The sequence below is a fragment of the Nyctereutes procyonoides genome, unplaced genomic scaffold, assembly GCF_905146905.1.
Source record: "Nyctereutes procyonoides isolate TBG_1078 unplaced genomic scaffold, NYPRO_anot_genome, whole genome shotgun sequence".
NCBI lineage: Eukaryota > Metazoa > Chordata > Mammalia > Carnivora > Canidae > Nyctereutes > Nyctereutes procyonoides.
Window position 1 is genome coordinate 5828543 of NW_026575119.1, and position 72089 is coordinate 5900631.

A 72089-nucleotide genomic window follows, 5' to 3' on the forward strand; every position below is an offset into this window, starting at 1 on the left:
GATATATGTGCTTTTGAGGAGATTGTTTTGAGTAGAAATAATTCTTGTGTTAGGAGAACTAAAATATTTTAGTGAAGTCTTGCTTTTTCAAGTATTCAGAACCATGATTTAGAAAGACATATTATGTGATATTATAAAAACGAGAAGAGAATGTTTGGAGGTTCAAATTGCTTCTCTAAGAAACAAAAATTTGTTTTCTCTTCCATAAGTTTCATTCCATTTTTTTTCAGTTCTCCAACAGAACAATTATTTATGCCCAAATGTTGTTCACCGGGGCCTGGGCATCTCACTCAGTTAAGGCTCTGACTTTTGGTTTTGGCTCAAGTCATGATCTCAGGGTCATGGTGTCAAACCCCATGTCAGATTCACACTTAGCAGGGAGTCTACTTGAGATTCTCTCTCTCCCTCCCTTCTGCTCCTCCCCCCTGTGCTCTCTTTCTCTCTTCCTATCTCTCTAAAATAAATAAATGAATAAATTAAATCTTTAAAAAAGTCATTCACACCCAGATTAGAATTCAGATTTTGTTCATCCTTGTAAAGCAGTTCATGTTGTTTGCAGAAATCTAAAAATATTCTATGCACTTCTTCCCTCCATGCTCATTAATTAATTAATATTCTTTTTATTGAAGTATAATTAAAATACAGTATTACATTAGCTTCAGATGTATAGAATAATGATTCAACAATTCTATATATTAATTAGGGCTGACCATGAGAAGTGTCATACCATCTATCATGGAACAATGTTACAACAATATTATTGACTATATTCTCTATGCTGTACTTTTCATCTCCATGATTTGTTAATTTTATAATTGGAATTTTTTACCTCTTAACCCCCTTTATCTATTTCACAGATTAACCTTTTAACCCCCCACTTCCCTTGCTAGAGGAGATATATGTAAAAAAATGTTTCTATAGCCAATGTCAAAGAATTACTCCCTGTGTTTTCTTCTAGGAATTTTTTTGCTTTTAGATCTCACATTTAGGTCCTTAACAAATTTTGAGTTTATTTTTGTGTATGGTGTAAGAAAGCAATCTAGTTTTATTTTTTGCATATAGCTGTCCAGTTTTCCCAGCACCATTTATTGAAGAGACTCTTTTTCTCATTGCATATTCTTGCCTCTTTTGTTGTAGATTAATTGGCCATATAAACATGGGTTCACTTCTGGGTTCTTTAGTCTATTTAATTGATTTATGTCTATTTTTGTGACAGTACCATATTGTTTTGATCATTACTCCACTTTGTAGTATAACTTAAAACCTGAAGTTGTGGCAGCCTGGGTGGCTCAGAGGTTTAGCACCACCTTCAGCCCAGGGCTTGATCCTGGAGATCCAGGACTGAGTCCCACGTCGGGCTCCCTGCATGGAGCCTGCTTTTCCCTCTGCCTGTGTCTCTGCCTCTCTCTCTCTCATGAATAAATAAATAAAATATTTAAAAAACAATAAAACAGAAAACTGAAGTTGTGATATCTCCAGTTTTGTTCTTTCTCAAGAATGCTTTGGCTTTTTGGGGTCTTTTATGGTCCCCATGCTCATTAATTTTAACTGTTATTGATTGTTATTCTACATACTTTGAACTGACTACATTAAATCTTGGAGATATTGTTTAGGTTTGTGGATATTAGATGCATTTACTTTTTAAATAAAGGATATATTTGGATTGCAGAATTGCAAAAATGGTCAATGTTTAGCTAAATAGCTAGTTGTTTAAAAATATTTGTGGCAAACTGGCCTTTCCTACTGTTTAATAATTTCTAAGAGCAATGATAAATGGTTACAGTAAGCATTTTAATATTCATTCACCAGTAAGCACTTACAAATCATCTGGTAAGTGAGACATTTGTCCTAAGGGACTGTCCAATGTTTCTTCAAATGGTTTACAAATCTCCTATAGGAATTTGTTCAGCTTCCAGTTTCCTGGACTCCATTCCAGATCAATGGAATTGGATATTTAACTGTGGAGCCTAGGATCTACATGTTTATGAAACCCTGATGGTGATTTTTATGGAGTATCACTGAGAGCCAGTACTCTTGACACTTGCAATCTATAGGGAAATTAGAAATTATCTCCTACAAGAGTAGGCCTAAAGTGGTGGTTAAAATCTATCAGAGGGAGAATAATCTTCTCCTAAAATTAGAGGTCTTCCTGAAGACTTGGCTGCCTTAGTCTTTCTGCCTGTTGAATTCTGGAAATTTATTCCAGTCATACTCAGAAATCACTAATAGTCAAATGGAACAGACCTGGAGTATAGCTAAGCAGGGTGGTGGTGACATGGTGTTTAGAAACAAAAAAGACTCAACCAAGGCTGTGCCTATGGCCAAGTGAAGCAGGTAGGATCCCTTGATGTAGGAAACTAGTAAGGTAAAATCCATAGTGTGTGTTTTTCTGATATACCTCTTGTGGGGCATGGAGACCCACAGACTTTGTTTATTGCCAGTAAGAGATTGAGAAACCTACAAATAAATCCTTCTTCTGACTGGCTAGAAACCTTGGAGTTAAGATTACCTACCACACAGCCTGCCTTGAATCTCAAGATCTGATCAATTTTTTTTTTTTTCAGGGCCCCATAAGTCAGTATCCATCTCCATGCTCGGGGACATTTAGAAGCTGAACTTTATTGATAGTTCATTATAAAGAGTTTGTGGGCTGTGTAAAAGCCATCAATGAAACAACAGTATAAAAGAATCTTTTTGTTCTGTTTATTGTATTTTGCTTCAAAAGGAGACTCAATCTCCTTTTTTTTTTTTCATATATAAGTACCATTCTGGAATTGACTAATATCATTAAAACATTTCAGGTATCTGATATTTAAACATCAGAATGATTTTTTAGTTCTTTATTAGATGAATGTAATTAGGCAAAGGCTTGTGAGTCTTTTGAAGTTTTACTTGCTCTGAGTGTCATGAAGTGCTAAAAGACATAATATTCTAATTTATACCCATGTTCACTTTGAAGGATACATATAATTCGGTTTTTACTGAGTCACATTTTATTTCTTTTCACCTTTTGAAAATGTCATGTGCAAGCACTTAAAATTAAAGACCACACAACTGATAAGGTGTCTCACACAACGTAGCAGAGGCGAAGCTTTAGACTGCGTGCTACCAAGAAAGGCTATATCTTGAAGATTCTGGAGATCTTAAAGAAAAGAAACGGTAAATGCTGTTTTCTTGAAATATTTTTACAGCAATTCTCTCTGGAAAAAGAGCAAAGAACAGACTAGCTCCATAGGGTTGTTCAAGTCATGAGTTGGCTCCCACATGGACAGCTGCATCCTCACTGGCCATCTATCAGGGATAGCTCTTTCTTTATGGAATTAAAATTTTTTTTATTTAAATTCAATTTGCCAACATATAGTATAACACTCAGTGCTCATCATATCATGTGCCCTCCTTACTACCCATCGCCCCCCACCTCCCCTCCAGCAACTATTGTTTGTTCCCCAGAGTTAAGAGTCTTTTGATTTCTCTTCCCCTCTAATTTTTCTCCATTCAGGTTCCCCTCTTTCCCTTATGGTCCCTTTCACTATTTCTCATAATTCACTTATCAGTGAAATCATATGATAATTGTCTTTTTCTGATTATTTCACTTAGCATAATACCATCCAGTTCCATCCACCTCAGTATAAATAGTAGGTATTCATCCTTTCTGTTGGCTGGGTAATATTCTACAAGATAGCTAAGGAGGTAGTCTTCAACAAATGGTACAGGAATAATTGGATTTCTGTATGCAAAAAAATGAATCTAGCCACAGACCTTATACAGTTTATCAAAACCAAATTAAAATGGATCATAGTGAAGTTAAAATGGATCATAGTGTAAAATGCAAAATTATAAAATTTGTGTATGAAAACACAAGAGAAAAATCTAGGTAACTTTGGATTTGGTGATGAGTTTCTTTCTGTCTTTCTTAAAGATTTTATTTATTCATAAGAGACACAGAGAGAGGCAGAGACACAGGCAAGGGAGAAGCAGGCCGTCTGCAGGGAGCCCAGTGCGACACCCTATCCCAGATTCTGGGATCACACCCTGAGCTGAAGGCAGGCGTTCAACCATTGAGTTATCCGGGGGCCCCATGAATTATGAGTTTCTAGATAAAATAGTAAAAGCATAATTTGGGAAAAAATTTGATAAGCTGGACTTTACTAAAATTAAAAACTTCTATTCAGAAAAGACACTATTAAGAGAATGAAAAGACAAGATATAGATTGGAAGAAAATATGTGCAAAATACATGTCTGATAAAGGATTCATATCCAAAATATTCAAAGAACTTTTAAAACTGAACAATAAGAAAAAAAAACAACTCAATTAAAATATGGGCAACAGATCTGGACACCTTAACATATGTATACAGATAGCAAATGATCCTAAGAAAGGATTCTCACAATTGTTTGTCATTAGAGAATTGCAAATTAAAAAAAAAAAAAAGATCCCACTTCACATCTATTAGAATGACTAAAATCCAAAAAACAGGCAATACTTTATTGACACAAATGAACAAATCTTTTAAAAAAATGTTTAAAGGAAAAGCCCAAGTTAGGACAGCTGCCTGGGATACACAATCTTTAAAAGAAGAGAATGCTCTGGGGAAGGAACATTTGGTGCTGGGTTATATACATTTTTTTTTTTTTTACATAAAAAGTTATAAATGATTAGACAAGAGACATTTCAGAAAATTACAGACCTTATCTTAAGATTTTTGTACATGCAGGGCTGTATGACCTTAATCTTTTGGGAACCAGGGAGGGCTCCGCCCCTCTTATCTTCATGTTTGGAATGCTGGCTTTTAAGTTATTTATAAACGAAGCAGAAGCACAATGTGTACTTGGGGCAGAAACTGAGCACATGCTTTGAGGTTTTGCTGACTCTGGTAAACGTTAAGGTGTGGCATCCCTGAGAGCCCATGAGCAAGGCCCACAAACACTAAAAGTTGAATATTTTCTTCATTTTATAAACCCAGAGCATACAAGGATGCAGAGAGATAGGCACTCTCAATCACTGTTGATAGGAATGCAAAATGATGCAGCCAGTTTGGAAAACAAGGCAAAGGGTCTTACCATATGATCAAGCAGTCACATTTCTATATATTTACCCAACTGACTTGAAAACTTATGTTATACAAAACTTGCATGCAGATGTTAATAGCAGCTTTATTCATAATTGCCCCAAACTGGAAGTACCTATTGTCCTTTAATAGGTGAAAGGATAAACTGTGTTACATCCAGACAATGGAATATTATAAAGCTATAAAAAGATGAGCCACAAAACGACATGGGAAAAACCTACATGCATATTGCCAAATGAAAGACAACTAGTTTGGAATGGTTACATAGCCATTCCAATTACACGACACTCTGGAAAAGCCAAAATTATCGACACAGTAAACAAAAAAATCACTGGTTGTCAGGGGTTCAGATGGAGGGGGCAGGGATGAATAGATGAGTCAGAGGGGACTTTAAGGTAGCAAGACAATTTGGTATGATATGTAATGCTGGATACATGACATTATCACGACATATTTGTCAAAATGGCACAAAACAGAGTAAACCTGAATGCGTAAACCAAGGGCTTTAGTTAATAATAATGTATCAGTATTGGTTGATCAATTGTAATAAACGTATTCCACTAATATAAGATGTTAATAGTCAGGGAAACTGTGGGATACCAAGAGAGAGTATAGGGAAGTACTTTGTGCCTTTTTTTCTGTTAACCCTAAATTACTCTATAAAGGAAAAAAAAAACTTTATGTTTCACTTATCCAGCTTCAACATTTTTCAATATTTTACAAATCCTTTTAAACCAACCTAACTCTGCTGAAACAGAAGTTGGGAGCATTTTTAAGGGCTGGGTTGAGCTAGTGGAAGAGTACTAGAGAATGTAAGGAGAGAGGTTCATCAGTGGGATATGTTGGACACATTGTTATTTCTAAATTTGCAAATGTTTTTTTTCTGTGAGTAGGCAATCTGTGTTTGCTAATTGGCACCAAGGGAAGGTAGGGAAACCCTGGGATACAAAAGAGTGCTAGCTTTCTTGATGATTACATTTCAAAGGGATAGCCCCCATGTCCTAGAGAAAGACATTCCTGAGTTGTAAAACTGGCAGGAGACATTCAAAAAAGGTTTACATCTCAAGAGGATAGAGAAAGAAATTACAATGACCAATTTTCTAAAATAAATGCTGTGAGAAAAGGAGGTCAGGGGCCTGGCAATAGGAAAAAGGCTGTCTAAATTTTAGTCATTCCAAGGGAAATGGTAAAACCATATTGATCACCTTCATCTCTTGCTCCTCTTTTCCCAGAAATGTGATGCATAAGGAACTGAAGTTCTACTTGTGAGTCCCATTCCTTTTTTTTTTTTTTTTTTTTTTTATGATTGTCACACACACACAGAGAGAGAGAGAGAGAGAGGCAGAGACACAGGCAGAGGGAGAAGCAGGCTCCAAGCACCGGGAGCCGGACGTGGGATTCGATCCGGGGTCTCCAGGATCGCGCCCTGGGCCAAAGGCAGGCGCCAAACCACTGCGCCTCCCAGGGATCCCGAGTCCCATTCTTTTACTTGCTAATATTTTCACTCTAATTTATGGATGATCTTTTTCATTGGAGAATATTTCCACTCCAAGACAATGCAGAAGGGTAAAAGCATGGGGCTGGGTGAGACCTATAGAGTTCTCAATAATGTACTGAAAATATTATGTTGCCCTAAACCCCAATTTAAAATTTAAAACAAAACCAAAATTAAACTGTGAAATTTATAAGAAACTCTACCAGTGTTCTTATTTTTCACATGATTTTTGTTTCAATGCTATTTCTAAAATACTAAATTTCAAGTTATTATGAACAGTGCATGTTGGTCCCTCTGGTTAACAGGAGCTTTGCTTCTTTTTGGGGGGGGTCTACACTGAAGAACTGGTTTGTGCAGGGCTGGTGGCCCAACTACTTTAGAATGGCCTCTTATTTTGGTGACAGGGGATCATTCATTTTAAATCCTGTATTTCATCTCCTGCTATTCATACCAAAATCATCAGTATGATGTTACCTCTTTTTCCTGAAAAGAAACTTAGGGTTTGAGTCATGAGTGTATTTCCCCCTACTTTCTTTTTTGGGTTGCATACAAGGAAAGCATTATCATTCAAATGTTCTTTTAATCATCCAGTCTATAACATTACAGCAATCAGAACAGATTTGTAATTCCTGAGCCATGTGCAAAGAAGAGATATCTTGCTTCACTGAGAAAATAGATAATTTTGTGAAATATTGGCCATTTATCTGTCAAAGTAGGCCATTATATATTGAACTACAGTATGAAGCCACTATGCACCTTCAATTCTTTTCATTTATGCTTTAATGGAGATTTTTTTTTTTTTTTTGTATCTGGTATAAGGCTGCCCCAAATTCTCCTATATCTGAATGCACTTTTGACAAAACTAGGTATATGAAAATATTAATCAAGAGAATACAATTAGAAGAATAAAATTAGAATGCATAGTCAGGCCAAATGTATTTTATTAATTAAAAAAATATCAATCATTGAGAAAACAACAAAGGAGAAGGGAATGGAAAATAGTGTAGATTATCTTTACAGTGCCTCTAGTTCATAGCTGGGTGGCTTCTATTGCAGCAGACACGAAGGCTGTCCTATTCTCTGCATTTTAGAACCATTATTCTGAGTAGACATTCAAAATGCTGGAGATTTTTCATAATATGTTGAAATAAGTTTAGAACTGGTTGTCACAAGACTTCATTTTTAATTCTTGCTCTATAGTCTACAACATATAAATTATGTGGCCTTGGTTAAGTCATTAAATCTTTCCAAGCCCTGATTTCCTCATTTGAAAAATGAGAATAATAAAAATATTCTTGTTTCCTATGTTACAAAGTTGTAATAAGCAACAAATAACTTAATGTATGTGAAAACATACTGCAAACTGAAAAGCACCATGAAGGATTATTATTTATGCTTCAATGCATGCATTGAACATGGTCTGTGTAATCTGTATTTTCAGGAACTAACCCTCCATCATGTTGACATTTGCTAATTTTAAATCATGCTGCAAATGAATGGTTCAGATTGTAACACCTGCTATCATCATTTTTTAAGAAAATGACTATCATTTGATTTACAAGAACATTTTATCTTAATAAGTTCAGTTCAGCATTTATTAGCATGTATTAGCCTGAAATTCCCTTAATAGAAAATCATGTCTAATTCTTTTCTTAGATATCAGAGCAGTAACCATATTATTGTTTGACACTATATTCAGTAGGAATTGCTGGCCTCAATAATTCCCATTATTTTCTCAAGAGTACTTTAAAAATTATACAGTCTGAAAATAAATAAAAGACCAGATAGTGTGCCTGAAGAGAATATAAACCTTTGGACTATCATATTTTCATATTATGTAATATGTTCCGTATTATATAAATAGCTGCATTTCCTAGGCAATAATCTTATTTTAAACCACTTTTCCTATTTTACATTTTAAAAAACAGTATAAGAAGAAACATTATAGGCAGCTTCCAAAAATGAACACCAATATTTGCGATTCTATAACATAAAATAATTTTCACCTTTAAAAAGTTTTATTTGTTGAATTAGGTATTGTAAAAAAAAAAAATGTTGTAAAGACATCACAGAGCTCATACCCAGTCTCCTGGAGTGATCATTTATGAAATATGGTATTATCACAGATTTTATGAAGGAGGGAAAAGCAAGGAATGTTTGGCTATTGCCCTAATAATGTAATTGGATGGTAAGGCACAGGCATGGTAAAAAGTGTACAGTACTGTGTGATTCTTGGTTAAAATAAGAAATCTGATTTAAAATTCTACATTTGTTTAAATCAAGTAAGCTTTTTGTATGGGGATGTACCTGAATAAACATGGTGGTTGAGTTGAAGACATACATGGTTTGAAAGATAGAAGAGAAGAGAAGGAAATTGCAGAGTGGAAGAACCACTTAAGCATACTTTGTATCAGAAAGGAAAAAGATTTAGGAAGTCCCATCCTTTAAAGATCGCATTAGGACTTGTTGCCTACCTAGACTTTATGGTTTTATGTTTTTGAATATATTTATGACTGTGCTTAAATGGAGACCATTTCAAGAGCCATTCGAAAAATTCATTATCATTGCTGACCTTAAATGTCACTAAATATAACCTACTCACTTTTCTTCTTTAAATCTTAAATAAAAACCCATCTAGCAGTTCATTTTATAACATTCATACTTTATAATGAATATTATTGTTTCCACATAAACATTTGCTTTGATCCACCTTGAAACAGCTTAACCTATAAGTTTTGAAGTTGTATTTTTTCTCAGTGGGAAATCTTAGAAATTAAGAATGGCTTCTGAAGTGTGGTCTCGAAACAATACTCTAATTTTTAGGTTCTCTTGTTTCTTTTAAATATGCTCCTCTGTAGAATGGTTCTTGAAAGTTGTGCTGTACAAGAAAATTTAACACAACTGCATGCTTGTTGTGTCTCCCTTTTAAAATACTGTTCTCTAAATGGCATACTCTAAGATTTTCTTTCTTAGCATTGCTTAGCATTTTCAATAGTAGAATTGCTTAGAGTATATATACCATAATCTTAAAATCCCTTTAAGTGGTATCAGTAAGTAAACTCCAGGCTTTTTTTTTTCATTTTGTAAAGAATCTTCATGTGTCTTTCACAATATGCATATATCTACTAACTCAATACACTTATTTTGTAAACAGCATGAAGACTGGGCAGGCAAAAATATATGTATATTGTCTTTGCTGGGACATTCACCACATACTGGAATTTTATGAGTGGTCCAGGATGCAGAAGGAACTTTTCAAAATCACATTTACACTGTAAACTTTTAAGAACATCCTGAAATACAGTACTTTGTGGGTACATATAGTTCAAGGATAAATAGAGGAGTAATTTGCCATTTGTACCAAATTAAATCAGACTTTCAGTTCAATCAAAACAGCTTGCAGCTGGATGCAATAATTTGATTTCCTGACACTCAGAGAAAAATTGAAGCCCTCCAAAAGGCCCCTGCTGATCTTCAACATGAAATACAGTTTGCTGGCAATTTCACTCAACCTCTGAATGCCTTCACATTTAATAAGCTAAAAAAAAAATGCAAATAAAGCATAAGGTTAGCTGGAGATGGCTCTCAGGTAGTGTTTTATTACAACTAAATGAAACACATAGCACAATGCCTCTGAAGGATCATGCTCTTGTTCTTTCTCAAAGCAGCTATTTTGTTAAATATGCCATTAGATGAATCTCTGTATTAGTGTCCTGGGTGTACTGTTTTGACATTGGATGTGTGTTAAAAACACAATAAAAGGCTTCAGAGAACAAATGCTAGAATTCTGTATGAATTCCTTGCTATTTTCTTGGGAAGGTAATGAGACAGATAAAGGTAAATCTTCAAGTATCCATTAACTGTTGATTGTTCAAAATAGCGAGGATCCAAATTTATAGATCTATGCAGTCCTGGCAGATTAGTTCAATTTATAACAATTTGTTTTTATCTTGAGTTTTTACTGTAAATTGACAAATATGGGTCTTTCAACATGTTGAATGAATTTTTTCTTTCTATTGCCCCAGAATTGAAAACTGGAAGTAGGGGATCCCTGGGTGGCGTAGCGGTTTGGTGCCTGCCTTTGGCCCAGGGCGCGATCCTGGAGACCCGGGATCGAATCCCACGTCGGGCTCCCGGTGCATGGAGCCTGCTTCTCCCTCTGCCTATGTCTCTGCCTTGTCTCTGCCTCTCTCTCTCTGTGTATGACTATCATAAATAAATAAAAAAAAATTAAAAAAAAAGAAAGAAAACTGGAAGTATTCAAAGCAGCACAAAGTGATATACTTTCTAAAGAAAGCTTCTTCTTTAAAAAAAAAAAAAGATTTCTAAAATTTTTATCCATAAGAGACACAGAGAAAGAGAGAGGCAGAGACACAGGCAGAGGGAGAAGCAGGCTCCCTGCAGGGAGCCCAATGCGGGACTCATCCCAGGACCCTGGGATCATGACCTGAGCAGACACTCAACTGCTGAGCCAACCAGGTGTCCCTCTAAAGAAAGCTTCTTACATTTAAAATGTGAAACTCTCTCTAGGCTTAAAATGGGGTTTCAAAGTAGGCCCCGTTTTCTTTATCACAAGTCTTCTACTCTTCTTAATAAGCACACAATTTAGAGAGAGAGGTAGAGGGTCAAAGAAGAACACTGTTCAGATTATGAGTCTCCAGCAGAGGGGGATGCTAGAATTTTCCCTCCCTTCCTTTTGGCTGGTCCTTTCCCAGTCGACCTCGCAGCAGTAGACAGATGGTACACTCAAACAGGGCAATTGAGGAGAGATTAATGAAGGCCCATTTACAAAGGTGTGAATAGAGTTAAGGGGAGCCAACAGGGCATTGTGAAGCATCCTAGCCATGGCCACAGTGGGAAGCTTTAGTCTTCACCACCCCAAAGGGGCAGGGAGAGGAAATGATTAGTAGAACCCAGAGCTATAGCTGGAGAGGAAGGCAGCCTGCCAGAACCTGTGGTATTTTGAAGAGGGACATAGTCACTGGTAATTTGGAACCCAGCAAGGAGGGCTGTCAAGGAAACAAATACTTCAGTATCTTTCTCCAACCTCTGATTTCTTACCAATGTCACCCTTTGGCTTAATCCAACCAGAAGCCAGTGAACAAAAGAGCCCCATTGAAGCCTTATATGAAGATCAGTGTCCGGGGGCCCCAGAGCAGAGAAGTTGGCAGTGGAGCTGGAGGGATGAACAGGGATTATCCAGCACACCAAAATAAGGGGCACTCCAGGAGAATCATTCATAAAGATTGGAAGGATCTAGGAGGAAGGGGGCTTGGGATCTCATTCCCTGACTGGGGTATTAGCTACTTTGCTGGTGGAAATGAAAAAGGTGATCCAGCCTTCAGCACCCCCTCCAAATCCTTTGGGCTAAACCCAGGATAAAGCTGGAGATGGGGAGAAGATGATAATTAATTCAAATATAATGTTGATATAATATTGAAGTGTTAAACTGTAATTAATTGCATTGGAGCTTTTACTAACTAAAAGTGAATGAGAAGCTTTAGGACTTATTTAGGATGCCATTAAGGGGGGTGAGAAACGGTGGTTCAACAGAGCATGGTTAATGATTGTAAACAAGCAAAATCATTATACATTTGTAATTCACTGAGTTAAGACTCTTCAATAAACTGGTTACATGGGAAAACTTGGGAGTGATAGTGCAAGTGTATAATTTATATGACGAGTGACAATTTATGAGCTTCCGATCTAATCGTGGCAACACTCTAAAGGTACACTGCATATTCTTGATTCTGATTTGTTCACTGAAAGACTAAGACCAACACCTCTTTGCCTAAAATGCTATCATGAAATTTGTATTCCTAAATTAAGAATACTTCCTCTTAAGAATTCCTAAGTCAAATTAGGGGCACCTGGGGGGCTCGGTGGTTGAGTGTCTGCCTTAGCTTAGGTGGTGATCCCAGGGTCCTGGGATCAAGTCCCACATCAGGCTCCTGGTAGGGAACCTGCTTCTTCCTCTGCCTATGTGTCTGCCTCTCTCTGTGTGTCTAAACAAATAATAAACAAAATCTTTAAAAAAAAGAAAGAATTCCCAAGTCAAATTTACCCTTGAGTGTAGAAATTCTTTTTTTTTTTTTTTAAAAAAAAGATTTATTTATTTATGATAGTCACAGAGAGAGAGAGAGAGGCACAGACATAGGCAGAGAGAGAAGCAGGCTCCATGCACCGGGAGCCCGACGTGGGATTCGATCGCGGGTCTCCAGGATCGCGCCCTGGGCCAAAGGCAGGCGCCAAACTGCTGCGCCACCCAGGGATCCCGAGTGTAGAAATTCTTATTAAAACCTGTAGCTTTTGTTTTCGTTTTTGTTTTTTTAAGATTTCATTTATTCAGTCATGAGAGATCCAGAGAGAGTGGCAGAAGCATAGGCAGAGGGAGAAACAGGCTCTTCATGGGGAGCCTGATACAGGACTCGATCCCAGGACCCCAGGATCATGACCTGAGCCAAAGACAGATACTCAAGCACTAAGACACCCAGGTGCCCCAAACTGTAGCTTTTGATCGTGGCTATCAGAGAACTTCAACTACTTTAAATGTTTCTATTTTGCCACATAATGTCTCACCACAATGTGTGTTCTTTGTTTTTAAGCAATAACAAACTGGTGACCATCTAGTGGAAAAATCAAGAGGCCCTATATTCCCCTTCAGGGGCTTGCCAGTATCGTTAAAAGACCTCTCTCTAATACCAGGTAAGCTCTTTGGAGTTAGCAGAGAATACTCATTGGGTGTGGTGTTAATAGTTTTGTTCACTGACTCCTATCTCCTAGATCCTGGAAAGACTGAACTCCCCGTTGTCAGGTTTAATCCAATCAGTAGTGAAGTGGAATAGAGAGGCCAGGCAAAAGTTGGTCGAAAGAGGCTTTTAATGGGATCCACTCTCGGGCGAGGTTCCGAAGTGGCAGGCCATGGAAGTCGTGCCCAAGGTAAATGACAGGGGGGTCTATAAAGAGTTTTCTGAGGGAAGATGCGGGCAGGGCGGCATTCCAGTTAGGGCAAGGGTTACAGGTCTTTGTGTGCTAAGTTAGGGTAAGGCAGCAAGGCGGCCTTATTGGGAGTTTGCTGGCCTGGGGTTGGCGGTTTTGAGGTCCCCAGTCTCACCAACCCAACACCTGTCCTCTGTGGTTCACTAGAAACATATAACTAGTTTGAGCCAGTAAACTGTTTGAGGTGGTATTTATACTTTCCAGACCGAAACACCTACTCTTGATAGTTTGAAGTTGTTATAGCCCCATACTTTAGCCTCTTCTGACTAATATACTAGGGAAGGGTGAATGTGTATGGGCCCTGGGAGTTAAGAAATGTATATTTCTGTCTCAGAGATCTATGTACACAGCTACTAGATATGCAGGTATCTGAAATCACTTACTATCTTAAGATGGCCTGAGCCTCTCCTCCTGATTGGGAGCCATGTCCATCAATGGACTCATGCACAAAAACACTTCGACCCTCTCAGAGAGAAAATAGTCATAGAATTCTTTATTTGTCTACCTGGGCTGCCAGGAAAACTGTAAAACCCCAAAGTATCATTTGGTTAAACAGTAAGAGTCTTTTATGTCCTGCCTCTAAAATAGATTAAACTGAATTGATCCAGCTACCCTTATGGTAGGGTTCTATAAAGTTCCATTTTTTTCTTGGACCTTCCTCAATGTCTTTTTAGTATAAAAGCAAAGATGAATCTGTCTGCTGTCAGAATTGTTTGTGGAGATCTCGTTAAGTGTCTCTGTCTCTGCTTCCCCCAAATCCATGGTAACAACCAAGTCAGGTTTGAAAACTCAAAGATCTTTAGACAAAGCTGGAGAACTCACCAAAATCATCAGATCTTTTCTGGAAATATATCAATATATTCTTTTTCCAAACTACTAAGAACAAACAGACAATTTTGTGCTGTCCTGAACTATTCAAAAACAACTTGGCTATATCCTTTAACTAGTTCTATAAACATACTTTTATTTTATCAATTATATGCAGACATATTCTTCTTTCAGGGTTCAGCTTAAGATTATGAATGTTTCTTTTGAGGGATGCCTGGGTGGCTCAGTGGTTAAGCATCTGCTTTCGGCTTAGGGCTTGATCCTAGAGTCCCAGGATTGAGTTCTGCATCGAGCTCCCAGCATGGAGCCTGCTTCTCCCTCTGCCTGTGTCTCTGCCTCTCTCTCTCTCTGTGTGTGTGTGTGTGTGTCTCTCATGAATAAATAAATAAGATCTTTAAAAAAAACCCCAACCATTCCTTTTGATCACCACCATTAGTCTGAGGCCCCTTATGGCCTTTTTTCAGAGGCAAAACTATGAGATTTTTAAGTATAGAAATAAGACTTAACTTGGATTCTCCTCACACAGACCCTTCTTGGATAATTTTACTGTCATTCAGTGTTCTCAGTTCATCTGCTTTTGTGTTCAGTTCTCTGAGCACTTTTGCAATTGAGGATCTTCTTTCCTCTGTGGAGTCTGACCTGCTGTTAGTCTTGTCACCCATTAAGATTGGTCATTCTCTTCTCTAGGATAACTCCCCCTCATATTTCTTGCCACCAGATGAATCTCTTCTCCATTCTGACTCATATAATACCAGCCTTAGACTATAATTGACATTTGTCTTAAACAGTCTCCTTTTTAAAGCCCTGTTTTCCTGAAGGGAAAGGGGATACAAAGTCCACTCACTGCCCCCCTACTTCACCCCAGCTACAAAGCCCTACAAAGTCATTATGTGATAGCTTAGCCAAGAGGAGCTGACCCTTTCTTCCGCCAGTAGTGTCAGTGACACGGTGATGAGAGATACACAGAATCCAGTGTTCCAAAGGGAAAATGAATATATATTCTCTGAGTCTGAGTGTGTCCTTGATCACGTTGCACAGTGACCAAATGCCAAGTTCAGAAATGTAGTAGAGAAGCAAATGTAGAGATCCTCACCTTCTAACTTTCCTGTCTGGCTTTTGCTTCACCTGTCTAGGAGAGATGTGGCTTTTAGAAAATGAATTTTGCTACAGTGGAGGTTGTTGCCATCTTGTCTCCCCAAATATTATCTTCTCTAGCAGCAAGCGTGAGCTGCAACTCTGGAGTCAGTTAAAGGCGGGGAGTTAACTTTCAGATACCTCACTCATATAATCAACAACACATCCTCTCACACTGCGCATGCCTGAATTCTTAAATCATACTGCTGATCAGGGCTGTGATGTCTGAAATGAATGCTATAGGATTCTGGATAATGTTATAGAATTTAATGTTGGTAAGCTTATCGCCGGTCTCCTGTTATGTAATTGCCCCATAGAAAATTTTTTGACTTATGATGAGAAAATAACATTTGTTCCTCTAGAGAGGAAAAAGACAAAAAATTTAGTATGCTATTTTGACTAATTAATGAAAAATCAGAATTTAGTCTTTTCGGAATCTTTTCTGATTGTAACTTCACTGTTCCTTGAATTTCTCCATCATTTAGCTGAGACTACCCAGCCAGGGAGCCTTTGCTTCAGAGGGAGCTTGAGGTTCCTTTAAACCATCCTTTCCTGGGGAGTGGGAGGCACTTAGGAAGGAATGGGATACAAACAATTATTAATGCCTTTCTTCTGAATACAGTTCTACTATAATTCCAGGTGTAATTCCAATTACTCATCTTTCACCTGGCTCTTTGGCTTAGGTTCAGTTCCTCTGACACTGAATTTCAAATTCTTTATTTTCATTGTTTCCTGGTATCTGATCTCAGCATCCTAGTCTAGCTCTGCTTATGTTCCTGCCTTAGCTTGCTAGTCTCCCAGCCAGAATTCCACCCCAGCTTATGTGTAAACAAACAAGGAAACAAACCCCAAACTCTTACCTATCTCCTTTTTCCGAATATCTGTTACTTGTCCTATTTTTTTATTTATTTTTTTTTTTGCTGTGCCTGTGTGTACCCTATGAAGTCTTTCTGTGACAGAATGCTTTCCTCATTGGGACTTAAAGTTGCTACGATCATGTCTGTCTTTCTCCTTAACTTCCTGGTTGTGACCCTGGAAATACACAGTCTCTGTACTTACCAGTTTTCTAGTCTTTTTCTTTCTTGGTCAGCTTGCAGCTTTGCTGACATAAATAGAAATCCTGGAACCATAGGAAGGAAGGACTAGCCCAACCTTTTCATTTAACAAGAGAAACGTCAAGAGCGTCAAACGTCTGTTTCCATACAGAAACAAAGGAAGAACCTGGGTCCCTAGCCCTTTTCCTGTCCTGTGGTATTTTCTTCCCTTGTTTGAAGCATACTGTTCCCAGTATAGAACAAGATTATTTCAACATCGTAAGGAATTATTAAAGCACACAATATAAAAGTTGGGGTAGTCATGCTATGGGAAAGTTATGAATATCTGTATTTAAAAACCTATCCTTTTTTTAAAAAATTATTTATTTATTCATGACAGACAGAGAGAAAGGCAGAGGGAGAAGCAGGCTCCATGCAAAGACCCCGATATGGGACTTGATCCCAGGGCAACAGGATCACGCTCAGAGCCAAAGGCTGATGCTCAACCGCTGAGCCACCCAGGTGTCCCAAAACCTATCCTTTTAACAGGAATTTTAAAATGTGTAAAAAGGCAGTATCTGTTTTTAAGGATGATTTGCAGCAAGCTGGGTATCTCCCGCAGGTGGTTGATATCATAAAATATTATACTGAATCAACCGTTTTTGTCTCAGATCTGTTTAAAGCCCCAAAAGATGGAGAACAAAACTATAGGTGATCTCAATGTGATGCTTATGTTCAAGAGCAAAAATCAACAGAGTACAATTATGAAGCAATTTGACTGTGTTCCTTTATAGTATTTGCAAGCCTGCACTATAGGGCAATGTTTTTTCCTATTCCCTAAATAATGTTTAATGGTATTCATGACTTTTCAAGCCAATATCTTTTAAGGTTATTGGTCATATGCGACATTTCTCCTGGTGCCACCCTGGGATACTGAATAACCTCTTACTGGCAAGCATTACCATCAAAATTCCCCTCAAAATTTCTCTAACTAGCCTACCTGCAATGGAATCTGTTTGCTCACAGGAAGCTTGTGCATTTTTCCCCTACAAGGGAGAGAAGTTATTCACATCTGACTTCTCTTTTTGTATTACCATCTTGGAGAGATTGGTCTTTAGTTGCTTCTGTCTTCATCCTCTTTTGGCCCGAAGAAACACTAGTCTCCTTTGTTCTCTCAATTCTCCGTGACACATACTAAGCTCCTCCCTGGAGCCCCATTCATAGGCAAATCTAACTTTATTTTCCTGTTTCTGAGGACATAGGAAGAATATATTTCCCAGGCTTCCTTGCAGCTGGATTGAAGTTATGTGTCTGTGTTCCAGCCTCAGAATGTTGATTAAAATACTCTTAGACCCCTCCTTTTCTGTTCCCTAAAAGCTTCATGTTACTCTTCTATCTCTCTTACCTTATGGTGGTGACTTGAAGGGCCTCTGCTACGCTGGTGATTGCCCAAGACAGAAGAAACCTGAATCTTGTAGACTCTTGTAGAGTCTTTGGATGGAAGAGGACTCCCACAAACACACTACCTTAATTTGTAAGTCACTAAAGTTTTGGGTTCATCTCTTATGGCAGCAAGGGTAACACAGTGAACCTCTTTAATCTCAATTTTTTTGTACTTTTAAAGTGATTTGGGGATACAGATACAAAACGGTCTTTTTGACCAGCTCCTCTTCCTAGGTCCTAGGTCCTCCCTCTGAAATGTAGACATAGGTGCCACAAATTGTGTGTTCTCTGCCTTATCCATTTATACTTTCATGTCTAAAATGACAATGGGGGATCCCTGGGTGGCGCAGCGGTTTAGCGCCGGTCTTTGGCCCAGAGCGCGATCCTGGAGACCCGGGATCGAATCCCACGTCAGGCTCCCGGTGCATGGAGCCTGCTTCTCCCTCTGCCTGTGTCTCTGCCTCTCTCTCTCTCTCTCTGTGACTGTCATAAAAAAAAAAAAAATAAAACGACAATGATTTTAATATTGTCTGTAAAGTTTTTTTTTTAATATAAATGCCATTCCCCCACTTTCTTTTCTCCCTCAGTAGCTATCTTTCCCCTCCCCTCCCCTCTCCTCTTCATTCCTTCCTTCTTTTCATACTTCCTCTATTCTTTCTTTTGCTATTCCGTTTTTGCACATCTAGTATCCTTTTTCTGGAATTTTATTTTCTCCTCCTTTCACCTGGATAAACCTGACTCGATCTTCAGGAATCAGGGTTAGAGATAAGTTTGTCTAAGAAGCCTCCTCTCTTCACCAAGAAACATTTCTACAGGTTCCTAAATATGCCCCTCTTGTAGCACTTATCCTTGCTGTTAAATTTTTCTATTTTGCTTGTATTTTCCCTACTAGAATTCCAGTTCTTTGGAGAAAGAAGCTCTACCTTCTTTCATTGTTAGGGCCTACTATAATGATTGAGACTTAGATGCTGTCAAAAATATTTCTTTAGAATGAAACATGATCTCTGGAAAACCACCAGGTTGCCCTTTTTATTATAAATATTGGTGGGGCGCTACAGCAATGGACTTCAAATTTTGTGTTTATCCTGTAACAGAATTTTGAAGTTTTGCAATGCTCTTATATATTTTAATGGTGATATCTAAAAGTTCTAATTATGCATTAAAATAGTTTTTAGGAATGTAATTTATGGAGCTAATGAATATTGGTATCTTAAAATAAAACCAGCATTCTTTAAATGTATCAGTGGAGTATAAGTATCATGGTGAATTTGATGCTCTCATCATTCATTTAAAAATACATAAATAAGCTCACTTTTTAAATCAGAAATTTTACCTTATTCCTTTTTCTCCTTGAAAGTATGCTTTCATTTCTTTTCTCTCAAAAATTTCTTTATTGTAATATATTGTTATGATTAAATGTGCTATCAATTATCCCATATTGGTTGCAAAAATAGCATAATCAATAAAAAATAAGCAAATAATATATTACATATATGTTTATATGTATATTGAATTATGTATATATACACATCATAATTTAATTCATATATATGCATAATACATAGTCTTTATATTTTGTACTATTATACATTTGTACTGTATGCATATACATATATATAGATTTTAATTTTTCAGTGTTTTTATTTTTAATCACTGGACTCTAGATATTAAAAAATTCTATCATAACAGTCATTTATTTACATAATTGATCAAAGCAGCATAAATATATTACAAATTTGATAAATGATCATTAAATAATTTTTTATCAGAAATACAATTTATAATGCAAACACATGCACATATACACACAGAATATTTATACATTATTCTGTTTAAAGATTACCCTATTTCTTTGCAACCAACTTAGAGTAATCAAAAATTCTTTTTAAATGAATGATCTATTAGCTAGCAACTTTATTAAGGCTCCCTTAAATATTCTTGAAGACAAATAATTGCAAACCACCTGACTTGTAAGAGTATTTGTTACCTAGTATTGCCATTTATTTTCTCAGCTTGAGTATAACAACGTCTTTACCAAGATATATCAAATGTGTATAAATGGCACATTTTATTCATTTTTTTTAGAGAGAGCAGGTTTAATTTTGTATCCAGAAAATATAGAGGAGATTATTGTTATTTAAATGTATTTTTTGGAAAGAAATTTTGGCCAAAATGCTTTTGTTTTATTATGTTTTTTTTTAAGATTTTATTTATTTATTCATAAGAGACACAGAGAGAAAGAGAGGCAGAGACACAGGCTGAGGGAGAAGCAGGCTCCATGCAGGGAGCCTGACGTGGGACTCGATCCCGGGTCTCCAGGATCACGGCCTGGGCTGAAGGCAGGTGCTAAACCACTGAGCCACCTGGGCTGCCCTGTTTTATTATGTTTTAAGTATGTTTGTTTTCTGTTTCTTTTTTTAAAATTGGATCTGCATATGTAGTCCATTTAGCTTATGGAATACATTTACTGTATAACCTATATTCTGAACCCATTTCTCATAATCAAACAATCAGCCATATCATACATAACTTCTGTCAGAGAAAGTCTGAATTCATTGTTCCATTGAAAGAGGCATATTAGCACATGTTTCCAAGACAGATATCCCACTTCTGAGATAGGTTGTATTGTCATGAGCTTCTCTGGATGAGTCTATATGAAACAGCTCATTACTCCCACTTCAATATTTCTTACCATTGTTCTCTTTCCTGTGCTCTCCCAGAACTCTTCCTTGGAAGCAATGCACTTTTGGACAGTAGCTGAGAAATAAGGAAGTGAGGTTGTTAAATGGAAGTGGCAGGGCACCTGGGTGGCTCAGTTGGTTAAACATCTGCCTTCAGCTCAGGTCCTGATCTTGGAGTCCTGGGCTCCACTCCTGTGTGGGGCTTCCTTACTTAGTAGGGAGTCTGCTTCTCCCTCTGCCCCCCGACTCATGCTCTCTTTCTCAAATAAACAAATAAAATCTTTAAATAAAATAAACGAAAATGTCTATCACTCCTACACAAACCAAATGGCTATCACCACACAGACCAAAATACAAAGTTTCTAAGACTAGCTCTATCCTTAATAGAAATACATACGAGTGGAAAAAATATCAAGCCACTTTTTTTGCTTTCTTCTTGTTTCTCTGAATTTTCTAAATTTGGAAGTAATGAACACAGTGCATTTGTTATGACAAACCAGAAAATCATAGAGGGTGGTTTTCAAAATTTAAAAATGGCACTTCAGTATTAGAATAAAAAACTGGATTATGCAGCACTATACCAACCAGAAATCTCTAGAAATAACTGTTATTGACATCTTCTGATTGAAATGATCAGTTTTCTGATTAGCTATAGTGCAAACTCCTATCAGATTAGAGCAATTAAATGCAAATGTTGAATTGTGGTGGGGTTAGTCTAGGTTTGCAGAAGATTTTTATTAATGATCTTCTAATTAAAATGCATAGTTTATCTGTGCCTTTGCAAAGAGTTATGATTTACATGTGTCAATACTGCCGATTCTTTGCCTTTTAGATCTTAGTGGGATACTGAGTGAGCAAATGGCAATTTAGAGAGCTTTGGAGAGATCAGAATTAATTTTATTAAGCAGTTCCTTAAAAAAAATAAAGTTCTTTCAATGTAATGGAAACAAAATTGACATGGTCCAACAATATTGGGAATACCTAGGGCTTAAAGTGAGAGCTATTTCAGTGTCTCAGCCACGTACATTATAATGAAACAGTGAAGAGTTTGTTAATGTTAACTTGACTAAAACAGAGAGAGAAGAAAAAGGAAGAAAATCAGTGAATAGCATTTTGACAAAATATCTGTTATTTTTCTGGGATAGTATTGTGTATTTTACATATATATTCTCAACTGTGTTAACAACACTAGAAAGTAGTAATTATTATAATTTTTCAGGTTAATAAATGAAAGAAAAGTTAGGTAAAAAAATGGTTTATAGTCATCATAAAGGAAGTGATAGAGGCAAACTTCAAATTTCAGGTAGATCTTACTCCAATGCCCACATTTTGCTGAGTGCATGCCTGATTTGGATTAGTGATTATTGGATAAAGGCTTTTCTGAAATATAAATATGAACTATGAAAACAGGTGCACTATGGTGTGGGATGGCCAACAGGATCTCATACTTCAGTGAGGTGAATATACTGGGGAAACAGAAATGATTGATAGACACAGAGTAGCAAAGCAGAAAAACTGAGGAAAAAAAAGATGCTTCAAATAAGAAAGTATTAGAATCAGCAGGAGATGACACTTATGAAAATATATACAAAAACTTAGAAACGATAAAATTGCTAATCAGTCTTCAGTAAACTCAGCAGGCAATAAGTTCCAAAGAGCTGCTAATGAATTATTAAACCAAAACGTGGCCCTGGATTAAGATAAAAAGGAGTGAGAAAATGACATCTTCTAAACGATATGAAACAAATGTGACAATCAGCAACTTTGAAAATATTGTGAAGATGTTAAGGGGGTGCTATTTGCTTCACATGTTTCTACATCAATTATGCATTTTAAAGTAAACTTAAAGAGGTTCCTAATTAAGCTTCTTGTGCAGCTGTCAGAGGACTTTTTTCTTTATTTAGTACCAAGCTTAAAGCCTGTGATAAAACATCCATGATTACAAATACCAAGTGAAAGAGCAAATGAATTAAAGATGTGCCTAAGATTCTGAGCACAATTCAGGTAGCTTCTGGGTAGAGTTGTCTGCAATATCTCAAACCGCTTAATTTGGATTTTTCTAGTGTTTTGCTTTCTTTCCTTCATTTCCACATATATGTGTATCTGTTGATATGTGATCCAATTGTAAATAAATCTAATGGTGTGAAATTATTAAACCACCAAGAAGGCTTATTACCCCCGAAGGAAGGAGAGGACAGACACCCCTTGAAATGAAGTGTGGAAGGTCAGCCATCAAACTGAATCTCAGTGTGGATTTAGGACAAGGGTCTAAAGAGCCAGACTTTGTAAAGAAAGAAAAAAGTTGTATCTCAATTATAATTTCTCTTTAATATATCAAGACACATCATGCTAGAATGAGACTAAAAAGGTTTACTTAACATTCTGGTCATGAGAAAGTGACTAGCAAGAAGTCAAATAAGCCCTCTGAGAGGATGAATATCAGAAAGACAGAAGGACAGGAAGTCAGAGCAATTTGCTGTAACCTGGGTGGGGCAGAAGAAGGTATGTTTTGGAAACACCTTGCTAAGTTACAGTCAGCAGAAACTCTCGTATACTGAGGGAGAATATAAGAAGATCTAGGATTGTACTCTGTTTACGTATTGAACATTTGGTAATGCATTACCAGGAGGAACAGTATCAGAAGATGGAGGAAGTATCTAATAAATGAATGTTGCCAATTTCCCATACCTATGGAGAGTGTCCAGGAAATCTAGGATCCAAGTCCAGGGACAGAAGTGGGTGAAGTATGGGTGGAATGGCAGAGGCCTGGGGTTAGGACAAAAGAGAACACAGAGGTACAATGTCATGTCTGCGCTCAACAAGGAGTAGTGGTAAATAGACACCTTGAGATTGGGGGAGACCACGAGTGTGGACCCAGGGACTCAAAGGACAGGGGTAGCCAAGACCCAGAAGGAAGCATATAGAACAGAGGCCCTTTTTACCATTATGATGAGGATAATTGCTTGCTTTTGAAGAAGATGCCATTTTGGGAAAATGGAGTGGGAAGGAGCCATGAAAGACTGAGCATCTCCCCTAAAGAGACTGAGTTTCTCCTAAGAAGACAGAGACATATTTTTAAATGGCAAGACCCAGTGGTCTCTCTGGGTCACACTCCTAGAGCCTATGCAGAACGAATTCAGTTATGGAACATAAAGGCATGTTTTTTGTTTTTTGTTGTTTTTTGGTTTTGTTTTTTCGTTTTTTAATTTAAGCAAGATTGAACATTCTTTTTCTTGTATAAAAGTCCGGAGGTATGTGAACAAGGGCTGCTCCATACTGCCATGCTCTTTCTAGCTCCCTATTCTCCCATTTCTGGGATATCACAATTTTTCTCATGGCCCAAGATGGTGACATTTGCTTTTCAAGAAGGCTGGAGAAAGGGAAGAAGAAAGGAAAGGATATGTCCGTCCTGGATTTCTTTTAAGAAAGGCTCTTAGAAGCTGCATAGAGTATTCACTAATGTTTCACTGGCCAGAAATAAGCCTAATGACCACATCTAGCTGCAAAGGATATTGGGAAATGTGATCTTTGTTTATGACTAGCTGAAAATTCTATTTCAGAATAAAGAGTTGTTTGGAGGAACTCTGCCATAGGGTACTGGAGCTAATAACATATATAGGCCATGTGATAACTGGTTAGTTCTTCAGAATTTCTCCCACATCTGGTAGTAGCTGGATAGCAACTGCTAGCTTATAGTAATGGTAATTTTTATGTTTTTCTTTATCATTACAGGTATTTCAAAGAGATATTAGATGAGATATATTCAGTTCTGGTGGTCAAAACATACTCAAAATCTTTTTAAATTTCATTTTTGAGTCTTTAGAAATTAAACAGAGGAAGGAGACTTGGTGTCACATACTGCATCTTTCACTTATTTGGGGATTTTATTTTTAATGCTATGCTTTAGCCTTAAAGCAATCAAACATCATTTGTCCTCAATCTATTCCCTACTAAGCTACTGACTAATTTTTCTTCTCATTTGTAATTCGCATAAGAGTGATCATTATTTTTGTTTCCTGAAAACTGTTTGCCTCTCTTTTTATTCTGGAAGCACTATTTTAAAAAATAACTTTATTAAGGCGTTTTAAAGCATAAAATTTTTGATACATAACTTCATAATTTTTAAAATAACTTGAGTTATAATGTTTTATAGTTTTGTTGGTAACAAAGAAAAGACACAATGCAAGTATAGAATTCAATATTTTTAGTAAACGGATCAAATTGTTTGACCACCACCACAAATCAGTTTTCCAAATATTTCCATCATCCCAATAAGATCTCTCATGCTCATTTACTGTTAATTTGTATATGCCTTTCCCTTTTGCTCTAGGCAACTACTGATCTACTTTCTGTCTCTAGATTTGCCTTTCTTGGACATTTCATATAAATAGAACCATACAATACATAGTCTCTGTGTCTGGCTTTGTTTACTGTGTGTAATGCTTTTTTGAGGTTCATCCATATCTTTAGCTTGTATCAGTCCTTCATTCCTTTCTATTTTTATTGCCAAATAGCGTTCCATTGTATGGATATACCCTATTTATCTATCCATTCATCAATTGGTAGACATTTCCAATTTTTGGCTGTTATGAATTATGCTGCTAAGAACCATGTGAAAATCTTTTTGTAGATATATGTTTTCTTCTCTTGAGTAGATATCTTAGGAAGAAAATTTCTGCATCGTGTGGTAAATTTCCATTTATCATTTGGAGTAGCTTCCAAATTGTTTTCAAGATTGCTGTACCAGTTTGCTAGCAGAATGACATGGTGTAGAGAACAGAAGTTTGGTTTCTCCCAGGTGCAGATTTGGTACTCTGCAGCTCAAGATCAAGGTGCTGGCAGGATTGGTTTCCTTTAGGATTTCTCTCCTTGGCTTGCAGATGGCACTTTCTCTCTGTATCCTCACCTGGATATGTCTGATCATACTCCTGGTATTTCTCTGTGTGTGAATTTCTTCTTAAAATGGCACCAGTTGTACTGGATTAGGGCCCACCCTAGCAGTCTCATTTTAACTTAGTTATTACTTTAAAGGCCTTACTTCCAAATACAATCAGAGTCTGAGGTCCTGGGGGAATTTTGAGGGGATGCAATTCAATCCTAAGAGTGGCTGTACCATTCTGTGTTTCTCCCCAAAATATATGAAGGTTTCAGTCTTTCCAGTTCCGAGGAACACTTTTTCTTGTTTATTTATTTTTTAATTATGGCCATTCTAGTGGATGTGATAAACTATTTTGTGATTTTAAGTTATATTTTCCTAATGATTAATGATGTTGAACATCTTTTTATGTACCTATTATTTATTAATATATCTTCCTTGGTGAAATGTCTATTCAAATTCTTTTTTTTTTTCAAATTCTTTGCCTATTTTTAAACTGGTGTGTGGCCAGCAAAACTGGATATAACTTCTAGTCTCCCTTTGTAGTGCTTACAATGACAAAGATAAAACACTTTGAAGAGTAAAGAAGACACCACCAGAATAAACAAAGAACTCTTATACCTTAAAGACATAAAAATCATGTTCAAAGGCTTTCCACATATAGTTATGATGATTAAATCAATTAGCATCTCTTCATATCTCTAAACATTTGGTTCATCAGTCACTGAACGGAAGCTGAGTCTTGGTGATATTCTTAAATATTCTCTCAGCATAGAAATAAGCTGCTGGATATGAATGTGCTAATTCTTCATCATTTATATATGATAAGTCCTACTCAGGTAGCCTTGGAAATAGCGGATTCTCTTCTAGGACTTCTAGATAGACTTTGGAAACTGGGGGGGGCCCATGTGCCTGATGTTGGCTAGCAGATTTGTTTGGCTTGCAATGCATTGGACCATACCTGGTTTAAAAATGTTTGCTATTAATTAATTACCAGCATCAACATTAAGTTAGGAGACTACACATAAATATTTGGATTTTGGCTTCTTTTCTTTAAACACTGACCTGCATGCCCACATGAATTAATTGGCTGAGTGTGAGTAATTTTCAGTGGTTCCTCCCCCTCCCCCTTGGTCTCTGGCATTGAGGACAAGTGTCACTGCCATTTATCTCTGTGCTAGTGCTGTTGACCTCATAATGCAGTTAAGATAAAAATGAATTCTTTACATACACTTAACTTCTGAGTTTACAATCTCTAGGCATCTAATTGTGTCATGCACAGTCTAGACATCCTGAAATTGGGGCAAAGTTACTGAGCATTTTCCGAAATAATTCTTTTAAGTATTCCCTATTCAGAAAAGCATGCCATAGGAGCTTCATGAGGGCAAGGTAATTTTGTATTATGTCCAAAATATATTAAATATTAAAAAAGTTTGTTATATGAAAAACTAGGATATGATGCTACTATTTACTGGTCTCTATTTCTAACCCTTCATTGAATGGTATCAGTTTTAGGTTCTAAATATCTCTCAGTCTGACTCCTTTTCTCCATATTTGTCTCTACTGTAATTGAAAATACCACTTGTTTTAAAAGGACTATAAAATAATCTCTTAACAGATCTTCCTGACTTGTCTAGCCCTTGTCCACTTTATTCTATACCAGGCATCCAGGATGAGCAAATATGATTATTCTTACTGCACTGCCACTTTGCCTCCCCTCGCTCTTTGAAAACAGTCCCAGTAGATTAGGTACATTGTGTAGTACAATATCTACAGGATGAATGGATTTGATGGATGGTGGGGGGGAGGGGTTAGACTCACTGATTCTTTTTTAATTTAATTTCATTTTTTTATTTTTTATTTTATTTATTTATTTAGACTCACTCTTTATTTATTTATTTATTTATTTATTTATTATTTATTTATTTATTGGACTCACTGATTCTTGATGAAGAAGTCCTCTTCGAATTTGATTGACATTTGAAGTTCTCATCTGATACTGACAGCTTTACCTGTAGACTCACCAATCTTGGAGGAAAGAAAAAAAAAGCTGCTGAGGGCTTGTTTCTAGGAATAGGCCCAGGTTAATTGAACAAGGTTGGGTACATCCTAAGCAAGGCTGCTGTTCTAGCTGGAAGCCTCAAACATTGCATCCAGATTGCCAAGTCTCTTCTTGGTAGTTGTCCATGTGTTTATCTCATTTTGCTGTCAGAAAAATAAGTTTGGGAGTTGATAAACCCAGAAAGGAAAAAGCGAGGGAGGCACCATAGCTAAACCCACTTAAATCTACTTGGTCTTAGGCAATAAGACTGAAGATGAATGTGGTAGTTCCACATAGATGTTTAGGGACAAATCTTATAGTATAATGATGAATTCCTTAACCCTGTAGTATTTCTCAGTTTCTGTTTTTCTTTTCTTTCTCTCAGCACTGACAGGGCAGGAATTGAGAAATCAGGGCTTTAAATTAAAATCTGCTGAAGAAAGATCTTTTATGGACTATTAATAAGAAGTTATTTTCTCTGAATGGAATTATAATCAGTAATCCTTACTGATTTGTGTCTGGGGAAACTCTATGACTCTGAAGAATATGGGTCTATTGCATTGCAGGAATATTCATTAACTTTAAAATAACTACCATAAAAATATTCAAGTGTTAATCTCCATAATACTAAAATATAAAATGTAAAATTTTCTGTCAAGTTTTCAAAACTTAGATTTTTATTGTCTCAGTGTACATTTGAGTCTCGTATCATGTTTCAATTGCTTCATTTTCTCCTTTAGTACCTTCTTGTTTATCCCCTTCTCTTTTATGGTGTGACGTAAACAAACACACAAGCGTTAAGGCTAGTAATTTTTATGTATGAGCCATTGCATTTTTTTGCCCTACATGGAGTTTGAATGATTTGGGGCCACAAGATTCAATTTACTTGTTGTTGGGAAATTTGAACCTATTACACGATACCAAGCTGGCTTGTATTAGCAACTGTGCTAACCTTTGCTCTATTCTTTTTTATTTTAAATTAGTTTCTGGGCTATGATAGTGATTTATCTCTCCTCTTAATTGTTAAATATATAAATTCATGAGAGACTTGTGCTTACAATTCTTCTACATGGAAAATAGCATTTTTTGGAGAATATTTTATTGTGAAGAACTAGATGTGTTTATATTTACCAGTTCACAATGAATAAATTAAATATGATAATAAACAGAGGAAACATGACTACATATGTAGAGAATTCTTGATTTGAATATGCCTGAATAGGGATACCTGGGTGGCTCAGCGGTTGAGCGCTTGCCTTTGGCCAGGGCTCCCAGGATCAAATTTCCCCGGTTCAAATTTCCCGGGATCTAGTCCCACATTGGGCTCCCTACGTGGAGCCTACTTCTCTCTCTGCTTTTCTCTCTGCCTATGTCTCTGCCTCTCTCTCTGTGTGTGCCTCTCATGAATAAATAAATCTTTTTTAAAAATGAATATGCCTGAATAACACTTCCTGGGAAAATATTTGAGTGTCTGGATTATATAATATATATATATATATATGATTTTGCTCTCACTATATTCTCACACTGTACTACGTACTAAAGTCTAGTAAGTTTGCTTCTATTATTCCCTTATTGAGTCACTTTGGTTAGGAAGAAATATAATAAACAGAGTGTCTATTAACCCACTAAAAGTTCTTGGCACATCAGCTACCTCAAGACATATACTGTGTTATTAGTTGCCATAACACAGCCTTTCCCTAGCTGGCTGTTCCACCCAAAGCTGTAGAAGTATCACAGTGACTTACAGTTTCCAACTAAATCCTCTAGAGAATGCTGTCCAGTAGGACATAGGACTGCTATGATAGAAATGTTCTACAGCTGTCGAATGTCCAGTATGGTTACTAGCCTTGAATTGTGGCTAGTTTGACTGAGAAACTGAATTTTCAATTTTATTTCATTTTAATTGTGTTTAAAGATTTTATTTATTTATTTGAGAGATAGAGAGAGAGAGAGCGCAAGCACACAAGATGGGGAAGGGCAGAGGGAGAGAGAAACTTTAACAGACTCCACTCTGAGCATGGAGCCCAGCATAGGGCTGATCTTATGACTGTGAAATCATGACTGGAGCCAAAACCAACAGTTGGCATCTTAACTGACTGGACCACTGGGCACCCCCTCAATGGATTACTTTAATATGGCCTTCTTTCCCACCAGTATTTTATTATCATTCTTGGTAATTTCAAAATTTATGTGGATGATTCATTTAACACTTTGGACTCTCATATTCTTTTTTTAAATAATACATTTATTTTTTATTGGTGTTCAATTTGCCAACATACAGAATAACACCCAGTGCTCATCCCGTCAAGTGCCCCCCTCAGTGCCTGTCACCCATTCACCCCCACCCCCCGCCCTCCTCCCCTTCCACCACCGCTAGTTCATTTCCCAGAGTGAGAAATCTTCATGTTCTGTCTCCCTTTCTGATATTTCCTACCCATTTCTTCTCCCTTCCCTTCTTTCCCTTTCACTATTATTTATATTCCCCAAATGAATGAGACCAAATAATGTTTGTCCTCTGATTGACTTGCTTCTTGACCCCTTTATCCATAATGATCTTTCTTCCCCCTAAACAACTAAATCTTAGATATGTTCTGTGGACCATTCCACATTCCATATCCCCAAATTTGAGCATCCTATTCTCTCACATCTTATACTTTCAACTAATGTTTTCTGGTACTCTCACTTCTACAATTGCTTGACTAATTCTGTTGATTGCTGCTTCTACTTCTTTTTCTCTAGTACTTCAATTATATTCATCTTTCCTTTTTTTCAGCTTAGATACCATGTCCACCATGTGTTCATGCCCTTAAAAACTATTTTCAAACTTCTCTTTATTTCTTTAAAATTTTTCTCAAAGCCAAAACCATGGATAAGCTTCATTACTAACAACAATGCTCCATACCCAAGCAGTTGAGCATTGCCGTAGAAAATTGAACAATGAAGCTGACTTGTTTTAACTTAAATGACCTCAAACTTCAAATAGAGAGTTGATACTGCCTGGCAATCCTACTATATCTCCTAGTAAATTTGTTTTTTCACTCTCCAAAAGTGACCATTTTACATCTTTCTTCTCAATTTCCAACCCACCCCTTTAAGATAAGCTGGTAATCTTTTCCTCATGCTTTTCTGAGAGAATAGAAGCAATTTAGACAGATTCTTCCTTATGTTCCCATTACCATGTGTCCTGGCATATCTGTGTGTGCCTTCATATTCTCTGTTTTTTCTCCTGTAAAAGGCTGATTTCTTCATAAGTGCTCATGTCCCCCTCATCTGGTGAACTGTTTAAACTTCTTACTCTCTACTGGATCAATTTTACTTTACCACCTTTACTTTTTACTTTACTTTACTTTACCAACATACACTCCAATATCACTTATCTTAAAAAATAATCCTCAACCCTATATCCTTCTCCTATTATCTCATTTCAGTGCTTTTCTTAGTAAAGCTACTCATTAATTTTCTCTACTCCAAATTATCTTCCCACTCTCCATTCTCTTTTTGAAATAACGTCCACTTAAAGATTCAGTCTTCACTACTTTATTGAAATTCCTCTTTGTCAAGACTACCAACAAACAACATCTTGGCTTAGCTTAGTCATTAACTTAAATTCTTAAGAGCATTTGTCCGTGTCTCAAATCCATTTGTTTCTTCTCTCCTTTGTGAGTATTTTATTTATCTGGACTTCCACAATGCCACACTTTCCTATTTTTTTCCTCTTCTGTATGCTTTTCCTCCATCTTACTTTTCTGTCCCATTCTCTACCTGACTTACACTGGATGGCTTCAAGTGGGTTCCCTGGATGATATTTTCTAATCTCCTGACTTTAAATGTAGCTATGTAGTAACATAAACAAATTTTAGGTTTGAAAATTATTGGAAGCAATTAGTATATTTTATAATTTCTCCAAAAATTGCTTCATTAACTTTGTGAAGAAAGGAAATAATAATCATAGAGTCATTTTATTCCTGTAAAAATTATTCTAGTTTTCAGAAGCATTTTGAATAATAAAGAATAGAAAGAAAGAAAGAAATGATGTTATTTATCCAATAATTACATATTCCATGAACTAACCCAGTTTTCTTACAAAAATATTGTTTCATACCTTCTTGAAATTATTTCAAACTTACATATTAAAGGTTATCTTAGATATAGAGTTGTCTTAATTAATTTAAACAAGAGAGGTCAATTACTTCCTCATCGTGAATGGAAAGAATTTAATAAGTTTTACCATTTGGGACAATAGAGCATATTTAAGTTTTGCCTTTCTGAGGTCTCCATTTAATTTGATTGTTTGTGTTAACAAGATTCGTTGTTTAATTTTAGTTTTTCTATTAGTTCAAAGTAAGCTTTGTTTTGTGTGTGTGTCTTGTATAAAGATATCTTTGTCTACTTCAATATTACAAAGACTTCTATTTTTTTGCAAACCTTATAATTTTAGATTTTACATTCAGGATTATGATCCTTTGCAAGTTAAGTTTTATGTACAGTGTGAGGCAAGGTTCAAGTTCATTGTTTTCCTACATGAATTAAGCATAATTTGCTGAAGTGATTTTGTTTCCAGCTTGAATTATCTTGCCACATTTGTCCAAATTCAATCAAATATATATATATATATATATATATATATATATATATATATATATATATATAGGCTGTGGACTCTATTTCTTCTTCCACATTTTCTATTTTAAAAAGGAAGAATTTTTGTTTTAATAATGGCTTTTTAATTTAGTTTTCATTTTGTCAAAATTTTACACATGCTTATTTTATTTATATTTATTTATTTATTTATTCATTCATTCATTCATTCATTCATTCATGAGAGAGAGAGAGGGAGAGAGAGGGAGAGAGGGAGAGGCAGAGACAAGCAGAGGGAGAAGCAGGCTCTTTGCAGGAGCTCCATGTGGGACTCAATACTGAATCCCGGGATCACGACCTGAGCCAAAGGCAGACGCTCAACCGCTGAGCCATCCAGGTGTCCCTACACATGCTTATTTTTAAAAGTCTTATAATTTTACAAAACTTATGAAATACTACAACACTCTGCATAAATTTTCTCCTAACCTTTTCTTCAGATACAGTACTTTCCATTATTCATGGCTAATTATTACTTTTCTAAAAACAACATCTGTCCTGTGCTCCCACTCCTAATCTCCTGGTAACCACCATTTTATTCTCTGTTTTTACAAGTTTGACTTTTTAAAATTCCACATATGAGTGATATTATACAGTACTTGGCTTTCCCTGTTTGATGTACCTCACTTAGCATAATGTGATTATGGTCCATCCATGTTGTCACAAATGGCAAGGTGTATTCCTTTCTTTATCCACTTATCTATTAATGGACATTTAGGTAGTTTCTATATTTAGGTAGTTCCTATATTTTGTCTATTGTAAATAATGCTGCATTGAACATGGGTATGTGTATATTTGGATTAGTGTTTTCATTTTCTTTGCATAAATATCCAGAAGTATAATTGCTGGATCATATGGTAGTTCTATTTTTAATTTTTTGAGGAATCTTATACTCTTTTCCATAGTGGTTGCACCCGTATACATTTTCACCAGTAGTGCACAAGTGTTCCCACTTCCCTACATCCTCCCTAACCCTTCTTGATGTCTTGTCTTCTTGATAATAACTATTCTAACAGGTGTGAGGTTATAACTCCTTGTAGTTTTAATTTGCATTTCCTTGATTATTTGTGATGTTGAACATTTTTTCATGTACCTATTGGCTTTTTGGAGTCTTCTTTAGAAAAATGTCTGTTTAGTTCTTCTGCCCATTTTTATTCTGCTTTTTTATTATTGAGTTTTTATATATTTTGGATATTAATTCATTATCCAATATATGGTTTGCAAAAATTTTCTCCCCTTCTGTAGGTTGTCTTTTCATTTTGTTAATTGTTTCTTCTGGTATGCAAGAGCCTTTAGTCTGATATAGTCTTACTTGTTTTTTATTTTTTGCTTATGTTCTTAGCATCATATCTAAAAGAAGCATTGTCAAGACCAATGGTGAAGAGCTTCTTCTATGAGTTTTATAATATCAGGTCTATGTTTAAGTCTTTGATCCATTTTGAGTTAATTTTTGTGAGTGGTTTAAGATAGGGGTTCAATTTCACTGCTCTGCATATGTCTATCCAGTTTTCTCAGCATTGATTATTGAAAAGATGACCCTTTCCCTACCAAGGGCTCTTGGCTCCCTTGTCAAATATTAGTTGGTTGCATAAGCAGGGGTTTAATTCTGAGCTCTTTATTCTGTTCCATTGGTTTATATGTCTGTTTTTGTGCCAGTATCATACTGTTTTTATTACTATAGCTTTGTTGTGTAATTTAAAATCATTTGAAGTGTGATACCTTCAGCTTTGTTCTTTATCCTCAGGAAAACTTTTTGGCTATTTGGGGACTTCTGTGGTTCCATACAGATTTTAGGATTTTTTTTCCTCTATTTCTGTGACGAATACCATTGGTATTTTGATGGAGCTTGCTTTAAATATATAGATGGCTTTGGTTTATATGGACATTTTTACCAATATTAATTCTGTTCTATGAACACAGGTTGTTTTTCCATTTGTGTCTTTTCCAATTTCTTTAAGCGAAATATTATAGTTTTTGTTTGATCTTTCACTTCCTTGGTTCAATTGCTCCCTAAGTAAATTATCGTTTTTGATGACATTGTGAATGGGATAGTTTTCAGATGTTTTTCATATGTTCATTCTTGTGCATTTGTGTAAAATGCAACTGATTTCTGTATATTGATTTTATGTCTTGTAACTTTATTGAAATTATTGATTAGTTCCAACAGTGTTATTGCTGAGTCTTTAGGATTTTCTATATGCAGAATCATATAATCTCCTAATTGCAACAACCTTACTTCTTTCTTCCTGATTTGGATGCTTTTTATTTCTTTATCTTATCCAATCCTTCTGGCTAGGACTTCCAGTATTATATTGAATAAGAGGGTAAGAGTGGCTATCCTGTCTTATTCCTGATCTTGGAGAAAAAGCTTTCAATTTTTCTCTTTTCAGTATAATGTTAGCTGTGGGTTTGTCATATGTGACCTTTGTTATATTGAAATCCATTCCTTCAATACCCAATCTGCCAAGGGCCAAGGATTTTTATCATCAAAGGATGATGTATTTTGTCAAATGCTTTTTCTGCATCTATTGAGATGATCATTTAATTTTGACATTTCATTTTATTAATGTGAAATATTATATTTATTGATTGTGTGCGTTGAAACATTTTTGCATTGTAGGGATACATCTCACTTGGTCACATGTATATTTTTTATGTATTTTTGAATTAGGTTTGCTAATGTTTTGTTGAGAACTTTTTCATCTATATTTGTTAAAGATATTGGTCTAATAATATCTTTTCTTGTGGTGTCCTTTTCTGGCTTTGGCATCCAGGTAATGCTGGCCTTATAGGATAATTTTGGAGTATTTCCTTCTCTTCAATTGTTTGAAAACATTTTAAAAGGATTGGCATTAATGCTTTGAATGTTTGGTGGAATTTGCCAGCAAAGCTGTATGGTTCTAGGGATTTCTGTGTTGGAAGGTATTATTATTATTATTATTATTATTATTATTATTATTACTGTTTTAATCTCTTTGCTGTTTATTGGTCCTTTCAGATTTTTTATTTCTGTTTGATTCAATCTTGCTTGGCTGTGTGTTTCTAAAAGTTTATCCATTTCTTATAGGTTATCTAATTTGTTGGCATATAATTGTTCATAATAATCTCTTATGGTTATATATATTTCTGTCGATCTGTTATAATGTCTTCTTTTTAATTTCTAATTTTATTTACTTGAATATTCACTCCTTTTTTTTTTAGCCTGGGCAAGAGTTTTTAAGTTTTGTAGAGAAACAGTTTCTAGTTTATTGGTCTTTTCTATAATTTCTCTGGTCTCTTTCATTTGTTTCTATTCTAATCTTTATTATTTCCTTTTTTCTGCTAACTTTGTGATCAATTTGTTCTTCCTTTCTGAGTTCCTTGAGGCATTTAGGTTATTTGAGATTTTTCTTATTTTTTAATATATACATTTATTGCTGTGAGCTTTCACTGCATACCATAAAAATTGATATATTTCCGTTTGTTTTGAGATAATTTTTTATTTTCCTTTGACTTATTCTTTGTCCTGTTTGTTGTTCTAAAGTGTGCTGTTTAGTTTCCACATGTTTTCAGGTTTCCCAGCTTTCCTTTTATTGTATTCTTATTTCATATCATTGTGATCAGAGAAGATAGCAAGATTTCAATCTTCTTAAATTTGCTGAGATTTGTGTTGTGGCCCGTCATATGATATATCCTAGAACATGTTCTGTGTGCACTTGAGAAGAATGCATATTATGCTGTTGTTAGATGGAATGTTCTATATATGTCTAAGTCCATTGTTCTGTAGTATGTTTCAATTACAGTTTTTCCTTTTTGATTCTCTAATGGGATGATCTATTCATTGTTGACAGTGGGACACTAAAATCTTCTACTTTTAGTGGATTGTCTATTTCTCCCTTTAGATCTGTTAATATTTGCCTAATATATTTGGTGCTCTGATGTTGAGTATGTATATCTTTTAGCACATTTAAAATTTTTTTTAATTTAAATTCCAGTTAGTTAACGTACAGTATAATATTGTTTCAGATGTGGAATTTAGTTGCTCAACACTTACATACAACAGCTGGTCCTAATCACAACAAATGCCCTCCTTAATCTCCATCACCTATTTAACTTATCCCCCTGCCCATCTCCCTTCCAGTAACCATCAGTTTGTTCTCTATAGTTAAGAGTCTGTTTCTTGGTTTGCTTCTCTTTATCCTCCCTATGTTCATTTGTTTTGTTTCTTAAATTCCATATATTAGTGAAATCATGCGTTATTTGTTTTTCTGTCTGTTTCACTTGGCATAATACTTTCTGGCTTCATCCATGCCATTGCAGATGGCAAGATTTCATTCTCGTTTTATGGCTGAGTAATATTCCATTATATTTATCAGCTGATGGACATTTGGGTTCTTTCCATAATTTGGCTATTGCTGACAACGCTTCTATTAACATACCTAGAGGTACAATTGCTGGATGGTAGGGTAATTCTATTTTCAACTTTTTGAGGAATCTCCATACTGTTTTTTCAGAGTGGCTGCACCAATTTGCTTTCCCACCAACAGGGTAGGAAGGTATATTTTAGCATTTTGAACATGTTATTTCATTCTCTTCTGGCCCATAGAATTTCTGCTGAAAAGTCTGCAGACTGTCTAATGAGGGATACTTTCTTTTTTTTTCCTTGGCTGTCTTTAAGATCCTTTCTTTATCACTGATTTTCAACAGTTTCATTATGATGTGTCTTGGAGAAAGTTGTTTTGTATTGAGATAACAGGGTATTCTATTTAGCTTCTTGGTCTTGTGTGTCTAATTACATGCTCAAATTTGAGAAGTTCTTAGGTTTTATTTCTCTAAATATAGTCTTTGACCCCTTCTTTCTTCTTCTGGTAGACCAATCATTTTTTAGGTTTTTTTCATCATCATGTTGGATAGCTCCCATAGGGTTTCTTTACTTTTTGAAAATCTTAGTTTTGGGATCCCTGGGTGGTGCAGCGGTTTAGCGCCTGCCTTTGGCCCAGGGCACGATCCTGGAGACCCGGGATCGAATCCCACATTGGGCTCCTGGTGCATGGAGCCTGCTTCTCCCTCTGCCTGTGTCTCTGCCTCTCTCTCTCTCTCTGTGTGTGACTATCATAAATAAATTAAAAACAATAAAAAAAAAGAAAAGAAAATCTTAGTTTTCTCTTGTCTTCTGAATCATTTCTGAATTCCTGTCCTCCAAGTCATTAATTCTTTTTTCAACCATATCTGCTCTATACCCTAAGCTCTTGCATTTATTCCTCATCTCATTTTTTAAATTCTTCAGCTCCAGAAATTCTCTGGTTCTTTTCAAAAATTTTATTATCTTTGGTAAGGAACTCCTCTGTTCCATAATATTATTTCTGAGTCTTCTGAATTACCTTTATATGCTTTCTTGTATCTTATTGAATCTCTTCTTAACTGCTATTTTGAATTTTTTATCAGTTCTCAATATTTTGTGTCTTTGGTTGCTGGAAAATTATAATTTTCTTCTTGTGATACTATGTCACAGTGATTCTTCATGGTATTTGATGACATGTGCCTCTGCTGTTGCATTTGAAGCAGCACATACCTCTCTTAATTTTGATCTTCATAGTTCAACGCTGTCAATTAAAAAGCTTTTCCTGGTTTATTTTCCAGAAAATGGTGCCAGAGATAGTTTACTCTTTCTGTCTAACTGAGTGGGTTCTGGGGTTGTACTCTAAAAGCTCTATAAAAAAAGCTGGTATAGAAAAATCTGGCAGCAGGGTGGGAGAAGATGTAGACTCAGCACCTGGGGCTTTGTGGGTACCCATAGTTGGTAGGGTGATCCTTGAGTGGGAGGATTCCTCCTGCTGAAATACTAAAGCAGACAGCAAGGATCATGCTCCTTTGATGCTCTTTGTTATTCTTTTCTGTCTCTTTCCCTTTTCTCTCTTTCCTAAGTCATGAAAGTACCTCCTCAGAAATTCCTGCCACTGGGGAGAAAGGGGTCCCTCTAGGTGCTACCTACTCAGACAGTCACCAGTCACTCACTGCTTTCATTTCCCATATTATCTTTGAAGGAGATTATCCTTGTTGTTATTACCAACAAGAACCCAGCATGTTACAATGTTACCTGACTTCCATGTTCTTGCTTCTCCAAATTCATCCCTATCCCACTCTGATGGATGCTTGGTTCTCCCATCAGGCTGTCTGGACCTCCACAAATTCCTTTTCTTCCTTGCATGTTCATTTTGCTTTGCACTCTCCAATTTTACCTTTCCTCAATTGTGGCAGGCTGGGTTAGGGCAGGCTAGGCCCTATTCACCTACTTTCTGAATACAAGTGAGTAGAAATCTCCTGGGTACTGGTGCATTGTGCAGTGGAACTTGTCATTGGTTGTGAATGACCAGCTTGTGTAAATAAAAAGGGAGGGGAAAAGAAACAACTCACACAGTCATGATGGTGTGTCACTTCTTTTTAAAGAAATAGTATTTGAGTATAATTGACACATAACGCTGCATTAGTTGCAGGTGTACAGCATAGTGAGCCGACATCTGTATATGTTATGCTATGCTCACCATAAATATAGTTACTAAATATATCTATATTTTTCTTTTTTCACTGTCATTTATATAGCTAATTTTTTTGGTATTTGCCACCACATATCATTGTTACGTTTTTACTTCCCTTTATTCCCAGTTTTAGTCATTAAGTTGTTATTTCCTTCACTAATTTCCTCTTTATATTGGAACACATCTCCTAGTAGTTTGCTAAAGGAGAAAAAATAAAATCATAAAATTAAAAATTCAGTAGAAATAGACATGAGAAGACTTGATGGAGGGTTTACAAAATAAATTTAAATACCATTTGAAGATTTCAATAAATCTCAAATGGCATAGCAATGTAAAATAATAAAGAGATGTAAAATACAAGACGCATTCTAATATATGAATAATAAAAGTCCCAGAGAGGAAAGAGCAACTAGGAAAGTACATCATCAAAGAAATAATTCAAGAACAATTTCCAGAACTGAATGACATGAGTTTCCAGGTTAGAAGGGCTCACTAAAAGTCTAAGACAATAAGTAAAAACATGTCCACACTAGGGCATTTATAACATTTTAGAGAACTAAAAAGATCAGAAATTTTAAGACAAATTTCCAAAAGAATGTAACTTTTTATGCAAACTATGAAAATCAGAATGATTTCAGATTTCTGATTTAGAGCAGGTGTTAGAAAGCAATGGACAATGGGCTATGGCTACTTTTAAAAAATTGTTTAAAGAATTTACTTATTTATTTGAGAGAGAGAGAGAAAGAAAGAGAGAGAGCATGAGACAGGGCAAGGACAGAGGTGCAAGCAGACCCCCGGCACTGAGTGCCGAGCCCAATGGAGGGTTCCATCTGAGGACCCTAAGATCATGACCTGATCTGAAGTCAGATGCTTAACTGACTGAATCACCCAGGTGCTACTATGGCTTCTTTATTTTACAACATCAGTTGAGTAGTTTTGACAAATTATGACCTGTAAAGTTTAAAATGTTTATTCTTTGGTCCTGTACTGAAAAAGTTTGCCAAAACCAACTCTAGAACAATACTAGAATTTAGGAGCAATAGATTGATCGTTTCAAGTCCTGAAAGAGAAATATCTCCAACTTAGAATTATATAGTCAAATTATCAGTGAAATTTGAGAGAAAAATAAAGACATCTTCACATATATAATTTCTCATAAATTTACCTCTCAACACACATAGTCGAATTCAGTCCTTACTTCCTTTGTTGCTTTTTAAAGTTCCCTGTTTTCCATTTAACTTGTATAAATGTATTAATTTTCTTAATAATTAAATTTTGAGTAAACTCTAAATAATTTGGGATGTATGAGCACTGGCATTCTCATTGAAAGCACTGCTTCTTCATTGGAATTGTGAACAAATGAGTTCAGATGAAGAGCACAGAGTCAATGTGCTTACTTTCAAAATATGATTTTGGAGGTATGAGATTTGTGACACCACATACACAAAGAGGTTATAAAATGATTTATTACTTATGTAAGTAGGACCAAAAAATGAATTCAAAAAGCATGTAAAGGACTGGCCTAGGGTCAGTGGTGTGGTGTGTAAGGAGTAGGGCTGGACCAAGGATTTGTGTAGAGGCTGGTTACCTGTGTGGTAACTTTCCACTAGTGTCAAAGGATAGCATGATAATCTTTCTTATCAGCTTACCTGAATATGGGACAGAAAGATAAATGGGAGTAGTGGAACTTGAAAGCTGGGAGGCTCACCGGTTGAGTGTCTTCAGCTCACGGTGTGATCCTGGGATCCGGGATCCAGTCCCACATCGGGCTCCCTGCGAGGAGCCTGCTTCTCCTTCTGCCTGTGTCTCTGCTTCTCTCCATGTCTTTCATGAATAAATAAATAAATCTGTAAAAAAAATTAAAAAAAAAAGAAGTCAAACATCAATATGGAGTCAGATCCTTTTTGATAACTTATGAAGATAATAACAGTAACTACAGAAAGGCACATAATTTGAAGGCTGATCTTGCCTTTTCCATTTCTGTCAGGTTCATTACCTCTGATGCAGCAAAATATTTATTTTGTTTATTTATTTGTTTATGTTATAGTACCTAGGAGGAAAAAGTATGGCAATGGGGTGATTGGTATAATAATGATCTGGTGTTATTATTTGGTAGACATCAAATTTAACATAAGGGAGGTTACCTATATAAGTTTTGTTGTTGTTGTTTAGATTTTATTTATTTGAAAACAGGAGCAAGGCAGAGAGGCAAGGGAGAGCACCCCTGAAATTCCCACACGGCAATATATCCTAGATTTTTAAAAAAGATTTTATTTATTTATTGAGACACACACACACACACACACACACACACACACACACACACACACACACAGAGAGAGAGAGGCAGAGACACAGACACAAGCAGAGGGAGAAGCAGGCTCCATGCAGGGAACCTGACGTGGGACTCCATCCCGGGTCTTCAGGATCACACCCCAGGCTGCAGGCGGTGCTAAACTGCTGCACCACCCGAGCTGCCCTGTCCTAGATTTATGCTCTAAAACACTGTTCCTATCCTCAGAGGAACTCTGGTTCCTTCAATAGAGAAAACAATAATGAGAGATCAAATCCAGTCCATGTTAGACTCACAGAGCTGTGGCAACACTATTTTTAAGTTATATGAGTAAGCAAAACTAGAAATTGTATAATTAGAAACCTTTAAAATGGTCTTTCCTTTTCAGTTATCAGCTTTTTTCTTCCCTGTCATATATGATTTTATCATATTATTATCCCATCATATCATATATGATTTCTTGCCAACTTTATATGTCAAGTTATATATGTACATATTATCATGCCACATCAAATGCTCAATTATATGCTTCAAAGTTTCAGAAAGCTTAATTTTTAAACACATTACAATCTTTTTACAGTAGATATCCATTGATAATTGTTATGCTTTCCTAATTAAATTGGCCCTTTATTATTGTGAAATGTCCCCTTTATTAGTTAATATTTTTTTGTCTTGAATTCTGTTTTACCAGCTATAAAAATATTCATTTCAATTTTCTTATGCTTACTGTTTCCATGGTATATTTTTTGCTATTTTTTCAACCTGTGTCTTTATATATTTAACTGCATCTCATCCAAAGCATATAGTAGGGTCTTATTTTTTATCCATTTTGTCAATCTCTGCTTTTTGATATAATTTTTGATATATTTAGATTTAGGTCTATAATGTAACCTATTTTATTATTTGTTTCTGTTGTTCAGTCTATTCTTTTGCTTTTTTTTTTTTGTCTGTCTTTGGACCATTTAAATATATTTTAATATTCCATTTTAAATTACATATTGGCTTCAGCTACATTTTTTAATATATATGATGAATTGTTACTTCCATTTACATATATAATAAACTCAATGTTTAATATACAATTTTAAAAATATTCGAAATTTTAAGCATATTTGAGTATATAATGCACTGAATACATTGTTTTACCATTTATTATCATTATTATTGTTATTAATAGAACTTAAAAAAACATTGCTTTATAGTCAGATAAGAAATATATAAGTAGAACCCAAATGTGAATTGTGTATGTGGAATTACATATACATAATTATTTTTATTTTGATCCAAGAACTTAAAGTTCATGGTATGTAAATTTATTTATTTATTTATTTATTTTTTCATGGTATGTAAATTTAGACAAATATCCTGGTTAGTATAATTCCAATGGATATTCTTAAATTTCCTGAGATCTTCATTAGGGAAGATATATTGTGTTTAGATAGCATAGCACACATGATTACTAAATAATAAAATAATAGATATAAATAAAATTTTGAGACTTGTGTAAACTTTTAAAACTCCTTATACATTATTAGAATTACAGATATAACTATCATATACATACACAGTATACACACATAGTCTGGTTTCAAACTTTTATATATTTAAATATCTAGAAATATACAAAGATTTTTATTAATGTACATATTCAAAAGTCAGTGAAATGCCACAAATATCTGACTTTTTAAGGAAATTAACTTGAACAACCAATAATTATTTAGAGTACTACTTAATTTACTTGCAGACACATATTTATATTGTATTACATGCCTTTAAGTATCATTTTAGTAATGATAACTATTTTGACATCAAAACAAATAATTCAGAAAACTTTCTTTAAAACCTTTGTACAAATATCCAAATTCTTAGAAAAATTCAAGTGTCATGCTTTTACTATCATCTCTTTTGTAATCTGTAGTAACTATATTATTCTTAATTCAACTTATTAAAAGGATTTTTAATCAGGAAAATTATGTAAATTTTTTCTGTAAATTTTAAATTAAACTCTTGATTTTATTTTAACATAGAATTTACCTACTTTAAATTTAAAATTAAAGATTTCTCAACTGGAAATTATTTCTAATTTGTTTTTTGAAAGTATTACCCTTTAGTAAAAGAATGTTGTTTTGGGAAGGACCGTTTCAGAGTCTGAGCCACTTTCAAACCAAGATGCTATACTGTTTGCACATCTGGCCTTTTATTTTTAAAATTTATTTATTTATTTGAAGGAAAAGAGACACAGAGAGCATGAGAGAGAATGAGTAGGGTATGGGTGGAGAGAGAGGTAGAGGAAGAGAATATCAGGCAAACTTCTCACTGAGCATGGTGCCCTATGTAGGGACTGATCTCAAAACCCTGAGATCATGACCCGAGTCAAAACCAACAGTCCCATGCTTAATTGACCCATTCAAGAGTCCCTGCACATCTGGCCTTTTAATGACAACTTATTACTATCACATCCACTTGAAAATCTATGTTCTTTTTCACTTGCTAAATTTATAACTCAGAAGGGATACTTAAGTACATTTAAACCAAAATTAAATGTAAAATTCAGAAGCCAATTATTTAAAGTAAAGCTCAATTTAAACCAAAACTAGATTGGAAATTCAAAAATGTTTTAAAAAGAGCTTGATTTAAACTTAGTCTAAACTAGGGGAAAAAAAGAAGGAAACTTAAAATTACTTGTTTACATAATTATAATTTTTTATGGCTGAGTGGAAGGAAAGGAGGGGGTTAACTGCCCTTTTGTCCATGCATGAAGCCTTGATTTTTTTTTTTTTTTAAGATTTATTTATTGGGATCCCTGGGTGGCGCAGTGGTTTAGCGCCGGTCTTTGGCCCAGGGCACGATCTTGGAGACCCGGGATCGAATCCCACGTCGGGTTCCCGGTGCATGGAGCCTGCTTCTCCCTCTGCCTGTGTCTCTGCCTCTCTCTCTCTCTCTGTGACTGTCATAAATAAAAAAAAAAAGATTTATTTATTTATTCATGAGAGAGAGAGAGAGACAGAGAGAGAGAGAGGCAGAGACACAGGCAGAGGGAGAAGCAGGCTCCATACCAGGAGTCCGATGCGAGACTCGATCCCGGGACTCCAGGATCACGCCCTGGGCCAAAGGTAGGCGCTAAACTGCTGGGCCACCCAGGGATTCCCCCCCCCCCCGCCTCCTTTTTTTAAGAGAGAATGAGAAAGCTCACACATGTGTGCGGGGGGGGGGGGGGGGGTGGGGGGGGTGGGGGGGTGGAGTAGGGGCAGAAGGATAGGAAGAGGGAGAATCCCAAGCAGTCTTGCACTCCCCACAGAGCCAAATATGGGGCTTGATCTCATGACTGTGAGAGATCATGATCCAAGCCAAAATTGAGAGTTGGGCACTTAATTGACTGAATCACCCAGGTGCCCTGAATCATTGACCTTTTTATCACTACAGATTCTCCAGTTGACCTGAAGCTTTCTATGAGAAATAAGACAAATGAAAAGGATTAAAAAGAATGAAATTCATTAAACTTTTCTCCCCACATTAAAATTTTCTGGGTAATATCTGCTCAGACTCCTATTCTCTAGTCAACTGAATATGGGTACACTTTTTCCTGATTTTTATTTATTTACTTATTATTTTTAAAGATTTATTTTATTTATTTATTTGAGAGAGAGAGCTCAAGCAGTGGGGGTGTGGAGCAGAGGGGGAGGAAACAGAAGAGGAGGGAGCAGAGTGAGGGGAGAGGGAGGAAGGGAAAAAAATCTTAAGCAGACTTGTGATGAGTGACAAGCCCCATGTGTGGCTCAATCTAAAGGCCCTGAGATCATGACCTAAGCCAAAAACAAGAGCTTCCAACTGACTGAGCCACCCAGGTGCTGCTTTTTTTGACTTTTAATGCAAACATTGAATAATATAGAAAATTCAGATTTATTAATTATTGTATTGTTTTTACTGAGTTGTCCTCTAGTATTTAATTTCATTTCTCAAGAATTACAAATTTAGACTTATGTTCACAGCAAATTAAGAGATCTACAACTTAACTAAGACAAGATTGCTTCTACCAAATTATACTAAGCTACTTTCCCTCGACATAAAGTAATGCTTGTTTCTTGGCACTTAAATATGCCTAAATGTAAGACAGGGCCTTTCTGGTACATTACTGCAAATCTAATAAAAAGTAGGATATTTTTCCTCTTGAAAATACATTCACTATGAGATAGTCAAGGCTTTTACCAAGTAGCAATAAAGTCAATTTCAATTAAACTTTAGTTTGTAAGTTGATTACATAAGAGAAAGGAAAAAAAAAAACTTTCTTACTTAGGGGAGACATATTTTCCTGTCTGTTTTGATTTGACCATACAGAAACTGTGTTCTATTTTCTTTCCAATAATTTTTAATACATTTTAAGCCTTTTCCTTTATCTTACTTTAGAGATAATTCTTACAAGTTCAGTAGCAAAAAAGGAAGCACTCAGCACTGCAATGCTCAGTGGTAAATTGACAGAATACCCAACTGTATTTCTTAAAATTCCCTTTGGAGACTTGGAACCTCACCTAGGGTCTGAAGATTTGGCAACAGTTGCTGTCTTGCAAGTTTGCTGTTTAAATGACAGCAAAACTTTGCTGGGAGCATAAGTAAAATTCTGCATTATGTCCATTTTTACCGTTGTCAGAAGTTCTTCTTTATGATTTGCTTAGTCTTTTGCAAACCTGAGTCTGATAATAGAAAACAGTCAACACAAAAAAGCTCTTGTGGAACTTTTCTGACATTTTGGGGAGCAAAAAATGTAAAGGGAAAAACATACATAGTATCATTCCCACTTATGGTGTAAATTTATCTGTTTATTTTATTAACTAACACTATTTCCTAAAAAATGGATTGTTCTCACACCTAAGAAATTCTGTTAATAATGGAGGTTAGAGGTTACATCAAAGCTATAGCTGTCATAATAAAATTTGACACAAATGTCCTTGGAAAGATATCACAAATGATAAAAATCTGCTTCATGAAATATAGAGCAGAGTATGGTTAAATTTAGTCTTATTAGCACCTTGCTTTACTTGATAAATCAGCAAATCAAGTTTTTCTTTAGTGTCAGTATCATTATCAAGGAGAGCAAGTCTTTCCAACATATAATCTGCACAGGTCAAGTATCTTTAAGTCCAAAGAGACTGTTCCCTCTTTGGCAATAGTTTTTATCTTTGTTGGAAAAATGGAGACCAACAGAGACACACAAATGTCTACTTTTATATTTTGATTAATTTTACTCTAAATATTATGAATATTAGACATAATAAAAAGGTGGAACAGCAAAACAGAACAAAGAATCCCCATGTACCAGTCAAAGATCTAAATATAATCAAAGAATTAGACACTTTTGTAACCCCCATCCCATCTATTTTCCTCCGCAGAAGTGGAGGAAATTTCTCCTCCACAGAAATAACTACAATTTATAATCATAATTCTTATGAAAGTCATTTTATTATATTCATAGGTGTTTCTATGAATAGCTCCAATTAAAATTTTATATTTGAAGACTTTTTCTTTGTTGGGTGTGTTTCTTATATGTTGGTCTGCTTACTATTTTTGCTAGAGTGTTGGATCATGCTTTTTATTTAAAATTTTTGGTGGATAAAGAGAATGTATGCCTTCTTGCCATACCTTAATATCCTTCAGCTTTATGCTATCTTTTGCCGTAGTCAATTAATTTTGTTACTTAAATTCCATTGACTTTCTCTTCTTTCTCTTGACTTTCTCTTTGGACCATTTATCTCATATTTGGACAATTACTTTTTTGTACAAATTTTTGGTTTTAACGTAACATATAGTTTACATCCATTTTCAAAAAAAAAGTATTCTTCACCTTGGTCAGATGTCCATTTTTATCCAGTTTCTCAGTTATTTAGTATTCTTTGCACCCCAAAATACTTACTTTCAAGCTCTTCATCCTCCCTATTTCAAGCTGGACAGGATATTCTCCATAACTGCCCTTCTGTATTGGGTACATTGTTCCCATTTCCTCTTTCTTGGTTTACTTCCTCTAGAATTTCAAAAAGCTTCCTGAGCAAAGGTGTGTCTGTAACTTGTTATGGACTCATATCTTTCCCCCTTTCCTTCCATCCTTACTCTCTTCCTTCCTGCCTTCCTTCCTTCCCTTCTTTCTTTTTCCCTTATATTTTAAAGGTAGCTCAGGAAGAGGAGATTAATAGCATATGTTCATTGTAATCTTGGTACAGCAGTCTCTGTAAATTATTATTTTTTTAAATTTCAGATTCATAGAAAAGTCATAAAAATAGCACAGAGAGTTCTCAAATGTCCTTCACTCAGATTCTCTAAATGTTAATATTTTACCATATTTGCATTACTTTTTAATTTGAAATATTTGAAAGAAAGTTGCAGACAGGATATCCTTTTCTCTCTAAAGACTTCAATGTGCATTTTCTAAAGATGATGACATTCTCCTACATTAGGACTTTGCAATGATCAAAATGAGGAAATTAACCTTGAAATAATACTTAAATTTATAGGTTTATCAAGTATTTAAATAATGCCCTTTATTACAGAAAGAAACTTTTCCCCTTATTCAAGGTCTAATTCATGACCACACATTGCATGTAATTATCGTGTTCCTAGTTATTTTGGAACATTTCATCAAATTTTCTTTATCTTTTGTAAGTGTGACATATTTTTATTTTTATTATTTATTTTTAAAGATTATTTATTTTAGAGAGAGAGCACGCACATGAGTGGGGGGGAGGGAGTCTGGGTGGGGCAAAGTTAGAGGGAGAACATCTTAGGCAGACTCTATGCTGAGTGTGGAGCCTGATACAGGGCTTGATTTTACAACACTGACATCATGACCTGAGCTGTAACCAAGAGTTGGCCACCTGAACAGCTGAGCCACCCAGGTGACCTCCATGATGTATTTTTAGTATAAGAGGTCAATTATTTATAAAATGTTCCTCAGTTTGTGCTTGCTGAATTTTTCTTTATGACTAGATTCACAGTATGCTTTTTTTTTTTTGTAGGACTATTTTAGAAATGCTCTTGTATCTGCCTTAGTTTGCCATATCAAAATCCATAAGATGTCATTTGACCCATTAATGGTGATACTAATTTTGGTCACATGGTTAAGACTGTGTTAAGTTCTCTTTTAAAATTTATAAGGGAGATATGCCTGGGTGACTTAGTTGGTTAAGTGTCCAACTCTTGATTATGGCTCAGGTCATGATCTCAGGGTCATGAAATCAAACCCTGCATTGGGCTCTGTGCTCAGTACAGAGTCTGCTTGTCCCTCTCCCCCTGGTCTCCACCCTCCCCTCATGCTTGTGCTCTCTTTCTCGCTCTAAAATAAACAAAATCAAGAAAATAAAATATATAAGGGCTTTCACAGACAGGATAATGAATAATGAATAGAGAGGGTCAGAAGATCAGATAAAGAGCCACTAATCAATCTTCCTGGAACACAGAAACAGATGGCATGACATGTTACAAGACCTTGCAAGGGAATTCAAGATACCAAGCATATCCATTTGCCAAAGTAGGAGACTGAGGGAGAAGCTTTGGGAGAGTTCTACAGGATCCTGTTATGTCTACCTGTTTTATTTCCTCTGTGGATATACAGATAAGTTCTGGCAGGGGGTCTAGAGTTGGTCTTCCTCAGCAGAATGAGAACTATGTGGATAAACTTTTCTTCTTAGCTCTGAATTTCAAAAAAAAGTGTCAAATGACAATACTATTTATACTTGTATTAAAAATATGAAATTTTTTGGAGTAAATTTAACAAAATATGTTTAAGGCTTCTATAGTCACAATTACAAATCAATGCTAAGATATATTAGAAAATACCTAAATAGACAGAATTATACCATACCAGTAGACTGGGAATGTCAACAGTGTTAAGACGTCAATTATTCCAAAGTCAATCTATAGTTAAATGCAATCCAAATAAAAGTACCATTAGTCCTTTTTTTTCTATAGAAATTGACAAGCTCTTTTTACGATTATACAGAACTAAAAAGGGCACAGGGTTATCAAAATAGTTTTGATAAAGAAGAAGGTAGTTCAATTACCAGATTTCAAGATTTTTTTCAAGCTACACAGATCATAACAGGATTGGTACATTAAGATCAATGAAACAGAATGCAAATTCCAAAAATAGGCCAAATATATGGCCAGTTGCTTTCCAGCAAAAGTGTCCTGGCATGTCAATGAGAAAAGGACAGTTTTTTTTCCACAAGGGGTGCTGAAAAAATTGAACATCTATATGCAGCAATATGAACTCTTACCTTACTTCATATTTTATATATATATATATATATACATATATATACATACCCACACATACACATATATGTATACATGTATATGTATATATATATATATATATATACATACACACACACATAGACTCAAAATCGATGAAAGACCTAAATATAACTGATAAAACTGTAAAGGTTTTAGAAGAAAATATGAGACAACCTTAGTGAACTTGCAGTAGATAAATATGTCTAAGTAGGACATAAAAAGCATGATTTACTTTAAAAATGATAAATTCATTTCAACAGAAAAAGGATATTTCTATAAAACATTAATTCTTGTCCCTGAAAAGTTAAAGATTGCTTTATGAATCTCTGTCACCTAATTCCAGGAAGGAAAAAGTGAATCGATCTTGCAAATTTTCTATTATTCAGTATTTAATTGCTAAATTATTATTTATAATGGGGTGAATGTTCTGAACTGCAGGTTAACTCATGAGCACTACCATTTTTGAGGAAAATAGCAACATGCTTTTCAAACATGTTTTCTGTGTAATTTGGAAGTTTGGGTTCCACTCACCTCTTCAAGTTTATTTTCCCCAGCATGTGGCACAGTAGATAGTCTCAACTAGTTTTTTGCATGGTTGAATTAATAACTTAAAAACTTCTTGAGATAAATAATCAAGGCAATATAATTGGATGTATGGTATTTAACTATATAATGCACAAGAGTTCGTTTTTAAGTATATATTTATAGTCAGATGGTAAGAATATATTCTTTTATATTACTTATGAGAGCTGCATATATTCTCCCTGCCTCCTCATAGTAAACATAAATGTATATATGTGTGAGATATATATATATATATATGTCATATATATATGTATCACATTAAAAACTTTTTTAAACCACATAGCTGTATTATCTTACACTTCTGAAGGTCAAAAGTCCAAGTACTGCATGGCTCAACTGAATCCTCGGCTTAAAGTTTCTCAAAAATAAAATCGATGGTTCAGCAGGCCTATATTCCTTTCTGGAGGTTCTGGGGATGAATCTGCTTCCACAACATTGAAAAAATTATTAATTACAGATACTTATATCTCATTGGGGTAAATGAAAATACAATAATCAGGCATAAGGTAATGGGGATATATGTACATCTGGAATATAAAATAAGTGAATTTAATAATGAATTTTAAAAAGTAAAATAGTGTCATGTTTTTAAGGCTATGACAAATGATTGTCCGAGATTTCAATCACATAAGAAATTGATAAAATATAGTGCTTGTTCTTTAAGAATTATAAATAGCATATGTTTTCCTACTATTTTTAATTTTTCACATTTGGCATTTACTTTTGCCTGACATTTAAGAAATTTGAGTGTGAGAAAAACAACAGCCTTTTAGTATTTTAGAAAAGGTCAATTAATCTAATTTGATATCTCTAAATGACATCTTACACTTTCCACAATAGGTCTTTGAAACTGACTTGCTTATTGAGCGGTAAATGAGAAACTTGTTTTAGAAAACACAACCATCATAGAAAGTCTTATGATTCCTTATTTCCTTTTGAATTAACAAAATAAGGAGTAAATAATATCCATGAGCCAGTAGTGTCTCGCTTTCATTTTGGGTTGTTTGGTTCAGTTTTAGTGGGGAATATGCAAAAGGCCAGATGAATTCCATTTGATGGCCACTGCTAGCGCTGCCTTCCCTAGGGATGTCAAAAGAACAGCCCTGCATGTTTCTCTGACTGAGAAAGGACAAAGGATCTTGTTAAAGGCCATTTACTAGCTTCAGATCAATATCAAAAATATGTACTAGCGCTTTATTGAGTTCTGGAATACATTTAGAGGTTTTATGCTCAGGTAGCTCATAATCTAGCAGAAAGACAGACATGCCAACTTAATTATAATTAATATGACAAGGAATATAATAAATCTAGCCAGATATATACTTGAAATGCAAAAGATACCATTCACTTAGTTTTAGAACCAAAATGTAAGCCAAATTAGTGAAGGCCTATAAAGTTGTTTCATTCAGACGTGGCCTCTGTGTAAACAGACTTACAGGTGAAGTAAAATGGAGTGAGGAAGAATCTACTCATTCTCAATCAATGATTTTCCATCTAACTAGGACAAAATCCAAAATTCTTCCCATATCTTTTTTTTTCTTCCTATGTCCTTTGATGCAAACATGATCTGACTCCAGGTTATGGATCCAGCCTTACCTTTCTCTACCCTCCCTGTGCTTCCTATGTTCTGGCCACATTTCTCCTCAGAATGGCTTCCTGAAACATCTTGTATAAAATAGCAATGCCCCATTGCATTTTCCATGTTACACTTTTCTTCAGAGCACTTAGCATAGATGACATATATTTGTGTCTGTGTTTATTACTGACTTCTCGACTAAAACATAAATCTCTAAAAGCAAGGACTTTTCCTATTTTATTTAATACTATGTCCTAGTACTTGAAACAGTGTCTACATTTTAGTAGAAATGTGTTAAATATTGAATTAAGTAATTACTAAGATACCAACTGGTTATCTTTCCTTGCCATTAATCATTAGGAACTGAGAGCTTCTCAAAAGAGAGACAGAAAGACTAAGCTATATCTATTTTATGCTCCAAATATCTCTTATCAGGGATAGTGATTTAATAGTGGCCTTAGATATATATAATTCTCTGTCTCACTGCTAACAGTTTCTGCTTTGTTTTGGCATAATTTTTTGGTAGCTAATTCTACTTTGTTCTCATATAAAGTGTTCATCATCTTGTTGTCAAATCTTCCTATAAATTTAGGCCAAAAGAAAAAACCTCTCAAATACTAATTAAAATCTAAATTGATGTAACTGCAAAAGCATGTGGAAAGAGAGAATACTCAAGCCCCAAGAAGGTAACTTATCTCAATTAAGGACAAGAAAAGAAAAAGAATAAAAAGCACCTGAAGAGTACTGCCCAATTAAGAACTAATTGGAAATGAATAGTGCACAAAAAGTGTGCTGAGAAAAGAAGTCAGATTGCACCCAGAGTACTTTGTTAAAGTGAAGATCTGGAACTGACCATTAAAAGCTGGCTACAAAATGTTCAATTATTTGCTAATGTCAACAAAGTATAATTGAATTATGCAAAATGACATCCTATTAAAAGCCCAGTTAACTGCTTGAATCAATAGCAATAATCTCCCCTCTATTTTTGTGTAAAATAATTAGCAGTGATCATAAAATCTATAACAGGCTTCAGAGTAAGGTTGGCTAAAAACGATTTCTCCTCATTTTAAAGTAATGTGGGGGAGGGTTCATCAACCTAGACGGTTTCATTATATAGGGGACACATGTAACCTCACATGTGTTAAAACACTCCGATGTTAGTCCTAATAGGTTGATAATGGAATTAAAAAAAAATCATTCAGCCTAAAAATTGAAAATCTGCTTAAAGCATACCTAGATATATCTCGTATCTTTATAGTTGTGGTACAATGATTTTAAGTAGGTTAACTTTGAAGTTTGATGAGGAATGGTAAAAAAATTATCGATATGGTGTACAATGTTTAAAGAAACAAACTAAAATTTTGTCAGGGTACTAGCTCATGACCTATGTTGGCACCCCTAAACCAGTATGGTATACAGAATATAATTTGTGGGGGCTTCATCAGTTAAGTGTCTGACTTTGGCTCAGGTCATGTTCTCAGAGTCCTGGGATCGAGCCCCAGGTTGAGCTCTGTGCTCAGCTCCGACCCTGCTCCCTTTATCTCGCTCTCTCAAACAAACAAACAAACAAAAACAAACAAACAAACTAACTCTTTAAAATATAAAGAATAGGATTTGGAGTTACCAGATCTGGGATCAAATCCTTTCTTTGGCATTTAATATTAGGGTCCCCTTTGGCAAGTAAAATATGCCTTTTGGAACTTTAGTTTTCTTGTATGTAAAACAGGTGGATACGTATGTATGTTTGTGCATGTAGTTTTTTCCCCTAGGATTGATTATGGTGAGTGCCTGGCAATGAGTATATAACTATTATCATCACTGTAGTAATCGATCAAGTATTCTAAAAGTAACCAAAAAGATACTAGAGTTCCCTTCTAATTAGCTAATTTTCATGTTTCCCTGTTTTCAAAAATAAAAATGAAACAGAAGTATAGCTGGTTCTCATTAAGAGCGGTATCCTTTATTTCACTGCTTTTCAGGTGATATCTATCTATCTATCTATCTATCTATCTATCTATACATTCATTAGTCTTTGTCTTCTTTTTTCTTTTTTTATTGTATTTATTTATTTATTTATTTTAATTTTTTGGTTTTTTTTTTTTTTTTATTGGAGTTCAATTTGCCAACATATACTATAACACCCAGGGCTCATCCCGTCAAGTGTCCCCCTCAGTGCCCATCACCCAGGCACCCAAACTCCCCGCCCACCTCCCTTTCCACCACCCCTTGTTCGTTTCCCAGAGTTAGGTATCTCTCATGTTCTGTCACCCTCTCTGATATTTCTCACTCATTTTCTCTCCTTTCCCCTTTATTCCCTTTCACTATTTTTTATATTCCCCAAATGAATGAGACCATATAATATTTGTCCTTCTCCAATTGACTTACTTCACTCAGCATAATACCCTCAAGTTCCACCCACATTAAAGCAAATGGTGGGTATTTGTCGTTTCTAATGGCTGAGGAATATTTCATTGTCTACATAAACCACATCTTCTTAATCCATTCATCTTTCAATGGACACCGAGGCTCCTTCCACAGTTTCGCTATTGTGGACATGGCTGCTAGAAACATTGGAGTGCAGATGTCCTGCAGTTTCACAGCATCAGTATCTTTGGGGTAAATCCCCAGCAGTGCAATTGCTGGGTCATAGAGTAGTTCTATTTTTAACTCTTTGAAGAACCTCCACACAGTTTTCCAGAGTGACTACAACATATCACATTCCCACAACAGCGCAAGAGGGCTCCCCTTTCTCCACATCCTCTCCAACATTTGTTGTTTCCTGTCTTGTTAATTTTCACCATTCTCACTGGGGTGAGGTGGTATCTCATTGTGGTTTTGATTTTTATTTCCCTGATGGCAAGAGATACAGAGCATTTTCTCAAGTGCTTGTTGGCTGTGTGTATGTCTTCTTTGGTGAAATTTCTGTTCATGTCTTTTGCCCATTTTATGATTGGATTGTTTGCTTCTTTACTGTTGAGTTTCTAAGTTCTTTATAGATCTTCGATACTAGCCCTTTATCTGATATGTCATTTGCAAATATCTTCTCCCATTCTGTAGGTTGTCTTTTAGTTTTGTTGACTGTATTCTTTACTGTGCAAAGTTCATTTTTACTTTTGTTTCCCTTGCCTTCATAGATGTATCTTGCAAGAAGTTGCTGTGGCCAAGTTCAAAAAAGGTGTTGCTTGTGTTCTCCTCTAGGATTTTGATAGATTCTGGTCTCACATTTAGATCTTCCATCCATTTTGAGCTTTGTGTATGGTGTAAGAGAATGGTCTAGCTTCATTCTTCTGCACGTGGTTGTCCAGTTTTCCCAGCACCATTTATTGAAGAGACTGTCCTTTATCCAGTGGATAGTTTTATCTTCTTTGTCTAATATTAGTTGACCATGGAATTGAGGGCCTATTTCTGGGCTCTCTATTCGGTTCCATTGATCTATGTGTCTGTTTTTGTGCCAGTACCATACTGTCTTGATGATCATAGCTTTGTAGTACAACTTGAAATCCGTCATTGTGATGCCCCCAGTTATGGTTTTCTTTTTCAATATTTCCCTGGCTATTCGAGGTCTTTTCTGATTCCACACAAATCTTGAGATTATTCGTTCCAACTCTCTGAAGAAAGTCCATGGTGTTTTGATAGGGATTGCATTGAATGTGTAAATTGCCCTGGGTAGCATTGACATTTTCACAATATTAATTCTTCGAATCCATGAGCATGGTATATTTTTCCATCTCTTGTGTCTTCCTCAATTTCTTTCAGAAGTGTTCTGTAGTTTTTAGGGTATAGATCCTTTACCTCTTTGGTTCGGTTTATTCCTAGGTATCTTATGCTTTTGGGGGCAGTTGTAAATGGTATTGACTCCTTAATTTCTCTTTCTTCAGTCTCATTGGTAGTGTATACAGATGCCACTGATTCCTGGGCATTGATTTTGTATCCTGCCACATTGCTGAATTGGTGTATGAGTTCTAGCAATCTTAGGGTGGAGACTTTTGGGTTTTCTATGTACAGTATCATGTCATCTGCAAAGAGGGAGAGTTTGACTTCTTTGCCAATTTGAATGCCTCTTATTTCTTTTTGTTGTCTGATTGCTGAGGCTAGGGCTTCTAGGACTATGTTGAATAGCAGTGGTGAGTGTAGACATGTTCCTGACCTTAGGAGAAAGGCTCTCAGTTTTTCCCCATTGAGAATGAAAATTGCTGTGGGCTTTTTGTAGATGGCTTTTAAGATGCTGAGGAATGTTCCCTCTATCCCTATCAGTTAAGACCTGATTTGTGACCCAGTATGTGGTCTATTCTGGAGAAAGTTCCATGTGCACTTGAGAAGAATGTGTATTCACTTGCGTTGGATGGAAAATTCTGTAAATATCTGTGAAATCCATCTGGTCCAGTGTATCATTTAAAGCTCTTGTTTTGTTGGAGATGTGCTTAGAAGATCTGTCATTTGCAGAAAGTGCCATGTTGAAGTCTCCTACTATTAGTGTATTATTATCTAAGTATGTCTTTACTTTGGCTAATTGATTGATATACTTGGAAACTCCCACATTGGGGGCATAAATATTCATGATTGTTAGGTCCTCTTGTTGGATAGACCCATTAAGTATGACATAGTGTCCCTCTTCATCTCCTACTACAGTCTTTGGGATAAATTTTAACTTATCTGATATGAGGATTGCTACCCCTGCTTTCTTTTGAGGACCATTTGAATGGTGAGTGGTTCTCCAACCTTTCATTTTCAAGCTGTCCTTAGGTCTAAAATGAGTTTCTTGTAGACAGCAAATAGATGGGTCTTGCTTTTTTATCCAGTCTGAAACCCTGAGTCTTTTGATAGGATCATTTAGTCCATTCACATTCAGAGCTACTATTGAAAGATATGAATTTAGTGTCATCATAATACCTATTCAGTCCCTGTTTTTGTGGATTATTTCTTTGGGCTTCCTCTTTCTTTTACAGAGTCTCCCTTAATATTTCTTGCAGAGCTGGTTTGGTGGTCACATAGTCTTTCAATTTCTGCATATCTTGGAAGCTCTTTATCTTTCCTTCTATTCTGAATGAGATCCTTGCTGGATAGAGTATTCTTGGCTGCATGTTCTTCTCATTTAGGACCCTGAATATATCCTGCCAGCCCTTTCTGGCCCTCCAGGTCTCTGTTGAGAGGTCTGCTGTTAATCTAATATTTCTCCTCATATAAGTTAGAGATCTCTTGTCTCTTGCTGCTTCAAGGATTTTCTCTTTATCTTTGGAATTTGCAAGTTTCACTATTAAATATTGAGGTGTTGAACCACGTTTATTGATTTTAGGGGGGTATCTCTCTATTTCCTGGATCTGATGCCTGTTTCCTTCCCCAAATTGGGGAAATTCTCAGCTATGATTTGTTCAAATATGGTTTCTGGCCCTCTGGCCCTCTCAGCGCCCTCTGGAACCCCAATTATATGTAGATTTTTCCTTCTGAGGCTGTCCTTTATTTCCCTTAACTTTTGCTCATGGCTTTTTAATTGTTTTTCTTTTTTTTTCCCCTCAGCATCCTTCTTTGCCATCAACTTGTCTTCTATGTCACTCACTCTTCTACCTTATTAGCCCTTGTTGTTAGGACCTCCAGTTTGGATTGAATCTCATTTAATTGATTTCTAATTTCAGCCTGATTATATCTGAATTCTGCCGTCATGAAGTCTCTTGTTTCCTTTATGCTTTTTTCCAGAGCCACCAGTAGCTTTATAATTGTGCTTCTGAATTGGCTTTCTGACATTGAATTGTAATCCAAATCTGTAACTCTGTGGCAGAGAGTAATGTTTCTGATACTCTCTTTTGCGGTGAGTTCTTCTTTCTAGTCACTTTTCTCAGTGCAGAGTGGCTGTATGAGTGGGCTATGTCAAGAATATCAACCACAACCTAAGTAAATTTTACCCTAGATGATTCTGCAAAGATCAGAGACCAGAAATTGAAATCAAAGATAAGAATGAAATAAAAAAAAAGGATCACTAAAGTGAAAAACAAATTTTAAAACAAAGTAGTAAAAAATAAAGGCCAGGAATCCTAAAGAAGAGGAAAAAGAAAAGAAAAAGAAAGAAAAGAAAAAGAAAAAAGAAAAACAAAGGAGAAGAAGAAAAAGGGGGAGGGACTGGGAGATGGTGGTGGTAAAGAAGTTGTAGTGGAAGGAGAATGTAGTCTCCTTGAGTGGTCCTAGATGGTGATCCTCTTGTTTCTGAGTATATTAAGTTCTGTATGTTATCAGATGCTCAGTCCCAAATTTTTATAAACCAAAAATACTTATAGAGGGCCCCAACATTGACCACCAAAACATAGATAAAAAGGGGGGCAGAATGGGAATGAGGAATCTCAGAGAATGAACCAGGGTGGTATACAACTTGGTTCTGGATGCATACTGGTCATGTTTTAGAAGGTATTAACTTCTGCCATTGTAGAACAAAATGAGGCAGAGAAAACAAAAAACATAAAACAAAATAAACATATCTTCTATATCTCCCCAAATTAAGTTGAGTATGTTGAAGGGAATTTAGAAGTGGAAAATATCTAGGACCTGTAATTGTAGAAATATGAAAGTCAAAAAGGAAGGATCTTAAAAATGAAGAGGTGGTAAAATATTTTAGTTAAGATGGGAAAAGAGAAAAAAAATTGGAAATTTACAGTCTGATATAAAAACGAGTTGTACTGGAAAAAGGAAGAAGAAAAAAAAGGAGGAGTACCCTCTAGTTCTATATACTGTAAATCCCTCAACTTCCCCTGGATCTTTCCAGGGCTGCTTCCTCAAGAACTTGCTCTTCCCCTGTCCTTCTAGCTGGTCTTCTGGGGGAGGGGCCTGCTGTGCTGATTCTCAGGTGTGTGCACCTGGGGGAGCTGCCCCACCCCCCACCAGGTGCCGGACTCAGTGGGAGCTGTTGACCCCGTGAGGCCTCTGTTCCCTGTGGTCCCCACCTCTCAGGCACCAGTGACACAAGGAGGAATAACTCTGCTGGGAGCCAGCTCCCCAGCTCTGGAGTCAGCTCCCGCAGTAACTACCACAGCTCCCAGTCCTCACCGCCCTGGATGCTCCTGGGGCAGGGGGCGCTGATCTGCACAGCTCGGGGTGCCCGGCAGCAGGAGAGTCCTCGCTACCCTGTGCCCTCCCCGCCTCCTCCTGTCCCGGAGGGAGCTTAGGATCCTGGGCTGTGTCCCCGGCACCCTGGGATCCCGGGCCTGTGTTGCTGGAATCGAGCTCCCAGGTCGCGCAGCCCCCTCGGTCTGGAGCCGCCGCCTGAGCTGCTCCCCAGGCCCCGTTGTGCGTGGGCTCCAGCCCTTTACCGCGCTCAGCCCGCGGGGTGTGGGGCGCTCTCCCCCGGGCGCACGTCCTCTGTTAGTGACCCCGGGAGACTGGAGGCTCTACTGCCCCTCCTGCGATCCTGGCCAAGTTCCTTGCTGAGCGCCTTCTGTCTGGGAAGAATCCTGGTCAGATTTTTAAAGTTCCTGCTTCTCTGGAGTGGGGAACTCCTGTCCCAGGAGGCTCTCATCCACCCCCCACCCCAGGCTTTGGCCCCTTATTTCTTCTTTTTCTCTCCCCCCCGCCCCACCTTCCTACCTTGTTAGAAGCAAAAACCCTTGTCTCTGTAACATTCCAGCTATTCTCTGTTTAAATCTCAGGTCGAATTAATAGGTTTTCAGGATGATTTGAAAGTTATCTAAGTTAAGTTGGTGGGACCAGGTGACTTGGGGACCCTGCTCCTCCACCACCTTGCCCCATCCCCCCACCTGCCATTTTTACATTTGTGTTGTGATATGTAGCAATGTAACGTATCTTTTGTTGTCTGACGGATCTTAGATTTGCTCTTTATCCCTGGGGGTCAGCAGTATGATTACTTAGCTCTTTAATTTTCATAAGGTGACATATTTTTTTCTCTTGTTGATTGGTTATATCTTCTTGCTTCTTTTTACGACTCATAATTTTTAATTCTCTACCATGCATTGCATATGAGAGATCAGGGGAGACTGAAGTAAATAATATTTATGCCCAGAAGTGAGCATTCCCCTTTTGTTAGAGTGTTGGTGTGGGGACTTGAGTCAAATTTGTAGCTAAGATGTGGCTGGATTTTCTGGTCACTTTAGATTTTTCACAATTGGATTCAAATAATATGAAGTTAGGATGAGGACCTTCTCTTCAGTTTGGAACTAGAGTGCCTGAAGGTTTTATTGCCTACTCTTTCCCCTCAGGCTTCTACAGTCACAATGTCTGTGTTGTAGATGGTGTATCTCAGTTCTCCTGCCTCTCTCTCATCCATGTGTTTTCTCTCCCTAGTATTTAGTCTGGTTACTTGAATATTTTTCTCTCATATTTTTCTGTCCTCAGGCTTTAGCAAATTTAAGTTTGGTAAATGCATATTTCTTTGCATTCTTAGCTCTGTAATGGGTTTAAAATACAATTTTGTAGTTACTCAGCTATTCATGTCTGAGTAGGGACAATTTTCTCTTCTGATTTTCTTTGTTGTAAATAGAAGTGGAAGTCACAATGTAATTTTTGATGAAAAGAGCAACTTGGTTTTACAATGGTTCATTTATCAAATTTTTATTTAGAGTTAGGGTATTTTTTTAGCGTTTTTTTGTGTTATATTTGAGAAATCTTTGCCCGTTCCAAGAACACAAATGTATTCACCTCTATTTTCTTCTAAGAGCTGTATTGCTTCTTGACAATTACTTTAATGAAATTTTAACTCTACTTGAGATTTGAGGAGAAACATGTCTGCTTGAAAGATGTATATTTTATGTTTTATTGAGGGTGGTCCTCACCCCTTATATGTGTTTTTCTTTTCTTACTTTCATTGGGTTTGAGAAAAAGGACCAATAACAACACTTTTAGTTTGCTCCTTTTAATAAAAGTCTCTTTTATTGCTAAATATTTTTAGATTATAATAATTCTCTAACATCTTTGGAATTACATGAATTCATCTGAACTAATTAAGAGTTTGACAGCACTATTCCAATTTTTAGCAACATAAAAAGAATTTAAAGTGGATTACTTAATCCCAGTATAAATGTCATCAGAAATGAATAGGCTAAAGTTTTGAAAACTTAATATGTCTATACATATGGCTCGAAGGATTTTATTGATTTTACCTCTCTAATCAGTCAAATTCCAATTACACGGTCCAGCCTAGATTCATAAGAAGCAATCCATCTGATTTTTGTATTACTTGCCAGATCTGCTTATTAGAAGAAAAGTGGGTTGTTAGGCTATTTAAAATAAAAAAGATTTTAGCCTGAATTTGAGACCAATTTCTTTTAATTTATAGGTTTATTTAAAGCTATGTTTATAGGAGATTAATGTTTTAGAGGGAAAAATCTCAATGATAATTCATACTAATCTTTCTATCATCTGGAAGAAATAATATGTACAGGTGACATATATCATATGTGGTTTTTATGCTGTGCAAAGGTGATTGGTTTAAATTTCCTTTTCTATAAATACAGAAGGAAAATTTTAGAAGGACCTAAATCCTTATTATCACAAAAAATTCTAAAATCTTTAAAAGTAGTTTATCTTCCTTGTTCCCCTGTTCTTTCCAACAATTACAATATAGTAACTTATAGCTGAAGTCACATAATTTTGTTTTTATAGAAAATATATTGTGTTGCAAAGACAGGGAATATAGGTCAGTCTGTTTTTGCAATAGTAAGTTTAATGTAGCATTTTTATATTAAAAAGAAATATATTTTTCTCTTTACAGAGGTATCTCTCATAAAAAGATATTAGGATTTCATCATCCAGATTGTTTATCAGTGAGCAATGTTTGTTCTTTCATTTAATATTTATTTAATGTATCATTTATCCTATGCTCTCCCAGAGATATAAATGCGTATGAAAGGTACCATATTGATGAACAACAACAACAACAAAAACAACCAAACAAACCCAGTATGCAATTCTCAGCTAGTTTAGTCAGGAGAGCATGAGACTTTTAAAAATACAACATTCAATTTTTATGAAAAATTAAAAATTATGATCTAGCTATTAGTGCTTTCAGAATTCTAAGAGGACAAGACTAGCTAAAATTAGAATTTGGAAATTGGAAATTAACCATTAATTCCTAATTGTTTTCATAAAGTTTTATAGTAGTTGAGTAGTTGCAGGTTGAATGTGAGATGATATAGTAGACAGCTTTCACAGATGGTCTCCATAATCCCCACCTCCTGGAATTTACAACCATATCCTGAGTGTGAGCTAGGGCTACTGACTTGCAAAGAACATAAAGCTAAGTGATGAAATTTTACTGGGGTAATTAGATTGCAAAAAAACTGTAACTTTGATCTTATTGGTATTCTCTATTTTTTCCTCAGCTTTTACACTTTGATTAAAAACCAAACAAACCAGGGCACCTGGGTGGCTCAGTCAATTAAGCATCTGCCTTCAGCTCAGGTCATGATCCCAGGGTCCAGGGATCAAGCATCAAGCCCCACATAGCATCAGGCTCCCTGTTCTCTCTCTCTGCCCTTACCCCTGCTTGTGCTCTCTCACTCACTCTCCCTCAAATAAATAAACAAAATCTTTAAAAACAAACAACACCTTAACTGCAGCCTGTGAGATAGTCTTAGCAGGCACCCTAGATAAGCCATGTCTGAATTCTGGAATTTCCAAAACTACAAGATAATAAACGTTCTTTCAAGCCACCAGGTTTTGGGGTAATCGTTGCTTACACAGCAATAGATAACTAATAGAGGTAGAAAAGTTGAGGTCTAAAAGAATGGGAATAATGGGAATGAGCAGGTTGAGGAAGAACATTTTGGATCAATAAACAGCATGAACAAAGACAAGGAAGTAGAAATTAAATTGGGCTAAAGTAGAGAAGGTATACCAGGGAATACTGAGGAAGACAAACATAGATATAAATCTTAACAGTCTTGTACGCTAGGACCTGGAAGGCACATTAATAACAACAGAGATGGCAATAATAGCTAGCATTTAATTGTAGTTAATGTAGCTAATATTTAATTTTATTAATATATGTACTACATGATTTGCTGAGCATTTTATGAGTGTTATCTCATTTGATCCTCACAATCATTCTTTGAGAAAGAGATACTTTTTATTTTGCCTACAGATGTGTAAACTAGGGCTCAACTTATTTATTATGAGCAGTTTTTATCTGGAAAGATCTTAAGCATATTACTTTTTCTCCTAGTTTAGTGGAACAAATATCTCAGTTCTGCATCTATTCAACTGTTATATAGGTATGTTTCAAATACATTGATATAGTTTCATGAACACATAAATATTTCTTCTGTCAAAAATAACTATTTGAATGATTAATGCTTTAATGGTTAGGGCACAAAAATTTTACAAATTTTCAACTGACAATTAGGTAAGCTCAATAGAAATTAAGCAATTCCTCTCACTAACTTTCCATCAAGAGATTCTTTCTATTTCTATATATTTAACTCTAGAAATAAGTCATGATGTTAAGAAAAATAGTATATGGGAAACATCTTGCTCATTGTCAGTGAGACTTTATTTTTCATTTGATAGTAGTGACTCATTGACTAAAAATTATTGTATTTTTAAAAATTTGATGAAAACCAATGTTAAGAATCAAATGCAAATGAAGAAATATAAGAGAGAGGATCTGAGTAGTCTCTCTACTTTGCAACTTAAGAATTCTAAGTCACAACAAGAACAAAGCTGACTTGTGAGAGTTGCAGGGATAGTTTTCTCTGCAAAATGTAAGTTCAGGGTTTTAGAGAAGTGGAACTCTTTTAAGTGATATAGTAATAATTTTGGGATTAACTCAGTTATAGCAAGATAAAAATAATCGTGATTACTTTGAAGAAGTGAGTTCAAAAGTTGTTATTTATTTATTTATATTTAAGCTGATAATAAAGCTGCTTAAAATTATGGCAAAAGAAGGGTATAGGGGAAGATGTTTTAAAAAAAATCAAGTGCCAACAGGGGAATTCTGTAGAATTTCTAAAACAAATACTATCATCTCCTTATCAATTCATATATAATATTAACTTGATTTAAAAAAGTTGCTCAGGATTTGAGAAATATAGAAGACCTGTCTAGTTACTCTATGAATTATGGTTACCTTATCGATTATTAAGCAATTGGTAGGGACATTAAAAGGAAAGTTGAGTTGGATTATTTATCATAGAGCAACTGGAAGATAACCTTTTGAGACTATGAAAATAATCAGCAATATTTTATCATTTTACCATGAGGTGTTGCAAATGTATTTTTTCACTATAGAGATAAACTTATATGAGAGAAAATAAACTATGAAAAAATAATATTGTTTTTAAAGAAACTATCAGTATTTTAGTCAGCCTTCTTGAGCATGAATATTGTACTTATTTCTTAACTATCACTCATTACTTTTCTATTCATTTAACTATTCGAGGCAAAATTGAAGAGAGAGATTTTGGCCTTTCCTCACATGCAAAGAGAGCTGAAAGTAGCATAAATATTACATAAAATCATGTGATTTGGAATAAATAAATATGTTCCAGTGCTAAAAAAAAAAAAAGGCAGAGAGGTCCTGATTGTTCTCTGCTCTATGAAGAACTAAAATTAAAACCTCTACTCCTGAAAAGGTGATTTATCTTGTGCAAGGCCCATATATATGTCTGGCGGAACTTTATTTCTGCCCATTTCTGATATGCTTACTAAGACACTTTTGAAATTTGGTGACTGACTTTTTTAATGATGATGAATTTGGCTAGTATTCTCTGAGATTTTTCCATCTACACATATATGCAGTGTGATAAGGTTTGTACTTAACAGGAGAGAGTGCTCTTTTAGGTTGTGAGGCTGGGAATATCCTCCCAAGGACTATGAGTTTTCTTTGGCCATCAGCTTTTAATGCCAGGTGGTTTCCTAAGGCCCCTATGGGAGAATTTCTAACACGTGGCACATGGAGAGTGAGAAGAAAAGGTAGTTGAATCAAAACTTGTTTTTTCCAGGGATCTCAACTCATATTTGCCATATCTGGCCCCTTAGGCAGGATAAAGCTTGAGGTATGAAATGTATACATTTTAAATGCAAGTCAGACACTGCCCACAATCCAGACACTGCCCACAATCCAGTGATCTTTTCTGAGGAGTCCTTCCCCTGCAGCCTTCTCAAGGAGTAACTTTTTCCACTCCAGCCATCCTCCTTCTGGCCTGGTTCAAAAAGTAGGATTGATGCCTTACTGTTTTCCATTCTCACTTCTAGACTACTCTCTCCCTCCTCCCTAAAACTCCCAGCATTGGATTTCTTGTCATCAACATTTATCATCCACTATCAACTGCTGGTCCCAGAGTCATTCTCCTGTATACCCTTATACTTTTTAATTCCTGGCTCACTGTCCTTCTCTCTGATATGATTTCTGTGTTAACGCTGAGTGTCTCTGAAATACATGTGGATGATCCTTCCAAAAACTTGGCCTCTCAATTGTGTCAATGCCTCTTCAATTATTTTTGTTCTTGTCTTATCTTTTTTTTAAAAAAAATATTTATTTATTTATTATTTATGATAGACATAGAGAGAGAGAGAGAGAGGCAGAGACACAGGAGGAGGGAGAAGCAGGCTCCATGCCAGGACTCTGATATGGGATTTGATCCCGGGACTCCAGGATCGCGCCTTGGGCCAAAGGCAGGTGCTAAACCACTGAGCCACCCAGGGATCCCCTCTTGTCTTATCTTTTGAAGTCATGCAGTCTCCTGGTCAAGCATCATGGACCTTGTCGTTAACAATGACTGTAATCCCTCCAGTGTCTAAATTTTATCCAGCCCACTCTCACCTCATTTCCTAAATTTCAAAGTAACTCCCACAATTATTCTGGTGCTGGCAATTGTTTGGCTCCATTAAGACCTCAATCCATTGATTTCACAGCTTTTTGTTACTCTTTAACTGTTTCATGCTCTGTCTTTTCAGTGAACATAAACTCCATGATAATCTAGCTAAATTACTTCTTTGCATTCATTCCATAAATCCATTGTTTCATCATGTTCCATTGGCAAAATCATAGCCCTACATGCTTTGTACCAGCCCTCATGTTACGGATGGTGGCTGATGAAAACCACACAGACATGTTGGGTATGCCGTGGTGACACCAAGTGGACCTTTATGCTGCCTGACAATCATAATCCACCGCCCTAGGCCATGCATTTGTCCCTTCTCTGAAACAGGTATTGTATCCCTTCTCCTAGCTCCTCAAACTCCTGACTTTTCTTCCCCATATTTACTTAAGTCCCTATTTCACTGAGATTAAAGCAGCCAGACATTAAAAGACATTTCACAGATTGCCACCATTACATCTGTCACCTAATAGCATCTGCAACCACACACTCTTTACAACTATGATGACAGTGAGGATTTTTTTCTTCCCATCTCAGACTGACTTTTCCAAATGTGGCTCCCCCAACCCTTTTCACTCACTTCCTGTTGTTGTTCAACTATCACTTCGAAATTATGCCTACAGTTGCAGTCCTCTTTAAAATTGCAAAATGCCTTCCCATTCTGATAACTGACCTTACTTGCCTCTATGTATTTCCATAGTACCTATCATCTTCTATATGCTATGTAATACACTCATTTATTATAATTTTATTTATTATTTTATTTTTAAAAATATTTATTTACCCATTTTAGGGAGAGAGAGAGCACAGGGAGGAAGAGCAGAAGGAAAAGGCAAGAAAGTGAGAGAATCCCAAGCAGACTCTGTGCTGAACATGGAGCCTTATAAGAGGCTCAATCGCATGACGCTGAGATTATGACTTGAGCTAAAACCAAGAGCCAAAGGCACCACCCAAGTGCCCCTTTATTGAACTTATTTATATTGCTTGTTCCCCTGTGAGAAAGCAAACTCTGGTGAGGGCAGAGATGTTTATGTTTCAGTCTAGGACTATGCCTGGTTATAATATGCACTAAATAGTTTCCATCAAATCTACAAATTATTATTCAGAAGAATGTAAGTAATTCAAGGTGCGAATTGTTGCAGGACTAAAACATGTGTGGTAATTGGCTAATTTCTTGGAATAAAATCTTTCCTATCTTGCACTTTTTTCACCTATTTTGGAAAGTCTGTAATAATCAGATTCCATGTTATTTATCATATTATGTTATTTATCATAAATAACACAATTTATACTTACAAAAAGTATTTGGGCTGAGGATCTCTGCTATGATATGTTTAAAGGATCCTTTGGGAGCCACCCCTACTTGAAAGCACTTATGTCCTCTCCTGAACCCTCACTTTCTCTGCACTTTCTTTTAGAAGAGCATTGACCTTGAAGAGCACATATATTTTCTTATAGACAAAAACTGCATAGTAATAACCATATTCTTTGAATGCACAATGTTTCTAGATTATATATTTTTAAAAGTTTATTATTTTTATTTTTAGAGAGAGATGGAGAGAGTGCATGTGCACAGGGAGGAGGGGCAGAGGGAGAGGGAGAGAGAGAATCCCAAGCAGAATCTCTGTCGAGCATGGAGCCCAACATGGGGCTTGATCCCACAACCCTGAGATCATGACCTGAACCAAAACAAGAGTCAGATGTTCAACCATCTGAGCCACCCAGGCCCACCTTCTAGATTATATTTTTTTAAATACATAGGTGTTTTTGTTTTTAAAATGAGGAACTGTTGATACGCTCTAATTTTAGACATTCAAATAAAATTTAAATACACATTTTAATTTAACCGTGTATTTAGAAGAGTTACCTTATACTGCCATGGTACTGTATTTACATGTCACTACTTTTACTATTTCTTCATTCACAGGTATGCAAAACATTTTGCAAACAATTTTAAAAAGAAAATCGTTACAATGTTATTACTTAGAAATCAAAACTTCATTGTAATTCAAGATTATCATCTCTTTTTAAAATATCCACTTAAGTCTATCATTTCATTAACTCACATCAATTCAACATATAAGCCCCCATGAGTGCATTTATTCCATAACTTTTTTTTTTCAAAATGCTATTAATATTTTCTGATTATACAGCAGAAACCTGAAAAGTCCCTGGAGTCACTAAAACTGCCTTAATTGATTTGTGTGTAAGGCAAGCTAAATTCAGACATGCATTTATCACAGTTGAAGTATTTCCTCTTTTTTTTCATGCTGAAGTATGTATGAAGAGTACAAGTGTCACTCCAGCGTACTCGCATTGCAGGCAGCCTGCACATAGAGGATTCTCCAGCACTTGTAAGGTCACGCCACTGGCACCCAGAGAAGGGACCAGAGCTGTGTGTGCTCTGCTTCAGCCTCCCTAACCCCATTCTCTCAGTGCTCTTTCCTCTCTTCTGGTCACAGAGTGCCAGGAACCGTCATACTGACAGCTTTCTCCATGTCTGTGAACTGATCTGAAGCTGCATTTTCACTTTGTTCTGTGGATGGCTTTTTCAGTCTACCGCCTGTTTGCTCCCGGCTCACCTCCTCACCAGAAAGAATATAAGTGAGGGATGAGAGAATGGTAATAAAATATTCTTTTCTTTCTTTATCAAAGGCAAATAGTAGATTCACAAGGTCAGAGTTCTGATTTTTTTTCCTAAAGACTTCAATTCAGAAGTTCCTTGAGGTGTCTGGAGTAGAATAAGTATCAATTGGAAAGCTTTATTGCTTTGAAACTTCACATTCCTGTGTCTTCAAAAGCAGTTCTATTAAGCCAAGCTTGCTATTTACCTCAGACTTGCCACTCTATGGGGTATGAAAAAGGATTAAGCTAGACCTAATTAGATGCTGGAAGTTATTACATATTCCATTAGTAAAAGGCTTCCTACTTGGTAAAAAAGGGATGTAAAATTGGTGAAATAAGTATATTGTGATGCTCTTCAGAACTTAGCTCACTGTCATATCATCTTTTCAGTGTTTTTATTCCTGAGTAGATGGGGAGATGCATTAAAATACTAGGCGACTACCCATATTGATATAATTTGAAAATTTTCCAAACTTCTTTGTCTAGAAATCTCTCCTTCCCAAAGATTCCTTAAAATTCTTGATCTGCAGGATCAAGACAGGGAAGTTAGCTTTTAATATGATTATATTATTGGGATGCATTTAAAGATCATCAATAATTTAGCTTAAGTGTACTGATGAGAATAATTAGCTCTGAGGGTATAAGACTACTACTAATTTTCTGTGGTTAGGCTAAGTGTGGAATTAGAAAATGTGAGTCCTATAGGGACTTTGGAGAAATGGTAGCATGGTACTAAAGAAGCCATATGGTGGCCTTTAATGATTTTGAGAAGAGAATGATCAAAATGAGCTGGAGAGGAAGCAAATACTAACTTTATATATCCATTGGGCAATTATTCAACTTAGCTATTTTAATGTGCATTTAATAATTATTTTTATAATTAATTTTGTCTAAGATAACTGTTTTAACATTTGCTGAGAGAAAGGAAGGAAGAAAGGCAGGCAGGCAGGCAGAAAGGAAGAAATTCAAATTCAAAGGGAGCAGTAGTGGGCAGAGCAAAACAGGAGGTGAATTCAGGCAGAGTCAGGAGCCAGATCATGCAAACCTATATTAAAAACGGCAAGATAAGCCTTTATCAAATGCAACCTGATAGTAAACAGCCCAAAGGGGGGCTCATCTGGTGGAGGACTGAGAGGCTGTGTGGATTTCTTGGGACCAGGGCCTCTTGTATTCTACTTCTGGCTGGCTGTGAACATCCTGAGGCAACACCAGGGAACCCCAGGGTTCTGTGAAATTTAGTTAGAAATCACTGAATAAGTGAAAGTTTTTCTTTCTGAGGTAATTTTAGATCAGTATTTTTTCCTTTAAGGTCAGGGAAGCACTTTTTTCTACAGCCAACACCTGAACTTCACTAACATGTTTTTATCACCATTTTTATGGGTTAGATTCCTAAAAGAGGGATTGTGATCCCTATAATTAATGTTATTTTATCTGTCACTGCTAGCTTATATTTGGTCAACTAATATCCCAAAGCCTTTTTATATACTCTGTTGCCAAGTCCGTTCTCCTTCATTTGGTTTTTGCATAATTGAAGTGTTAATCCCTTCCTTCCTTAAATGGGAGATTTATTACCAATGGAAGTCTTGAACAATGTGGCTTGAGTATTTCTTAACAATGGCTCTTCCTATAGTTTCCTCCAGAATTATGCAGAACTTTCCCACCAGACAGGCTCTGTGAAAAACCACAGGGCTTTCTGGTGAGGGTGGACCCACATCCCCTCACTGAAGAGAGCAGAGCTGTTTACGTATTTTCTACAAGCATGTAAATCCCAATGGGCAATGCGATAGGAAGGTTCAGGGGCCACTCATGCCCTATTCTTCTTCTGGATTTGACCAATCTGGTAACTGGTACTCTCCTTCTAGTCAGGAGTGAATTCGGTGGCAAGGAGAGCCTCGAGTGTAATTCTAATGGAGGTCCCTCCACATAGAGACCAACACCATGATAAAGGAAGTTTCCCCCTCGCAGGCTGATCCCTATTTAATTCTTAAATATGTGACTGGAGATGGGGAGTGGAAGTAGGGTCAGCCCAAAGGAGGCATTTGTTGCCAGTAAAACGGGAGGACAGCTATTGCACTAACCCATTTAAGAGGGCCTATGTTTAGGATTTCCTGACTCACATATATATCTCCCTAGTAATATTCTGCTAGTTGTACTCTTATGTTTAGGTCTCAAATCTGCCTAATTCTGTCTTTTCCTGGGTCTTGTTTTCTCAAGTATTGTCTGTCCTGTATTTATCTGATTCTGAGTGACAGACCTACTTCCTTTAAAATGCCCTAGGATTATATATAATAATGTATTCCTGAGTGTTTCTAGGTATCTAGAATTCACAAATCTTATTCTGTTTTTGGAAATTATGATATGTCCCCTCACTCATAGATTTTTGACGTTTCTCTGGTTTTCTTAAAAATTGCTTAAATGATTTTGATTCCACACCCTCAGTGAATTTGATATGGAACTGAACACTCGGGTGCATTTAAAGCCGAACTTCCATAAAGTTAATTGATTTTATCAGTAATCTGTATGAACAATATTTATCTGTAATTATTTTAAATCAAAATAATATGGGCAAAAAGAAAAATACCCATTAGTATAGCATGAGTGGTTTTTGATAAAAAGGACCAGTCTCCTAACTTATGCTTCCTAACCTCATTCCCATTCCCCAGAGGCAAATCTTTTCTACCACTTATGTTTTTAGCTTTTTGAAGGCCACCTTCATAACTCTAGATAATATGTTTATACCGCCATTTCTGAACTTAACCACTTTAAACACTCTCTTATGACTTTCCATTTTGAAAGAGTGAAATTTATTTCATATCTTCATGGTACCGTATCCTTCTTCTCTATATTCAAAATCCTTACATTTTTTACTTTAATTCTTTTCTGGTTTACTTTTATAACTGAAAGATAGAGCTGTATTTCTTGCTCCTATCATTTTAATCAGCAAATGATATCATTTTATATAAGACAATTTTAGCACTATTCTTCCCTCCATATTTCCTACCTGCTTTTTCCACAGGTGTAATTTTACTTTTCCTTTTCACATTGTCAAGGCTGTCAGCATCTACATTATATGAACCTATAAGTTAAGTCTTCATGTTATATTTGTGAGTTGGCTATGAATGTTCAAAATCAATAAGTAGCTTATATGAATTTTGACTAGGCAAAATGATATAGTTCATATTTTTCATTATTTGGTTTTTGTTTTCTATATTCCACAAGATTTTTAAAAGTTTATTGACTATTTATTGTAAAGTTTATTGACCATTTCATTTCAAAGCATATTTCTAACCTTTTAATGTTACATGTTCTCTGCCCACGCCTTCTAATTCCTTCTTTATTTTTATGAATTAAATATATTCTTATACTTATTGAGTACATAGAGTAGAATTTTATTTAACGAGTTTTCTTTATTGAATTACTTCTACTTAAGATTTTTTTCCCAGAATTTTTTAAAGATATTTTTTATCTTGTTATTTCTTTTTTATGGCTTTCCTCCTATGTCTGGCCATCCTTGGTCATTCACATACCTGTTTACACTTGAGCAAATCACATATATTTGCTCTAAGGCCTCTTGTAGTCTCTCTCTGGGTGTTTTTCTTGATTAGCTAGGTCACCAGGGTTGTCAGGATTATGAAGTTCCTGATTTCTCAAATGCAAACATCAGGAGGATTTTACCCTACTGTACCACCCTCCTTACAAGAAATTGTCAGGCTTCCCAGCTTAAGTGTCAATTAATTAGGGATGAGCTCTCTGATGTTTTACTTGTGGATAAATCCTATTGTTTGCACTCTGCATTAGGGGTAAGAAAGAGGTGTTCAGATCACAGATCTTCAATTAAATCCCCTGTTTCCAGCTTTATTTTAATTCCCAGCCTTATTCCTATTCCATGAGTTCTAGCCTGGAGTGTCTCTGTCACTATAGTAGATGGACTTCTCTCACCTGCAACCATTGGAGAGATGTGCTGGTCTGATTCTAGCTTCCTTGGGGCTTTTTCCATTTGGCAAAACTGTCCCATCATCTTTCCAGCTCTCTGAAATTTGTGAAATGGCCTTAATTCTGATGATGTTGACTTTAGCTCTCTTCACTCTTGTTCTTATTCCAAATTTATTTTTATTCTCTCATTTCAATGAGATTTGTGCTCTTCCTGCCAACTTGAAATAAT